Below are 72,089 nucleotides of genomic sequence, written 5' to 3' on the forward strand. Positions count from 1 at the left end.
GCTGCAGACTCATGGAACCTGGGACCTCCACCTCCAAAGACACACCTTTCCGCAGCTGTAAGTGCAACTCCCTCTCCCCAACAGCAGAACCCTGTGTTCCCACCCGCACACAAACACGCACTCATGCGGTCTCATCCCCAGGACACTTCACTCCGGGTTTGCACCTGAGGGTGTGATTTTGCGCAGACTGGGTGGGGGAGGGGGGACACAGCCCTGCAGTAGAAATTCCTTCTTCCTTCTTCCTGGAGGGTTGCCGACATTAACCCCAGCTGTGCACGCACTCGTGCGTTCTCAGCCCCAGGTCACCTTGCTCAGGGTTTACACCCAAGGGTGTGATTCTGCGCAGATGGGGGCGCGCGGCCCCGCAGTGGAAATTCTGAATTCCCTCTTCCTGGAGGGTTGCCCACATTAACCCCAGCTACTCAACCGTGGTGCCGGGACCCCTCGGAGTGCATCAGAGCTCTGTGGCCAGAGAGCGCACCTCCACAGATACTAACACACTGAGCCCAACCAACCACAGGGTGCTAGTGGGAGCCACTGTGACCTCTACTTGAGTGTGATCTTGAACAAGCAGGGGGCGCACGCCCCTCCAGCAATAGAAGCTTTGAATTCACTTAGCCTGGATACTGGCCCACAGGCACCTCAATTACGCAGCTACACTGCAAGGGCCCTTCAGTGTGCCTCATTGGCAAACATACCAAGGGTGCGCCTGTAAAATGCTGCTGGGAGTAAGTGCCTATCCAGGTGCAACAGAAAAAGCTGGGTCTGCTCACCCCACGACTGCAGATCTCAGGGCACCACAGCCACGCCTTTCCAAAGACCAGGTCCTCTGAGCCCCAACACCCCAACAGATGGTACCTGGGGGCCACTGTGAGTCCCTGCTGGGCATGCATGATTAGAATTAAGGGTGCAAGACAGCAAAAATTGGGACACTCCCACCCACAGCTGCTGACTTCTAGACACCGCAGTTGTGCCTCTCAAGCTCGCAGGCCTACATCAAGAGAACCCAAATAACTCGAGTAGTAGCTACACTAGATTAACAAACCCAGGAAAACTGAGATTAATCCAGTAGCACCATCCCCAAAAGAACATGGGCAGCAAAGCAACTGGATCTACAATTAAAACATTACAGGGAAACATTGATAGACAAAAAAGCAATCCCCAAAGGAAAGAAAAAGAGGAATCACCAGAAAGGGAGTTAAATGAATTCGAGGCTAGCAGCTTATCAGAGATAGAATTCAGAGTAATGGTTATAAGGATGTTTAAACGGCTGGATGACAAATGCACACAACTCAATGACAAATACACACAACTCAATGAGAACTATAAGGAGCTGAATGAGAATGTCACCAACATGAAAAGACACCAAGAGGAGATGAAGAATAACATAACTGCAATAAAGAACACAATGCAAGGCGTAAACAGTAGACTAGAAGAGGTTGAGGACCACATCAATGAAGTAGAAGACAAGGTAGAAAAGAACACACAAACACAGCAGCAACTGGAAAGAAGACTTAAAAAGCAAGAGGAGAGCCTGAGGGAGCTTTGGGACAACACAAAATGAAAAACATTAGCTTAATAGGTATACCAGAAGGAGAGGAAGAGAAGCAAGGAATAGAAAACCTGTTTGAAGAAATAATGACAGAAAACTTCCCTGATATTGGCAAGAAAAAAACTATCCAAGTCCAACCAGTACACAGAGTCCCAAACAAGTTGAACCCCAAAAGACCAACACCAAGACACATCATAATTAAATTGACAAACACCAACGACAAAGCAAGAATCTTAAAGGCTGCAAGAGAGAGACAGAAAGTTACATACAAGAGATCTCCTATTAGAATATCAACTGATTTCTCAACAGAAACAAACCATGCCAGAAGGGAATGGAATGAAATATACAAAGTGATGCAAAACAATGGACTGAATCCAAGAATACTATACCCAGCAAGGCTATCATTCAAAATTGAAGGTGGAATCAGAAGTTTCACAGACAAAAAATGCCTAAGAGAGTTCATCACTACCAAACCAGCAATGTAAGAAATGCTAAAGGGACTGCTGTAAAAAGAAGAAAGAGAAAGACAAGAAGAAAAACAAACACTAAGGAAAAATATGACAACAAACAGGTGCTTATCAATAATAACATTAAATGTAAATGGATTAAATGCACCAATCAAAAGACATAGGGTAGCTGAATGGATAAGAAAACATGAGCCATATATTTCCTGTCTACAAGAGACCCACCTTAGAGCAAAGGATTCACACAGACTGAGAGTGAAGGGATGGAAAAACATTTTTCAGGCAAATGAAAATGAGAAAAAGCTGGGGTTGCGATACTTATATCAGATAAAATAGACCTCAGAGTAAAGGCCATAATAAGAGATAAGGAAGGCCACTACATAATACTAAAGGGAGCAATGCAACAAGAAGATATAACTCTGGTAAACATATATGCACCCAATGCACGAGCGCCCAAATACATAAAAAAATCTCCTGGAATATATAAAGGGAGAGATCGACATTAATACAATCATAGTAGGGGACTTTAATACACCACTGATATCAATGGATAAATCCTCTGGACGAAAAATCAGCAAAGAAACAGCAATTCTAAATGACACACCAGATTAGATGGACCTAATTGACATCTTCAGAACATTTCACCCCAAAGCCAAGGAATATAGGTTCTTCTCAGGTGCACATGTGACATTCCCAAAAATAGACCACATATCGGGTAACAAGAAAAGTCTCCACAAATTCAAAAAGACTGAAATCATATCAAGCATTTTCTCAGGTCACAATGGAATAATATTAGAAATAAACTACAATAAAAACATTCCAAAAAATTCAAACACTTGGAAGCTGAATAGCATGCTACTAAACAATGATTGGGTTATCAATGAGATCAAAGAAGAAATTAAAAACATCCTGGAGACCAATGACAATAAAACCACAACATTGCAAATCCTATGGGACAAATGAAAGCAGTCCTGGGAGGGAAGTGTATAGCTCTACAGGCCTACCTAAAAAAATAAAAAAATATGGTAATAAATCATCTAACTCAACAACTCAAAGAATTAGAAAGGGAGCAACAAGAAAAGCCCACAGTGAGCAGAAGGAAGGAAAAATAAAGATCAGAGCAGAAATGAATGACATAGAGACCAAAAAATAAAATAAAAAAGATCAACAAAACCAAGAGATGGTTCTTCGAAAGGATAAACAAGATTGATGAACCTCTAACCAGGCTCACCAAGAAGCAAAGAGAGAGGACCCAAATAAACAAAATCAGAAATGAAAGAGGTGAAATAACAACAGACCCCACAGAAATACAAAGGATTGATAAAAAAAAACTATGAATAACTCTACTCCAACAAACTAGACAACCTGGAGGAAATGGACACATTTCTAGAAAAACACAACCTTCCAAAACTTACTCAGGAAGAGACTAAAAATCTCAATAGGCTGATAACTATGGAAGAAATTGAAGCAGTTATCAAAAAGCTTCCAGCAAACAAAAGCCCGGGGCCAGATGGCTTCACAGGGGAGTTTTACAAAACATTCAAGGAAGAACTAATACCTATCCTCCTCAGACTATTCCAGAAAATTCAAGAAGAAGGAACACTTCCAAGCTCTTTCTATGAAGCCAGCATCACCCTAATACCAAAACAAGATAAAGATTACACAATGAAAAAGAATTATAGGCCAATATCCCTCATGAACATAGATGCCAAAATCCTCAACAAAATTCTAGCAAATTGAATACAGCAGTACATCAGAAAGATCATACATCATGACCAAGTAGGATTTATCCCGGGGATACAAGGATGGTACAATATTCACAAATCAATAAACGTGATACATCACATAAACAAATTGAGAGATAAAAACCATATAGTCATATCAATTGATGCAGAAAAAGCATTTGACAAAATCCAACACCCTTTCTTGATAAAAACTCTCAGCAAGATGGGAATAGAAGGATCATACCTCAACATAATAAAAGCCATATATGACAAACCAGCAGCCAACATCATACTCAATTGGCAAAAACTAAAACCATTTCCTCTAAGAACAGGAACAAGACAGGGATGCCCACTCTCACCACTCCTGTTCAACATAGTGCTGGAAATACTAGCCATAGTGATCAGACAAGAAGAAGAAATAAAAAGCATCCAAATTTGAAAAAGAAGAAGTAAAACTGTCCTTATTTGCAGATGACATGATACTGTACATAGAAAACCCTAAACACTCCATCAAAAAATTATTAGACTTAATAAATGATTTCGGCAAGGTAGCAGGATACAAAATCAACACCAAGAAATCTATGGCATTTCTATGCACCAATAATGAACTTACAGAAAGAGAGACTAAAAAAGCAATCCCATTTACCATCGCACCAACAAAATTGAGATACCTACGAATAAACTTAACTAAGGAAGTAAAAGAACTATACGCAGAAAACTACAGGACACTGAAAAAAGAGATAGAGGAAGAGGAAAACAGATGGAAGAACATACCATGTTCATGGATTGGTAGAATCAACATCATTAAAATGTCCATACTACCCAAAGCAATCTATAGATTCAATGCACTCCCCATTAAAATACCAACGGCATATTTCACAGACCTAGAAAGAACACTCCAAAAATTCATCTGGAATAAAAAAATATCCCGAATTGCCACAGCAATCTGGAGAAAGAAGAATAAAGTAGGAGGGATCTTGATACCAGACTTCAAGTTGTATTACAAAGCCACTGTTCTCAAAACAGCCTGGTACTGGCAGAAGAACAGACATATAGACCAATGGAATAAAATTGAGAATCCAGATATTAACCCAAACCGCTATGCTCAATTAATATTTGACAAAGGAGGCATGAACATACAATGGAGTCAAGACAGTCTCTTCAACAAATAATGTTGGGAAAATTGGACAGATACATGCAAAAAAGTGAAACTAGACCACCAACTTACACCATACACACACAAAATAACAACAAACTCAAAATGGATACAGGACTTAAACATAAGACAGGAAACCATAAAAATACTAGAGGAATCCACAGGCAACAAAATCTCAGACATATGCCGAAAGAAATTCTTCAATGATACTGCTCCTAGGGCAATGGAAGCTAAAGAGAAAATAAACAAATAGGACTACATCAAAATTAAAAGCTTTTTCACAGCAAAGGAAACCATCAATAAAACAACAAGAAAGCCCACTGCATGGGAGAACATATTTGCCAATAATATCAACGATAAGGGTTTGATCTCCAACATTTACTGAGAACTCACACAACTTAACAAAAAGAAGACAACCCAATCAAAAAATGGGCAACTGATCTAAATAGACACGTTTCAAAAGAAGACGGAAGGCCAAGAGGCATATGAAAACCTGCTCATAGTCACTAATCATCAGAGAGATGCAAATCAAAAAAACAATGCGGTACCATCTCACACCTGTCATAATGGCAATCATCAACAAATCAGCAAACAACAAGTGTTGGCGAGGATGTGGAGAAAAAGAAACTCTCTTACACTGCTGGTGGGAATGCACACTGGTGCAGCCACTGTGGAGAACAGTATGGAGTTTCCTTAAAAAACTAAAAATGGAACTCCCATTTGACCCAGTGATCCCTCTTCTAGGAATATATCCCAGGAAAATAAAAACACCAATCAGAAAGGATATATGCACCCCTATGTTCATAGCAGCACAATTCACCATAGCTAAGATTTGGAAACAGCCTAAATGCCCATCAGCAGATGAGTGGATTAAAAAACTGTGGTATATCTACACAATGGAATACTACGCTGGGGTAAAAAAGAAGGAGTTCCTACCATTTGCAACAACATGGATGGAGATGGAGAGCATTATGGTAAGTGAAATAAGCCAGGCATAGAAAGATAAACACCACATGATCTCACTCATTTGTGGAATATAATGAATAGCATAGACTGATAAACAAGAACAGACCCAGAGACTGAGTAACATCAATCAGAACCTCAAACTTAAGGGAAGGTGGGGGTTGATGGGAGTAAGGGCGAGAGATCAACCAAGGAACTTGTGTACATATGAGCCTAATCAATGGACACAGATAACAGGGGGGCAGGGTATGGGTGGGGAGTAGGGGGTAATGGGGGGAAAGGACACATATGTAAAATAATAATAATAAAATAAAATAAAAAGAAAATGTGAGATAACCGGAACCACGAGAACACCTGAGAACGTCTTTCCTGCCATGCTAGCGGTCATCAGCAAGACGGTAAGATTAACTGGGGCTAATGGGGAAGTATTTTGGACTTATGTTCCTAACCCTTCATGGATGGGAACCCTTACGTGAGTTGATCCCCCCGCCTAATGTAGTCACCGATGATATCAAATGCCTTGGTCATCCAGGAGGACAATGGGTGTGGCAAGGAAGTATAATTACACAGAGGTCACCACCCAGCTTCCCTTCAGTATAATGCAAAATCAAACCACTGCTCCTTTGTGTATAAAATTAAAGAGAGGTTTCTGGCTTGTGTGGACACCAAAGGAAGAGACTATCACTACTTGCACCTGGGAGTGGTGCAGAAAATGTAACTAAGACCTTGTCTATACAAAAAGAAATTGACAGCCAGTTTGAAATGGAATTGCCATGGCCTAGAGCAAAGAATATCCTTACATAATATTCTACAATGTCATTATAATTTTCCCAAGATTTGCGTTACCCCCATGACTTATAATAGTACCTTGCACCCTTGGGAATCAATAAAAAATCATCTATTTGGTGCTCGGAGATAAAGGTAACACATCTCTTGATATTTTAGAATTACAACAGCATAATGTACAATTATCCCAAACTTACAAACCAATTCTTTGAATGTCTGGCAGCAATTTAAAAACGTCGTGAAAGGATTTAATCCCTTCCACTGTGTAGAGGGCCCCCTGGGAAGGCACCTGAGCAGGCTACATTAGCCCCTCTGGCCCTTTTGGCCAAGAGGGACCCTCTTCTCACGGTCCAATTACCCACAGCTTTTGCCTGAGTTTTCAGTTCATACCGAGGTTAAAGCATCATGGTGGCTGGTACCATGGATATGTCTCTCGCCCAGTGGGGTGAGCTGGGCCATCCCTGGAGAAGAAACCTGGGTTCCCCAAGATATGTGATCAGTGCTGGGGCCTCGCCAGCAGGCAAGAGGATCCCAAGGCAGGTGGTGGGCATGGAGGCCATGGAGGCATAGACTACCAAGGAGACAGAACTGAACCTTTCATCACCCTGCTTGGCCCTGGAAGATGGCTGGTTAGCCAGAGATGGGTAAGATTCCTCAGGGAAGGAACAACCTAAGACAGGCACAGTCGCAGAGGGGCCATCAGGAGAAAACTTGTGGGTCAACAGAGGTGGGGCACAGACCCTTACCCCCCCCAACTTTGCAGGGGCCTGAACCTTCACCCCTTCTGAGGGAGGTCTCCTGCCCCCATGGCTGCTTCGCTTCCCATGCACAACTCAAATCAGACCCAGGTAACAGACAGAGACTTGGCCAATAGCAGCTGTCCTCTCATTGCAACAAGACTTGTTGGAGATGCCTTGTACCCATGGTGAGTGGAAGTGGGTTTTTAATATCCAAATCCAGCCTAGTACCAGGAATGCTCAGGGCCTACTCACGAAGGCAAATAATCCTTTCCACTAATATACACAGGGTAAAATAAGATTGTTGGTAGAGTGTTGAGTTTGACAGTAGAATAGTAGTCAAGTTTTCAGAGTAATTTAAATTGGCTAATTGAAATGAGGGAATATTCTAGAAAAATTTATTATAATGTACAAAAAGCTGTTCCTAAAGTATTAACAAAAATCTTTATTGGCAGTTCATCTCATGGTAAAATTGCATAACATGTAATGAACCTAAAGCAGTCATATTTTAGTGCAAAAAATTAAAATGTAAAAGCTATCAAGACTACATTATAAATTTCCAAAAGCCTCCTAATATTTAAATTAAAAAATGGGGGGGGTGATAGTAGAAGAATATCATGTAAGGAAAAATATCCTGTAAATAAATAACATCTAGAAAATTTGTACTTTAGAAAATTAACTTTCATTTGTAATGCTAACAGCAAGACACCCATGAAAAACACACATGGTGTCAAAACAAGCCAGAGGAAAATCATTTGGGCAAAATATGAAAAAGGATCCCAAGTCAAAGTTATAGAAAATATTCCTTTATTAACTTTTGGTCGAGAATATGTTTATATATTTTCATAAAACAACTCCAGGGCCATGTGAATTCCTGCAAGAGAGGAATTGACAGGACTGCTCCAGCCATGAAGACAGAAGAGAAACAGTCCAGAGATGGAAGATGCTGACAACACCTTGCCATACTAGCAGACAGCAGCTGTGCATCACTGAAGGATGCCCAGGACCAAACCAGAGACGGTCAGACCTGCATCACCACCATTTGTCCACCATCCAGAACTGAAATATCAATGCTGACATTTACACATAAGGAACTGTTTGACATTGAAATAAGGACTCAGAAGAACTGTTGGCCCAGAAAGAAACTCACTACAGACTGATTCATTTGCCTCTCAGCATAACCATTATGGCTGGTCTCATTTTCGGTTCTTACAAGTATATTTTTGTATCACATGATCTCACACATCTAGGAGAAATAATGAGCAACATAAACGGATGAACAAAAACAGACCTGGAGACAGGGAAGCATCGATCAGACTCTGAAACCTCAGAGGGAAGGTAGGGGAGGGTGGGGGAAAGTGGGAGAGATCAACCAAATGACTTGTATGCATGCATATAAGCCTAACCAGTGGTCAGGGACAACAGGGGGGTGGGGCATACATGGGGAGGGGTTTGGGGTGGGAATGGGGGATGAGGACAATTATGTGATACCATAATCAATAAAATTTTTTTTAAAAAAGACAGAATATGCAAATTGACCATCACTTCACAACAAAGATGGTGGCACCCACAGCCAATAAGGAGGGAATATGCAAATTAGCATGACAAAGATGGTGGCAGCTGGGACAGGACACTTGTGTCATTGCCATGGCGATGATGCAGGCGTTCCACCCCTCCCCAGCCGCTCTGGGCCTCTGGGCTGGAGTGAAGGTGGAAGGTGGCTCCAGGCTGGAAAAAGGTGGAAGGCAGCAGCCATAGAGAAGGCCCGGGTCCTGGGTGCTGGCAGCCAGAGGAAGGAAGGCCTATTATTGCACTAATCTTCATGCATCGGGCCTCTAGTTCCTATATAAGCCAAAGTGTTTACTTTCAGCTCTACTGTGGTTTTCAATCAGAGAGAGGTAAACTCTGAGTTTCAAAAGTGTTCCTTGTGGACATCAGAGGAAAGGGCATGAGAGATCTCCTTGGACTTTCTCCCTGAAATTTTAACAAGTTAACCAATATAATTCAACAAAGAATTCCCTGCTCAATACAGAGGCATGCCTAAGAGACCCGTGCATTGAGACATCTAAAGGTGGGCAACATGGAATAATTGGGGAGAGAAGAAGGGAGGAAAGCACAGATGGCCCACAGATGCAGCCCTACAGCTGGGTGTGTGTGGCTCAGCCTGGAGAGGAGATGAAGCCGGAGGTAGCAGGCACTTCCTTTGGTTGGGAGTAACAAAGAGCTACAGGGGGCAGTCCAGCAGAGCAAGTGGCAAGCTGAGTGAATAGTGACTGAACCAGCAGATGCCTGACAGAGCAGGAGGGTCTGCCATGTGGCTGTCCACTGTTGGGCCGGATGGTGGTGTTTCAGACAAGGAAAGAAACCACAGAGCCCTGCTGCCACTTGAACTCCAAAAACATACCTCCCATTATCCTTAGAGTTGGGTCAAGGAGCATATTATCTGTTAACCAAGAGATACTGTAGTAGAACCCCTCTTTCCTACAATGATTTATCCCCAGGTGGAGTGCATGGGGGGAGGGAACCTCACAGAGATCAGGGGTTGGCATTATGGTGAGGGGGAAAAATACATGGAGATTAAAAAACACTACTAAAACATGACTGGGTCAAAGAAGAAATAGGAAGTTAGATCAAAATATATAGAGGGACAAGTCAAAATCCAATACAACATGTCAAAACTTCTGGGATGCAGTGAAAGAATAAGGGAAAAGTTTAAATTATTACAGGCCTATCTTAACAAACGAGAGAGAAATTCCAAGTAAACAACCTAACATCACATCTTAAAGGACTAGAGAAAGAACAAATGCAACCCAAAGTCAGCAGAGGAAAGGCAATAATAAAAATTAGAGCAAAATTGAATGAAAGAGAGAACAAAAAAAGACTGTACAAAAAATAATAAAACAAACAGCTGGTTTTTTTAAAAGATTAATAAAATTGTCAACACCCTGGCTAGACTCACGAAGGAAAAAATGGAAAAGACCCATATAAACAAAATCAGAACTGAGGGAGAAATCACCACAGGCATCACAGATATACAAAGGATCATACTAGAATATTATGAAAGACTATGTGCTACCAAATTCAATAACCTAGAAGAAAGTATAAGTTCCTAGAAATATATAACCTTCCTACACTAAATCATGAAGAATTGGAAAATCTAAATAGACTGATCAGCAGTGAAGATATTGAAAAAAACATCAAAACCTCCCCAAAAATAAAAGTCCAGGACCAGATGGCTTCACCAGTGAATTTTACCAAATGTTCAAAGAAGATTTAAAACTTATTCTTCTCAAACCCTTTCGAACACTTGAAGAGGTAATAAATCCTAATACATTCTGTGAGGCCAATACAAACCTGATACGAAATCCTGGCAAAGATTACAGAAAAAAGAAACTACAGACTAATATCTCTAATGAACTTAGATGTAAAAATTCTAAACAAAATACTAGCAAATGGAATACAACACTACATAAAAAAATACATTATGATCAAGTGGAGTTCATTTCAGGGGCACAAGGATGAGTCAACATATGCAAATCAATCAATATAATATTAATAAAAAAGGTAAAAGTCATATGATCTTATAAATAGATACAGAAAAAGTATTTGGTAAGATACAACATCTACTTATGATTAAAACACTCAATAAAATAGGAATAGAAGGAAAGTACCTCAACATAACAATGGCCATATATGATAAACCCTCAGCTAATATCATACTCAATGGTGATAAACTGAAAGTATTTAATATCAGGAACAAGACAAGGATGTCCACTCTCATCACTCTTATTCAATACTAGAGGCCCAGTGAACAAAATTTGTGCACTGGGGTGGGGTCGCCTCAGCCCAGCCTGCACCCTCTCTAACCTGTGCCCCCTCAGGGGATATCCGACTGACGGTTTAGGCCCAATCCTGGGGATCAGGACTAAACCGGCAGTCGGACATCCCTCTCACACTCCTGGACCGCTGGCTCCTAATTGCTCACCTGCCTGCCTGCCTGGTCGCCCCTAACTTCCATCTCCTCTGGATCTGATCACCCCTCACTGCCTCTCTGTGCCAGCCTGATCACCCCTAACTGACCCCTCCCCCCCCGCTGGCCTGGATGCACATAACTGCCTCCTGCTGTCAGCCAGGTCACCCCCAACTGCCCCCTCCCTGCCAGCCTGGTTGCTTCTAACTGCCACCCCCGCTAGCCAGGTCACTCCTTACTGCCCCCCCCCCTGCCAGCCTGGTAGCCCCCAACTGCCCCCCTCTGCTGGCCTTGTCTCCCCTAACTCCCCCCCCTGCCAGCCTGGTTGACCCCAACTGCCCCCCCCTACTAGCCTAATCACCTCCAACTATCCCCCTGCCAGCCTGGTTACCCTCAACTGCACTCCCTATCAGCCTTGTTGCCCCTAACTGCCCGCCCACCAGCCTGGTTGCCTCTTACGGTCCCCCTCCCCCGCTGGCCTGGTCACCCCTCATGGCCCCCCACCCCCGGGGGCCTGGTCGCCCCAGGCAGCCTGCTGTTCAGTTGTTTTGTCATCCCTAACTAACCCCCCTGCCGGCCTGGTCACCCCAGGCAGCCTGCTGTTCAGTCGTTTTGTCATCCTTCATTAAGCCCCTGCTAGCCTGGTCGTAGGCAGCCATCTTGTGAGGGTGTGAGGGTTAATTTGCATATTACCTCTTTATTATATAAGACTAGAGGCCCAGTGTTCGAAATTTGTGCATGGGGGGGGGGGGGTGTCCCCTCAACCCAGCCTGCACCCTCTCCAATCCTGGACTGCTGGCTCCTAACTGCTCACCTGCCTGGCTGCCTGATTGCCCTTAACTGTCCCCCCCACCAGCCTGGTCACCCTACGCAGCCTACTGTTCCATCATTTGGTTGTCCCTCACTAACTCCCCTGCTGGCCTGGTCACCCCACGCAGCCTTGCTATTCAGTCATCCATCTGGTCGTTTAGGTTGTGACAGCCCCTGGCTTTTTATATATTAGGATTTTCACAATTATACATTGTGCATTACATCAAATGGTAATATAATTTTGCTTCAACCATCAAATATAATTTTATAAATTCATGAAAAGTATGAAAATATATTATAGTTATTCTTACTTTTACAGTTTATGTGTTCTTTCCTTTCTGATGTTCCAAATCTTGTTCTATATCATTTCCATTCTGTTCAAAGAATGTCATTTATCCATCATTTAAGAATATACTTGCTAGTGACACATTCTCTTAGTTTTCCTTTGGGAATGTATCTTCCATTCATTTCTGAAAAATGCTACATCACTTTCTTCTGGCCTCTGATTTCTGACAAGAAATCTACTGTCATTCAAATGTTTCTTCACCTACACGTAATGTGTGTTTTCATTCTGGCTGCTTTCAAGATTTTTTCTTTGTCTTTTGTTTACAGATGTTTACTTATGATGTGTCTTATCATAGATTTTTTTTATTAAATCTAATTGGGATTTGCTCACCTTGAATTTGTAGTTTTAAGTGTTGTGGGTTTTTTGTTTGTTTGTTTGTTGTGCCAAATTTGGGGACTTTTTAACCTTTTCAAAAAATATGTGAGAGTGGCATTTAAAATAATTCCACTCTCACTCCTCCGCTTATGGGACTACAATGATAGGGATGTTAGTTCATTTGATTTTGTCCTACATACCATAAAACTATTCTTGTTTTAAAAATATATTTTATTGATTTTTTTTTACAGAGAGGAAGGGAGAGTGATAGAGAGTTAGAAACATTAATGAGAGAGAAACATCGATTAGCTGCCTCCTGCACACCCCCCATTGGGGATGTGCCTGCAGCCAAGGTACTTGCTCTTGACCAGAATCGAACCTGGGACCCTTGAGTCTGCAGGCCGACGCTCTATCCGCTGAGACAAACCAGTTAGGGCAAACTATTCATTTTTTTTTTCATTCTATTCTTCCTTTGTTGCTTAGATTGGATAAATTATTTTAGTTTGTCCAAAAGTTCTGTCCTCTGTCATCACCACTCTAATTTTGAGCCCATCACTGAGTTTAAAATTTCAGTTATTGTATTTTTCATTTCTGTAATTTTCATTTTGTTCTTCTTTGCTATGTTCAATTTTTTTCCATTTCTTTTAAATAATTTCTAATTGCTTTTTCAGTTACTTTTTATGTGATTATTTTAAAATCCTTTTCAGATATTTCCAACTTCTGATTTATCCCAATGCAGGCATCAGTGATTGCATTTTCTCATTCATATTATGGTTTTCCTGGTGCCTGGTACAATAAGTGATTTTTTATTCTATCCAGAACATTTTGAGTATTATGAGACTTGATCTCATTTTAACTTTTTTTTGCAAGTAATCCTCTGTTGATGTGTGGCATGAGAGTTGTATTGGGGTGTATGTTCAGTTTCCCATTTGGCCTCACTGTAACCACCTGGCAATAATGTATTGTTGACTTCTACATGCCTTATTGCAGATGGCTGGCATGAAAGATCAGCTCCCTGCTTGGCCCTGCTGACACTTACTAGTGCAAGTGGGACACACACTTGCCCTTTCATTGCCTCCAGGTGAGGGTTAAGAGCAGATCCTACCTGGGCCCCACTGCTCCACATTGCTGGGGGAAATAGGCTGATTCACACTGCTCTGTTGCAGGGGTGGGGGTAAGAATATAAGCTTACTCTGAGATCTACTGATACCAGTGGAGAGAGAAGAGGAAGTGGAATGCCAACTAGTCCTGCCTACCATTACCTTGTTCTGTTTCATTAATGCTGGCAGGTATTGAGGTTCATGTCTTCACTGGATTCTGCTGACACCAGGGGAATTAGGAGATGAAATGCTAGCTAGCCCTGCTTCACACCACCTCATATAGTCTTATTGCTAGCATCTCTGTGTGTGTAGGTTCAGTTCCCACTGGGTATTGGTGGTACCAAAGATAGGGGAAAGAAGAGTGATAACTAGCTCTAAATTGCAGTGTCTCCTTCAGTTCCATTGATGTCAGGCATGGGTGAAGTCACAGTTCTCCATTGGACCCCAATGACATACCCTGGCAGGATAATCAGAGTACCACTTGACCATAGGAGGGAGAAATCAAATAACTGCCTGCTTCTGCCAGTCAAAAGAGGAAAGACTAGCTCCTCAGTCTGTCCCCATAAGCAACATTGGGTGAGGGAATCAGAATCTATTTTTTAATGTTTTGTTTATTTTTAAAAAAATATATTTTTATTGATTTCAGAGAGGAAGGGAGAGAGACATAGAAACATCAATGGTGAGAGAGACTCATTGATTGGCTTCCTCCTGCATGCCCCTTACTGGGGATCAAGCCTGCAACCTCCACATGTGCCCTGACCAGAAATTGAAATGTGACCTCTGGTTTATAGGTCAACACTCAACCACTGAGCCACACCAGCTGGGCAGAATGGTCTATTTTTACCATCTTGAAGCATATGGTCTAGTGAGAGAGACAGACAATAAAGGAGTAACTTCAAACAAGTATAAAGATGTAACAACTATGATATGGATTATAGAGGAAGAGTACAATGTCCTATGAAAAAGAAAAGAATCTTTTGAGGAAGTGACACTAAAGACCTTGAAGAATGAGAAGGATCCAGTAATGTAAAGGTGGAAGGGAAAATGTTCCAAGGAGAGGAAATATAAGTGAGATGGCACTACATCAGGAAAGAACCATGATATTCAAGAAAGCGAATGCAAGTCCAATATATGGAGAAATTGAGGTGTCTAAGTAGTGAGGGGGTGTGGATAGAGAGCTAAAAGATAACTGCTCATGAAAGATCATGAAGGCTATGTTAAGGATTTGTGTTTTGTTTTTTTTTTCCTAAGGGTGAAATAAAGAATTAAAGAGTTTTAAGAAGGGCAGAGATATGTTTTTATTTGATCATTAAGGAAAGGTCACCCTAGGGGGCTGTGAAAAAGGTACTTTGGAAGGGGAGAGTGTAACAGGGAAATCAGGAAACTGAAGTGGAAATAAAGATGAGAGATGGTAAAAGTTTGTAACAGAGTTGTAGAGTGGAGATGGAGAGAAGTGAAAATATTTAAAATAAAAGACATAATTCATTTGTCAGTGGGAATTAGATTATTTAGAAATTAGATTATTTAACTGCATCAGCATTATATCAACTTATTATAGCACAGTCCCTATTGAGAGGGACCATATTTCCTACTATCAACATACAAGTAGGGGTTCACTAACTTCCAAATTTACTTTCTCTGTATTGTTCATAATTCTAATGGTAAAGTAGCTAGACCTAGAAAGGGACACAAATCTATAGATGACTGCCCCTCTGCAAGCTGCAGACACTCTTGTGTGTGCTTTTACCACTAATACAGTATAGGACAAAAGCAGTTTTACAGTTGTTTGTATGGAAAATAGTACAATCCTACCTTATAATAGAGAAACATGCAAATTGACCGCACCTCCGCTACGCCCACAATTGGGCCGGCGGGAGGCTGGGGGGTGGGACTCCGGGTGGCCTATCCAGCTGTTGAGAAGATCAAGATGGCAGCGCCCAGTCCTCTTAGTTCCGGGGGTCCCTGGGGCGATCGGCAACCCCGGGGGGGGGGCGTGGCCGGGCCCATCCAGCCTCTCCCGGGGGTCCCTGGGGAGATCGGCAACCTAGGGGGGCGTGGCTGGGAGATCGGCAACCTGGGGGCCTAGCCGGGCCATCCAGCCGCTCCCAGGTGTCCCTGAGGATATAGGCAACCTGCGGGAGCGTGGCCAGGCCCATCCAGCCTCTCCCAGGGGTTCCTGGGGAGATCGGCACCCCGGGAGTTGAGGCGGGCCTCGCCCAGCTGCTCCCAGGTTCCCTGGGAACATTGCAGGCATGTGGTTGCTGACACCCAGACCAGGCCTCTGGCCACAGATTCATAGCTTTGCGGAGACCTAGGGCAGGGATCTGCCTCTTCTGCAGAGAGACAGAGGTTCTGCAGTGCCCCCAAGACGTGGGTGGGCCCAGCCAGGGATCAAGGGGCATGGAAGGACTCCTGGCAGAGAGGCAAGGACCCTCACCCCTGAGGCGGGGGTTGAGGGGTGGAGCCACCTCAGTGGAGGGGTGCTGCACTGCAGGGTACTGGACTGACTGATGTGATTCAGAGAAGCTCCCAGTGCTAATGGGCCTCGCTCAGGCGGCCTTCACACATCAGAGGCAGTGACTCCTGCTCCTGCCTTCACCCAAAAGCAAGCTCGCGACACCCTGCCCCATGGCAGAGCATGCCTAGGCAATGAGTGGGAAGCCTTCCACCTGCTTCGGAGAAGGGGGGGGCAGTAAAGAATGGGGGGAGAGGAAAGAATGTGGAGCATCCGCAATGAAGAGGTGCTTGAGAAAGAGGCTCGGAAGCCTGACTGGAAGGTTTGTTCTGTTTGCTGGGCCGCTGCCCCTTAGGAAGCGCAAAGAGCATGGCTCTGAGGGCTTCCTGTGTGCTGAGTCAAGTTCCACAGCCAACTGGAATTGGCCTCAGTTTCCTGGTCTGTAAAATGGATGAAGCATGTCCCAGTGCCTTCACTGAGCTTTGATGGCCAATTGAGATACTATATAAAGAAAATGAGGGAAGAAGTGAGAAAGAAAAGGAAGGACAAGCAACACAAAAGAAAGACTGAAAGGAACCTGTAAACCCATTGTCACTTAAATAGGGAATATAGTCAATAGTGTTGTAATGATGGTATGATGCCAGGTGGGTACTAGAAATATCGGGGAACACTTTGTAAAGTATATGATTGTCTAACCACTATTCTGTAACTAATATTAAACCTGAAACCAATACAAAATAATGTTGAATGTAAAGAAATGAAAATTGGAGTGAAATTTTTATAAATTTCAAAGTTTAAATAAAAGCTGTAAAGGAAGGAAGGGGAGAATAAAAAGTGTTTTTCTTTTTGCCACTTCATTAAAAAGACAGTTGTCTTTATATGGTGCTTTTATACTTTTCTAAGTCATTATCTCATTTTAATTTCCAGGCAACTTAAAGACAAGATAAGTATTCCCTCCACTATTCAAAGAAAGGAAATCTTGGTGTCTGGTCCTAATGATTCAATCGTCAAGCCCTTATTGTAAAGCAGGGTTAGTAAAATTTTCTGTGCAGTGTCATATCTATACTAATAAAAGCCTTGGGGGTGATCAGGCCAGCAGGGAAGGGTATTTGGGGGCAATCAGGCCTGCAGAGGAGCAGTTAGGGGGCAATCAGGCAGGTAGGTGAGCGGTTAGCAGCCAGCGGTCCCGGATTGTGAGAGGGATGTCCAACTGCAGGTTTAGGCCCGATTCCACAGGGATCGGGCCTAAACCTGCAGTTGGACATCCCCCGAGGGGTCCCATATTAGAGAGGGTGCAAGCTGGGCTGAGGGACACCCTCCCCAGTGCACGAATTTCGTGCACCTGGCCTCTAGTAATTAATAAATAATAATACAAGAATAAACTCTGTTTTGCATACTCACCTCTGTAAACCTACTTTTGCATCATCCTTATAATCATATGTGAGCTTGTCTTCACAAAACAAGACTATTTTCTGGGAATCAAAAAAATGTCTGGTAGGGAAGAAAAAAAGAAACCAGAATGTTAGAATACTGCTTAGCTCAGAATATGCCCTCAGTAAATATGAGCTGATATTAGACTAAGTTTAATTCAATTTATTTTAGTAAAAATGGCCTGTATTTTAAAAGCTTAGTTTAAATGACAGTAGTAATTTGCAAATCCATAAATATTTGGAAGAGGATTTTTCTGTCTTGTGGTTAATTATTTATTTTATGAAAACATGTTTGCATGCATAATTAAAGGCTTAAAAGATAAGCTGGGCATTAGAGAAATTTAAATTTAACATTTTATAAGCCAAATATCCTCTGAAATTTAATAAAAGTGAAACTATGGTCTTTTGTAATATGTTCTTCAATAAACAAATAAGTATTCTTTGTAAAAATTATTCCTGAAGACCACATCTGTATCAGTTAGGATTCAGTTACAGAAAACAAAAACCACTCTGTCTTTCCAGGTATTTAATACATGGAATAGGGGCCTCCCAAAATATTGTCTTGGCCAAAGGAATGGGGTCTGAACTGGGCCTCCAGAAACGAATCTCAGAATAACACTGAAGAACTGGTCTGTCAAAGAATAGGCTACCTCTGTTCACAGCAGGAAGGCAGGGAATCAGGTACTTTCTACTGGAACTGTTGAGTTCAAGGACACCAGCCATGGCTGTACTTGAGGGGTCTAGCAGCTGCAGCTACCTCTTCATGTTATGAAGCTGGTGCCAGGGCATCCAAGGTTGAGTTCACTCGCCTCACCAATACAACTGCCTCTCAACATTAGCTAAGCTAATGAACCTTAGAAGCTGCTGCAGAAAAATACAGGTCTTCAAAGATTTTGCTTGCCTGCAACAATCATTAAAGCAGTAGGAAAATGACCCTCAAATCAGTTATGTCTTCTAAATCTCATGAAGGTACATCTAATTGGTGGAACCTAATTTGCACCCAGAAATATAACTGTAAAGGAGTCTCAGAAATGTATATTCGATTTTTCCAGGCTAAGTAGTACAGGAAGACATGTTAGGAGGTGCAAATAGGTGTTGAATGCAATTCCCATACTCACCACCTCTTTTGCTATTAAACATTGCACATATTTATCTTTCCGTGTTTATACTTGAAACAAAAACAGCAATGACAATATGGTGATGCCTTAAATAACCCAAAAATTTCTGGCAAAAACAAAATGGAATCCATCCTCTTCTGTTCATTTATCATATACTTTTGTCATAATCCCACCTGGAGATGCTATGAAGACTATAATAAACTTAATTGCTGCCAAGGCATTTTTATATAAAATAGTTGGGGAAAGGGAAATATAGAAATATGTGTATATTTGTGTGTGTGTGTGTGTGTGTGTGTGTGTGTGTGTGAGCAAGGAAGAAAATAGGATGACTACTGCAATTTTCATTTTGAAACTGAGTTACAATACTACAGTTTCTTTCATAAGTATTTTTTAATTGCTTTTTTTCTTTATCTTTTCTATGTTCTTTTGCCTTCATGCAGCACCTCTGCAGGCCCAGGCTCTTTACTTTGTGAGGTGATTTAAAACTACTCCTGAGTAGCAGGGCTCCTTCATGATTCTGGTGGTATTTGATTGCTGAACTCTCATTAATTACTGGAGGCCCCGTGAATGAAATTCGTGCAGGGGTAGGGTCCCTAGGCCTGGCCAGCAATCAGGGCCAATTGGGGCCTTTCTTCCCCTGACTGCCAGCTACTGGCTGGGGCCTTCCTTCATTCTGCACCGCCCCCTGGTGGTCAGTGCATGTCATAGCGGGCAGTCAAACTCCCAAGGGGACAATTTGCATACTAGCCTTTTATTATATAGGATTATTATTTTAAAGCTTTATTGTTGAAAGTATTACATATGCGACCCCCCTTTTCCCCTTTGACCCCTTGTAACCCACCCCTGCCCACCATCCCAGGGCTTCATCACCCTATTGTCTGTGTCCATGTGTTATGCATATATGCATACAAGTTCTTTGGTTGATCTCTTCCCACCCACCCAACTACCCCTGCCATCCCTCTGAGATTTGACAGTCTGTTCTATGCTTCTATGTCTCTGAATCTAGTTTGTTCATCAGTTTATTTTGTTCATTAGATTCCACATATGAGTGAGATCATGTGATACTTGTCTTTCTCTGACTGACTTATTTTGCTTAGCATAATACTCTCCAGGTCTCTCCATGCTGTCTCAGAGGGTAAGAGATTCTTCTTTTTTTACTGCTGCGTAGTATTCTATGGTGTAAATGTACCACATCTTTTTTATCCACTCATCCATTAATTATTTTTATTGGACTTCATGGGCATACTGCCATCACTGGTTTATATATATCCTGCCTTTATTTATTTATGGTTATTTAATTAACTTAGGTGTATTTGATCATGTAATAAACATTCTAAACCCAACCACTGAAAACAAAAGCTAGGACCTTGACTATAACTTCCCAGCACCACATTTCTCTCCACCAGAAAGAGCATCAACCTGTTTCTACTTTTCATGATTCTCTTGTTCCATTTTTATATAGTTGTATTGCATGAAAAATATATTCCTAAAGAATATACTTTAAATGTTTAGTTGTGTTTTACTTTATAGAATGGTTTTCATGCTACATGTAATGTTTAGGATTTATTTTGATTTTTTTTACTCAACGTTATTTTATTAAAAATTATACCTATTGCTTTGTGTAGCTGTAGTTCATCTATTTTGACTGGTTTATACTAATCCATTATGTGCCTATACCACAGTTTATTCATTCTCTCTCTTTACTATTAGGGCTGTTCTCAGGGTATTAGTATTGTGAACAGTATTGCTATGAACATTCTTGTATATATTTCCAGTTGTATATACATTAAGAGGTTATGTCTGGAATATACCTGAGTGTGGGATTGCTAAACCATAGGCGATGTAAATATGTAACTTTAGGAGGTAATGTGAAACAGTTTTTTTCAAAGTGGTTGCAGAAATTTTCACCATCAGAAGTAACGTGAAAGTCCTATGGCACATCTATGTCATCTCCAACATTAGGTATTGTTAGACTTTTGACTTTTTGTCCTAGTAAATGTGTATAAACTGGTATCTCATTGATGTATTGATTTGAATTTCCTCAATCATCATTGATGTTAAACTTACTTCATATATTTTTGGCCTTATGTGTATCCTCTTTTGTAAAATATCCCTTGTCCATTTTTTTATATTGGGTTGTTTGTGCATCTTTTTATGGTTGTATAGAATTTCTTTATTATTATTTTTTTAAATATATGTTTATTGATTTCAGAGATGAGAGAGAGAGAGAGAGAGAGAGAGAGAGAGAGAGAGAGAGAGAAACATCAATGATGAGAGAGAATCATTGATAGGCTGACTCCTGCACTCCCCACAGTGGGTATTGAGCCTGCAACCCGGGCATGTGCCCTGACTGGGAATCGAGTCATGACCTCCTGGTTCATAGGTTGATGCTCACTGAGCTATGCTGGCTCAGCTCTTTATTATTCTTGATACTAATTATTTATTGGTTGTATGTACTATGAGTATAACTTTTCAGTTTGTAGCTTGTCTTTTTCAAATTCTTTAAGTACCTTTAATGAGTTTATTTCATTTTTATTGTTGAGAGTATTATGAGTTTTATTATAGTCAATATTATCAAACTTTTAGTATCTTGTTAAAAATATTTACCTACTCTGCCGAGACCAGTTTGGCTCAGTGGATAGAGCGTCAGCCTGCGGACTCAAAGGTCCCGGGTTCGATTCCGGTCAAGGGCATATACCTTGGTTGCAGGCACATCCCCAGTGGGGGGTGTGCAGGAGGCAGCTGATCAATGTTTCTCTCTCATCGATGTTTCTAGCTCTCTATCCCTCTCTCTTCCTCTCTGTAAGAAAAAAAAAAAAAATTACCTACTCCAAATGGCTAAAAGATTTTCATGCCTATTTTCTAAAAAAAGGTTTAAAGTGTTCCCCCCCTCCACAATGGTAATACATGAGTTTTTAAAATTCCCATCCTCTCACCACCTCCCCTTTGGCAACCATCAACTTATTCTGTATATCTATGGGTCTGTTTCTGGTTTGTTTGTTTGTTTATTTATTTATTTTTTTTAGGTTCCACATATAAGTAAGATCATATGGTATATGTGTTTGTCTGATTTATTTAATTTAGCATAATACACACACTCTAGGTCCATCTGTGTTTTTGTAAATAGCAAAATTTCACTTTTTTATTGCTGGCATTATATATATAATTCTATACAATAAAAGGTTAATATGCAAATCGACCTAATGGCAGAATGACTGGTTGCTATGACGTGTGCACTGATCACTAGCAGGCAGACGCTCAATGCAGGAGTTGCCCCCTGGTGGTCAGTGCATTCCCATAGAGGGAGCACCGCTCAGCCAGAAGCCGGGCTCATGGGTGATGAGCGCATCGATGGTGGCGGGAGCCTCTCCCACCTCCACGGCTGCACTAAGGATATCTGACTATACTGTCAGTTGGACATCCCCTGAGGGCTCCCGGACTGCGAGAGGGCCCAGGCCAGGCTGAGAGACCCCCTGAGTGCATGAATTTCATGCTCTGGGCCTCTAGTGGAATATATATTATACAATGGGATAGCCTATCTAATAAAAAAGTAATATGCAAATTAACCACCACTCTGCTATACCCACAAGCCACACCCACCAGCCACGCCCACCAGCCAATCACAGTGAGTATGCAAATTAACTCTAACCAAGATGGCTGTGGCCACTGAGCCAGCAGGAGGGAGTTTCCCTGGCAATAGAGGAAGCCAAGTTTCCACACACCCTGGTGGGCCCAGGCCTCCACTCAAGGGTACAAAGTTTCAATTATAGAAGAAAAATAAAAATGGTGGCAGCCACGGAGCTGCAGAGAGCAGGAGGCTAGGGTTGCCCTCGGCAATAGAGGAAACCAAGTTTCTGCAGCCCTGTCTGGCCCACGCCTCTGCTTAAGGCTACAAAGTTTCAATTATAGAAGATAAATTAATTCCAACAGAAATGGTGGCAGCCATGGAGCAAGCAAGAGGCTTGGCTCTGCTCAAGGCTACAAAGTTTCAATTGTAGATAAATAAACCCCAGATACCAGGGCCTCCACTTGGGTTGCTGGGGGGGCGTGGTTGGCCTGTAAACCGCACAGGTCCCTTACCCAGGCCGCTCCACACCCCAAGGGAACCCCCACCATGATCCGGGACACCCTTCAGGGTAAACCAGCTGGCCCCCACCAATGCACCAGGCCTCTATCCTATCTAATAAAAGAGTAATATGCAGATTGACCATCACTCCAACACACAAGATGGCTGTCCCCATGTGTTCAAAGATCCTGTCCCCATGTGGACACAAGATGGCCACCACAAGATGGTCAGCAGGGGAGGGAAGTTGAGAGGGACCAGGCCTGCAAGGGAGGGCAGTTGGGGGCGATCAAGCCTGCAGGGGAGGGAAGTTAGGGGTGACCAGACCTGCAGGGAAGGGCAGTTGTGGGGGACCCAGGCCTATAGGGGAGAGCAGTTGGGGGGACCTGGCCTGCAGGGAAGGGCAGTTAGGGGTGACCAGGCCTGCAGGGGAGGGCAGTTAGGGGCAAACAGGCTGGCAGGGGAGCAGTTAGGCATCAATCAGGCTGGCAGGGGAGTGGTTAGGGTGTGGTCAATTTGCAGGTAGAAGCAGTTAGGGGCAATCAGGAAGGCAGGCAGGTGAGCAGTTGGGAGCCAGCAGTCTTGGATTGTGAGAGGGATGTCTGACAGCCCGTTTAGGCCCGATCACTGGGATCGGGCCTAAACAGGCAGTTGGACATCCCCCGAGGGGTCCCAGATTGGAGAGGGTGCAGGCTGGGCTGAGGGACAACCCCCCATGCATGAATTTCATGCACTGGGCCTCTAGTCCTATATAATAAAAGGCTAATATGCAAATTGTCCCCTCAACTGGGAGTTTGACCAAGAGTTTGACCAGGGGGTGGGGCCGGCTGGCCAACCACCCACGGTCCTTCCCCCTGACCAGCCCCACCCCCGATCAACCCCCCCACCCCAATCAGAGGCAGGGCCAGCTGCACAACCACCCACAACCCCTCCCCCCTGCTGGCCCCACCCCTGATCAGCCCCCCTCACCCCAATCAAGGATGGGCCGGCCAGACAACTGCCCATGGCCCCTCCCCCTGCTGGCCTGGCCCAATTGGCCCCAATTGGGTTGGGCCAGCTGGACCCTACCTATGCATGAATTCATGCAATGGGCCTCTAGTATCTACACTAATAAAAGAGAAAGATGCAAATTGACTATACCTTCATGACACCCACCAGCCAATCAGGAGTGAGTATGCAAATTAACCCTACAAAGGTGGAAGGTTAATTTGCATATGCAGGTGCTGAGAAGCCGCTCTGGGCCTCTGGGCAGCATGGAAAGGCAGAAAGGCAGCTCTGGGTGGAGCAAAGGCAGTGCTGGCAGCCAGGGGAAGGAAGGCCAATTCTTGCATGAATCTTCGTGCATCAGGCCTCTGGTATTATATAATGGAATATATATTATACTAGAGGCCCAGTGCACGAAATTCGTGCACGGGACGGGGAGGGGTGTCCCTTAGCCCAGCCTGCACCCTCTCCAATCTGGGACCCCTCGAGGGATGTCTGACTGTCCGTTTAGGCCCGATCCCAGGCTTAAACGGACAGTCGTACATCCCTCTCACAATCCAGGACTGCTGGCTCCCAACTGCTTGACTGCCTGCCTTCCTGATTGCCCCTAACCACTTCTGCCTGCCAGCCTGATCACCCCCTAAGCACTCCCCTGCCAGCCTGATTGATGCCTAACTGCTCCCCTGCCAGCCTGTTTGCCCCTAAGTGCCCTCCCCTGCAGGCCTGGCTTCCCCCAACTGCTCTCCCCTGCAGGCCTGGTCACCCCCAACTTCCCTCCTCTGCTGGCCTGGTCCCTCCCAACAGCCCTCCCCTGCTGGCCATCTTGTGGTGACCATCTTGTGTCCACATGGGGGCAGGATCTTTGACCACATGGGGCAGCCATCTTGTGTGTTGGAGTGACAGTCAATTTGCATATTACTCTTTTATTAGATAGGGTAATGGAATCCATATATATAAAAGTGTAAGTGACCAGCTGACCAGCTGGCCAGTAGCTATGATGTGCACTGACCACCAGGGGGCAGATGCTCAATGCAGGAACAGAAACCACAGGCATGGAAACATGGAACAGACTGATGAATCTCAGAGGGAAGGGGGAGGGGGGAGGGTGGGAAAAGATTAACCAAAGATCTTATATGCATACTAGAGTCCCAGTGCACAGATTTGTGCACCAGTGAGGTCCCTCGGCCTGACCTGAGAGGATCGGGCAGAAATTGGCTCTCCGACATCCCCCGAGGGGTCCTGGATTGTGAGAGGGTGCAGGCCAGGCCGAGGGACCCCACTGATGCATGAATCCATGCACTGGGCCTCTAATATATATATATATATATATATCCTCCCTTCTTTATACATTCATCTATTGATGGAAATCTAGGCTACATCCATATCTTGGCTATTACTAGTAATGCTGCAATGAACATAGGGGTGCACATATCTTTTTGAATTCATGCTTTTGATTTCTTCAGATACATACCCAGAAGTTGAATTGCTGAATCATATTGCAGCTCTATTTCTAATTTCTTAAGGATTATCCATATTGTTTTCCATCATAGCTGCAGCAATTTATAATTATACAACAGTATACAAGGGTTGTTTTGTCTCCACATCCTCAATAGCACTTGTTACTTGTTGACTTATTGATTATAGTCATTCTGACAGATGTGAGGTGATATATTATTGTGGTTTTAATTTGCATTTTTCTGATGTTTTGTAATGTTGAGCATCTTTTCATATGTCTGTTGACCATTTGTAAGTCTTCTTGAGAGAAATGTTTATTCAGGTTTTCTGCCCATGGTAAAAAAATTGTATTGTTTGTTTGTTTGGTGTTAAATTGTGTGAGTTCTTTATATATTTTGGATGTATCATTGACAACTATCATCTCCCATTCATTAGGTTGTTTTCATTTTTTTTTCACTGTGCAAAGCCTTTTTAGTGTGATGTAATCCTATTTGTTTATTTTTTCTTTTGTTTTCCTTGCTCAAATATATATATTCGATAAAATATTGTTGAGAATGATATCAAAGAGTTTACTACTTATGTTTGCTCCTAAGAGTTTTATGGCTTTAGGCCTAACATTCAAGTCTTTAATCCATTTTGAGTGTCTTTTTGTATATGGTGTAAGAAAATGGCCCAATTCTATTTTTTTGCATGTACCTGTCCAGTTTTGCCAACACCACTTATGGAAGAGACTATCTTTGCCCCATTATATATCTTTGCCTTCTTTATTTAGATTGACCATGTAAGTCTCTCTATTCTATTCCATTGATCTATATATCTGTTTTTAAGCAATGTTTTGATTATTAGTACCATGTTTTGATTATTATAGCTTTGTAGTATATTTTGACATCAAGGAGTGTGATACCTTCCACTGTGTTTTTAGTCCAGTTCTTTTGCCTATTCAGGGTCTTTTGTGGTCCCATATAATTTTAGAATTAGTGATTCTAATTCTGAGAAGAATGTTATTGGCATTTTAATAGGGATTGTGTTGAATGTGTTATTATTTTATGTAGTAAAGATATTTTAACAATATTAATCCTTTCAATCTATGACAAAGATATCCTTCAATTTGTTCATAACTTTTAAATTTATTTCTTCAATGCCATAGTTTTCAGAGTATAAGTCTTTCATCTGTTTGATTAATTTATTTCTAGGTATTTTATACTTTTTGCTGAAATTGTGAATGGGATTGTTTCATAATTTCTTCTTCTGGTTATTAATTATTGTAGCATAGAAACTCAACAGATTTCTTGCAAGTTTACTGAAGTCATTTGTTTTAAAATAAAATAATCTAAAGTTTCATTTTTTTACTTTTATTAATAGATCCTTAATCCATCTGAAGTTGTTTTCTGGATGTGGTATGAGATAGGGGTCAATTTAATATTTTTCTATATGGTAGCCATTTTACCAGCATTTTTGAAGATCCCCTACTTTCTCTACTGAGTAGGTGTACCATCTCTGTCCTACATTAAAAGTTTCATTCATGGGTGGGTCTGTTTCTGGTGTTTTCTATTTCATTGGTTAATTTATAAATCTCTGCACTAATACTGCACTGCTTTAATTGGTATAGTTTTATAATAATTCCCAGCATCTGGTGGGACAAATGCCCTAAACCTGCTCTTCATCTTAAGTTATGTTCTAGCTAGTATTGACCCTTTTATCTTCAACATAAATTTTATAATTATCAAGTCACATGAAAACACTATTGGAATATAGGTTGACATTGCATTGACTTTATTTCTAGGTAAATTTGGGAAAAAATCCATGTTATTTTTGTTATTTTTTTCTTGTTTTATATTTATTTCTCAGTATGCCAATACACTTTTTATTTTTTGACATTTCTATATGTATTAACTTCAATAGGATCTTTTACTTAATAAAATGAATCTGAACCTAATGCTATGCCTATTCTGGTGTTATTTTTAAAAATTTATTAGGGTGATGTTGGTTAATAACATTATGTAAGTTTCAAGTGTGTAATTCTATAACACATAATCTGTATATTGCATTGTGTTCTCACAACTCAAAGTCTAGTCTCTTTTTATCACCACTTATTTGACTCCCTTCACCCTCTTCAACCTCCTGCCACTCCCCATTCTCCTCTGGTAACCACCATACTGTTGTCTGTGTCTATGAGTTTGTCTGTTTTGTTTCATTGGAAAAATTAGCAAGCCACATGCAAAAGAATGAAACAAGACTGCTATATGACACCATATGCAAAAATTAACCCTTTGCACTCGCTTGCTTTTTTCTCTATTCCTTTATTCTACTCGGGATTTAATTTTTTAAATATCCCAGATTTTACAAAGCGCAGCAGTAGAATAAAAAAACTGGAGTTTCTTTTCATACAAACTTATTTATTTGGATTTTTTTATATTTCAAATTATTGATACATTCAATAACCGTCACATTCGACATCCGAGTGCAAAAGGTTAACTCAAAAAGGATCACAGAACTAAATATAAAATCTAAAACAATAAAGCACATAGAAGAAAACATCAGTATTAAACTTATGGACCTTAGTGTCAGAGAGAATTTTATGAATATGACCCCAAATGCAAGGGAACTAAATACAAAAATAAATAAATGGGAAAATCAATATCTTTAAGATTTTATCTTCTAATCCAATAATAAAGCATATTTAATTTATTTAGAGTTTTAAAGTGTATCTTAACACTTTATAATTTTCCCCATAGATGTTTTATTCATCTTTTATTAGATTTGTTCCCAGATACTTGATGTTTCTGACACTATTGTAAATTTGTCTTTCTTAAAGTATATTTTTAATGCTTTGTTGTTGGTGAATAGAAATCAAAACTACTCTTGTATATTAATCATATATGAAGCCATTTTGCCAAACTCTTCTGTTATTTCTATTGAAGCAAAGATATATTATTTGGATTTTCTAAATTATCACATCATCAAAAATAATCTTCAAATAATCACAATCAATTTTATTTCTTCCTTTCTTATCTTTATAACTTTTATTGTCATATTACACTAGATAGAACTTCAAGTATGATATTAAATAAAATGGTAATAATGGGTTTCCTTGTCTCATTTCTGATTTTAAAGAAAATGCTTCCAGTGTTTGCTCATTTCTGGTAATGGTAAATTTAGGATTATTTTACAGATGTTTTTAAAATTTTATGATCATGTGTTTTTTGTATTAATTCATTGATATAATAAGGTACATTTATGGATTGTCTAATATGAAGCCATTCTTGCATACTTGGGATAAACTAAATTTAGATATGATATAGTATCTTTTCTACACACAGTTGGGTTTTATTAGCTAACATTTTGTTAAGATTTTTGCAATTTTTATTCATGTACTTTTCTGAGTCTGTTATATTTCACCCAAAAAAGAGGTTTAAAATAACCACTATCCTGTCCTCCGAGGTCTGGAGATAAAAGAAGGAGATCCACCATTGAAATGGGATAACTTATTTTAATGGGAATGATGGTATTGAAGAGTTGCAGATGCCAAGTAGCAGCATTTAACCACTAGATGCAAGGTGAACATGTTTACTGCAATGAATATCAGAGATCATTATGCTTCATGATATGTCTTAATCCAATATTAGGACGAGATTTTTCTTAGTCACCAAAACGATTCACAGCTAAGCTTCAATCTGTCTGAAAGCTGTTTTACTTCCAATTTATCTTGAATCTTAGGGTGCAATTCTCTAGGGTTCCAGCTCAAACTATAAGGTTTTTGCCAGGGCTTCTACTGTTCATTGGCCTTGATAAATGACATACAGCTCTCTGAGATAGCCTATTGAAATCAGATATTATTTTAGGTGTACCCATTTCTGCAAATCTTATAAAAAATGTCTTCCTTCATCTTGCATCCTTAAATCTATTCCTCAAGTTTATACTGACAAAAATTAACACAATATTAGAATACTTTTTGCATGTGATCCTTCTCCCCCAAGTTAGACTTAGAGATGCTTTTACTTTCTAATTAAGTGATAGCACTATGGGATATTTTAGCAATGCAGGACCACCTTCATCAACTTATGAGAAGAGATATTATCAGAAGGTTTCTGCTGACCAAGGAAATTTGTGGACTTTGGAGATTTAGAGTATTCGTATTCTTATGAATTATTCAAATAGTCCCAAGTTCTGGGTGTAATATTCAATAATGTTTCTAATTGGTATGTCAGAGGTATTGACCAATTAGAATGGACATCTATCTGGTCAATTAGTATGGATACTCACCACTTTCTTTTATTTTTTTTATTGTCTTTATTTTATTTTTTTATTGTCTAAAGTTTTACATATGTCTCCCTTTTCCCTGCTTGAACTCTCTCCCTCATCCATTCCCACCCCAGGCAAGCCCCCACTGCCCCAGTGTCTGTGTCCATTGGTTATGCTAATATGCATTCATACAAGTCCTTTGGTTGCTCTCTAATCCCCCTCCCCTGCTATTTGTCTCTGGATCTATTCTTGTTCATCAAATTATGTTGATCATTATAACCCACATAAGAGTGAGATCATGTAATATTTACCTTTTTCCAAGTGGCTTACTTTGCTTAGCATAATGCTCTCCAGGTCCATCCATGCTATTGCAAATGGTAAAAGTTCCTTCTTTTTTATAGCAACGTAGTATTCCATTGTGTAGCTGTACCACTTTCTTTTAAAAAAAATATCTTATTGTTGAGAGTATTACACATGTCCTCCTTTTTCCCTCTATTGCCCCTCTCCACCTGGTTCCTGCCCTGACCCAAGTCTTCACCACCCTATTGTCTGTCCATAGGTAATACATATATGCATATAAGATCTTTGATTAATCTCTTCCTGCCCCACCCCCTGCCCTCTGAGATTCGTCAGTCTGTTCTATGTTTACATGACTCTGATTCTATTTTATTCATTGGTTTATTTTGTTCACTAGATTTCTTGTTAGTTTATTTTGATTTTTAGATTCATTTTCTGATAGATATGTATTTATTGCCATTTTCTTGTTCTTCTTCTTCTTCTTCTTCTTCTTCTTCTTCTTCTTCTTCTTCTTCTTCTTCCTCTTCTTAAGGAATACCTTTCAACATTTCATGTAATACTGGTTTAGTGGTGATGAACTCCTTTACTCTTTTCTCATCTGTGAAACTCTTTATCTGACCTTCAATTCTAAATGATAGCTTTGCTAGGTAGAGTAATCTTGGTTGTAGGTCTTTGCTATTCATCACTTTGAGTATTTCTTGCCACTTCATTTTGGCCTGCAAAGTTTCTGTTGAGAAATCAACTGACAGTCATATGGGTGCTCCCTTATAGGTAACTAACTGCTTTTCTCTTGCTGCTTTTAAGATTCTCTCTTTGTCTTTAACACTTGGCATTTTAATTATGATGTGTCGTGGTGTGGCCCTCTTTGGCTTCCTCTTATTTGGGACTCTCTGTCCTTCCTGAACTTGTAAGTCTATTTCTTTCACGAGGTAGGGGAAGTTTTCTGTCATTATTTCTTCAAAAAGGTTTTCAATATCTTGCTCTCTCTCTTCTCCTTCTGGCACCCCCATAATGCAAATGTGGGTACGCTTGAAGTTGTCCCAGAGGCTCCTTATACTATCTTCATATTTTTGGATTCTGTTTTCTTTTTGCTCTTTGAATTGGGTGTTTTTTGCTTCCTCATATTCCAAATATTTGGTTTGATTCTTGGGATCCTCTAGTCTACTGTTGAATCCCTGTAAATTATTCTTTATTTCAGTTAGTGTATGCTTAATTTCCGACTGGTCCTTTTCCATGTCTTTTACATTCTCACAAGATTCTTGAAAGAATGTCACATTATGTTTCTTGACACTCTCATTGATTCCCTTGAAGCTCTCATTATATCATTTAAAACTCTCATTAAGATCCTTCAGTAACCTTATAACCACTGTTTTGAACGCTGTATCCAGTAGTTTCTATTTCTTTCATTTGCAACATGTTTCTTTGTCTCCACATTTTTGCTGCTTCCCTGTGTTTGTTTCTATGTATTAGGTAGAGCTATTATGTCTCCCAGACTCAGTGGAGTGGCCTTGTGTATTAGATATACTGTAGGGCCCAGTGGCTCAGTCTCCCCAGTCACCTGATCTGGGCTCTCCAAATGCACTCCTGTGTAGACTGTGTGCACAGTCTTATTGTAGTTGAACCTTGATTGCTGTTGGCATCACTGGAAGGAATTGTCTTCCAGGCCAACTGGCTGTGAAGACCAACTGCAACTATAGTGGAAGAGCTACAGTGAAGGAGATACCCCTATGGAGCAGGACTTGCTTCAGTGGGGCTTTGGTACTCACTGAGTCCACCCCTTGACTATGTCATGTGTGAATGTGTAGTGTTGTACTGTGGTATGATCTGAAGCTCTCCACTGGGTGCACTGGCTCTGGAGCCTCCAGTGAGGTGCAAAGTCAGCCACTGCCTGGGACTACCTGGCAGGAGCTACAGAGAGATCTGCAGATGGCTGCTATTTGTATTGGGCTGGGAAGTGCCCAGGTGAGGCCCAGCTGTGAAGGAATGAAGGCTGGTGCTAGTGCCGAGTTTTAGGCTTTTTATTGATAGGTTTGGGGCATGCTGACTCCAGCTGCTGCTTGTTTAAGAGATATTGTCAAAGTCTGAAGCCTGAGCCAGGACAGGCCATTCGCATGGAAAATCCACTGCAAAGAGCTTGGGTGGGGCTGAAAATTGGATGGGGCGGGGTGTCACGGAATCACCAGAGAGGAGTGAACTAGTATGGACCACTCTGATGGAAACTCAGATATGGCTGCCAGTCAGTTATGGGATGGGGGAGGTTCCAGCACAGGAACAATGACCCCTGCAAGCACCCCTGTCTGTGAGAAAGCTGCCATTGAGTTCCTGCCAGGATGCCAGAGAGTCCAGTTCCTCCCCATATGTCCCTGGATCCCCCAAAGCCGCCACCTGGCACTGGAGCTCAGAGAGATCGAGTCTGAGTAAGTTTGTGTGCTGGCCCTTTAAGAGGAACACCTGGATCTCCAGAAGCTTCCCTGATACAGAACTGAAAATATTAGAAATCTATAGACAATAGAAAGTGAATATAAATTAGCCAACTCTATGAACATTCCCAGCTAAACACTCAACCACAATTCCTGCTGTTTTTTACAACCCAAAGTTACGGGCACTTCTCTAGAACCCTGGGCTTGGGGTCTGGTATGCAGCTAGGACCCCCGGCCCCCCCGCTTCTTACAGGAGGCCATGAAGATATCCCCCCTGATTAAAAAATATATGCCCCATGTGGGTGCCAGACCAGCCTGTTCCATGCCTCTATCCCTCTTACCAGTCTCAATGTGCTTTCTTTTTTACATCTCTACTTAAAGGATTTCCATTCATCCAGCTTTCAGATGTTTCTGAGTGATGATTGTTCTGTATTTTAGTTGTAATTTTGATGTATTTGTGGGAGGTGGTGAGTACAGGCATTTACCTACACCGCCATCTTGGTTCCTCTCTGTTGCTTAAGAAATGCCTCAGGCTCCTATAATTTGGATACTCACCACTTTCAAGTCTTCCATCAAATGTTACCCTACTAATGAAGAATACTATAGCCACTTCATTTAAAATGTCATCCTACTCTAGACTCTAGTACTCCCTATCTCTCTTATTTTACTTCAATATCACTATAACTTTCTAGCATATTATTTACTTTTAAAAGTATATTTATTTATTTATTATTTAGGGGGGATATTTAGTAAATTTACTCAAATGAAGCGTAAATGATAGAGAACTGAAAATATTAGCAATCTATATACAATAGAAACTAAATATAAATTAATCAACTCTATGAACATTTCCAGCTAAGCACTCATACAAATACATATTCACCTCTTTCTGTTATATAGGAAAAACATATACATACATGAGATGATGATTCTGGCAAAAAAATTCAGAGATATTAAAAATATTCTCGTTTTAAAGATGGTGTAGAATAAGTTTTAACAACATTCACATGAATGGAAACCCCTGATTTAATTCCATAATTTTCATGCCAGAAGTATGGTTGGTTTTACTTTTTTAAAAAAACAGATCTTGGTGTCATATACATTGGCTTATTAATAATTAAGGCATTTTGTTTACACAGTATCTCAGTGTGGACAAAAACGTTTTAGTATTGATTATTTACTATGATATTTTAAACTTTCAAAGTCTTTCAATGTAAGAAAATAGCTGCACACATTTGAGTGTTTTTTTATAAAACACAATCTTAAAAAAAGTAATGATGATTGTTCTTTGCTATTCCTAGTAATAAGTTTTGTCTTATTTTTTTCACATAGTATAAAGTATATTCTTATGAAGGATTGCATTAAGATCCAGTAGTTCTTCAATAATGTTGCCAAGTAACCATATAAATCCCAAATGTAGCAAAGGTAAACCATCTTCATAGTGCACTTTCACCTTATTAAAGTTGAAGCTGCTCCTTTCGGATATTTTTCCACTTCAATGTGAAATAGATTGTTAGGGTTTCATTAGTGGTTTCATATGTGGCTTTAAAAGAAAAAGATTTTTATTTCTTTTACAATTCAGTTCTCCAATGAGACTTGTTTGGAAATCATATAGTCCAGGGATGTTTTGAATAACCAAATGCTCTGTAGTAGATGAAGTCTTTCAATGCAACTCTAATAAATAAGCATCTACATCCTTAGCTATATTACCAATATATCCTGGAACCAAAGTAAGATAGTTTTCTTGTTCCTATAATCCACTTAATTGTTGTTTTAAAATCTGAATATTTCCATCATTTCTAATGTCTGTTTTGTATGATAGTTCTGACCACCACCTTTTTATGACTGCTTGAAGCCAGTTTAAATCAACTATTATATATTCTTCAAATTTGATTTTAAGTAGTGACTTTACAAGAGGCAACAAGTCTACACAGCAGCAAGTGAGATGTATTGTTTTTCTTCCTGTAAACTATTGGTAAGCACAGAAAGGCAATCCACCACCACTCCAAGGTCTTCTATCTTCACCAAATAAGTTACAAATTCACTTATACTTCTCTTTTTACAGAAAGTTAAAGCTACATTCAATCTCAAATTCCTGCTGAACAAAACTTGTGCCATTGTTTCATGATCCTGAGAAACCTCAGAAAAAAACCCCACTGTATTTTGATGAGGCACTTTCTGTCTGTGAAGAACCAGAATCACTGGAGTTAAGCAAATATGTTTGACTATCATGGTGTAATTTTTCAGGCAGGTGGCCTGCACAAGCCAGTTCATTTTCTTTATTTGCCATATCACAGTCCCACTTCTAGGAGACTGTTTCTTTTTAAAACAATAATTTGGAAAAGGATAATGAACTTTCTGTGGTAGATCACCTTAGGTAGTTTATTTGGCCTTTTAACAGCCTGTCCAACTGTTCTACTTATGTAAGCAGCCATCGGTTTTGGAGATTTCTTAACCTCCTTCATGTTCTTAATAGTGAAATTAGAGATCCTTTTTCTAGGATGATCAATGGAATGATCCTCAATATTATTATAAAGGTTCTGTCTTTTAACATTGTGGGTTTCAGATGCCATAATCTCTTAAATACCTAAAACAAAAAGTATTATGAGTGTGTATATTTATTTCAGTAGCTCCACCATTCTTTTAGCTTTCCAGACTTAAAACCTTCAAGATACCATAGACTTTTACCCTCATTTTTTTCTATAGTTAATCAGTCATCACATTTTAATATTTCTTTCTTCAAAATGTCTCTCGAGCCTCATGGTACCGTGGCACCTCAGTCCAGCCCTGGCGCTGACCAACTGCTGCACCCTGAAGCCTAGAGAGTCCCTGGGCTCTCGGCAGAGCCCCACTCAGGGTCATTCAAATGCGGCTGCATGTGGGGCCCGCTGGATATTTATTTTTATTTTCAATAAACTTTCACTTAGAATGTAAACTCTATGAGGGCAGGGATTTTACTTGTCAAGTTCACTGTAATAATTGCTGAATCAATATTTGTTGAATTGTACCAAATACTACATCAGTTTGTATTCAATTATATGAAACAGAAACACCCTATTTTAAGCAATAATAATAATAATAATAATAATAATAACAACAACAACCAAAAAAAAAACTGTCTAATACAGGCAATTAGGTGCTTACAGAATACTTAGCTAGAGAAGTGGGTTTTAGGCTAGGCATCTAGGAAGGATTCCCCAATCAACACTCTCAATGACCCATTGGGGTACTGCTAACTCTACTACATTCAGAAAGGTAAAGAGTGACCACAGTGAGGAAGCCACAACTGTAACTTTAATGTTGACCTTAAGACCACATTGCCATATCTGCAATTCAACAATAAGGAATTGCTACAGCTACTCACAGTTCTAGTGACTGGATTCTCGAGTGTTGCTGTAGCAAGACCCAAGGTTTCTAGATCTTGCTTTTGGTGATTAATAATGGCAAAATGACAGGAGAAAGTCTACCTCACAAAATTTTTTCTAATTTTCATTCAGAATCCTGGAGTTTTTAGTCTTCTAGTATATATACTACTAGCAGGTGCACTAGAAGAAGGTGGAAATGGATGTGTTCCAGTTAATCATATTTACTCCATCAATTATGTAAAGCAGGGTATATGTATATTACATCTAACCATCATCCAACATGTGCTCTTATTGAAATATCACTATTCTCTTGAAAAAAGGGAGGAGCTTATTATGCAAATCTAGTAGTTAAAAGATGCTTTCTCTTCCTAAATTGCTTCAACAATTCTGTAAGATTCTGTATATTCTTTCCCTTGTGAAATTACTGTTGAAACCAACTGATAGGAATTGCACTTCTCCCACCTGGTTATGAAAGTGATTATTTGTTAGCAGAGACATACTAAGAGGAAAGGGCAGTGGGAATGAAAGGCCTTGGGAGATTTTATCACTAACATTTAGAAATAATGCACATGGTGATAATAAAAAACAAACTGTCTTTTAGTCAATTTTTTATTGTTTTTAAATTTTCTACAGAAAATATACCTCCCTTTGTCTGCACCCAGGCAATTGATCTACTGCCCGATCCTTACTACATCACTGTTTGTTAGTGTTATTAAGGTTATTATGTCTTAGAATAAGAGATTTTCTTCTTGCTTCCCATGTAAACTATAGAAATCAGATTTCAAAATAAAATTGTGAGATGTAACGTTAGAGGACTGATATTAAAAGCATAGATGTTGGACAGTGGTTCTCAAATATGTCTGCACATTACAAAAAGCTTGGGAGCTTTAAAAATGCTGACCCCTGGGCGCCACCACCGTACGTTGTCATTAAATTTGTCTGGGATGAACCTGAGTATTTTTTTAAAGCTTCTCTAGTAATTCTTTTCTTTTTTAAAGCTTACCTAGTTATTCTAATGTGCAATTAATGTTAGGAGCTATTTCATCTAGTAAAGCACTTCTGAAGTGTATTTTAAACTCTAAATATGGATGTTTGTAGATAGACTTGGGGAGCATTCTGTGGCTGTGGATTAAGTGGCCAGAGCTTCCAAGAGGAAGCAGTCTTGATACACTATAAGGTAGAACAGCAGTAGAGATTGTTAACTTGGCAGCTCAGTTCAGGTTTGGAATTGAATGGCTATAAGAAAACAGACTTCATTGGAAGGGAATAAACTAACTGGGAAAGGCAGGGGAGTAGCAATGTTGGAGCAATTTGGAAATCCCTGATTTGTGGCCACATTCTGAAGTTATGTATCACATGATTGAGACAATGGAATCAACTAACCCACTAGTATTCCCATCAGTGGAACCCATCTAGAGCTTTCTCTAAAGTTGAGAGGCAGGGTAGACTTGTATCTAGGTGAGTGGTTATCAACTTTAGATATAGTTAAAGATTATCTGGGGAGCTATAAAAAATAGAGATCCCTGACACTCAGAGATTCAGATTTACTCAATTTGGAATGGGGCCTAGGAAATTAATGTTTCTTGTTTTTGCCTTTTTTTTGTTTCATTTTTAAAATCTCTCTAGTAGGTCCAATGCACCGTTAGGGTTGAAAACAACTGACCTAGATGGATTACAATGCCCTGCAAAGATGTCTTCCCCAAATAGGTTTTCTACATGTTTTTTATAATGCTGTCTTCTTTTCCTGCAATGTTTGTTCTATGAGCATCAGACTTCTCTGATAACCCTACCCAGCCCACAACAACTGTATCCCTTATGCTAATTTAGTACTCTCCAAAGCACTTACCACCATTTTACCTTGGTAAATATATCACAACCAGTCTACTTCTCTCCATCTCTACTGCTACCACAGTAGTCTAAGCCACCATCATTTTTTGGTTGTATTTCTACTTCTGCCCTTTCTCCCCTTGCAGTCTATCTCAACACAACTGCTGAGTGACTTTTATGAAGCATATCAGAACTTGTCACTGCTATGGTTGAAAACCCAATGGTGGTTTTTCAGCCTACTTAAAGTAAGAGCCTAATTCTTTATTATGACCCAGAAGGTCCTACATAATCTAACTTAATCCCTTACCTCTCTCTGAGGTTCTATTACTGTTCTCACTTTTAGCTACACTGGCTTTCCTTTTTTTTCTTTCTTTCTTTCTCAACTGAGGACATGCTTATTGGAGAGAGAGAAACATCAATGTGAGAGAGAAACATTGATAGGTTGCCTTCTGGTACATGCCCCAACAGGGATCGAACCTGCAACCTAGGTATGTGTTGTGACCTGGAATTGAACTTGAAACCTTTCATTATACAGGACAATTTTCATCCAAGTGATCCATCTGGCCAAGGCCACACTGCCTTCTTGTTGTTCTCTGAACACACCAGGCATATTCCCACATGACCGTCTTTGCACTGTCTTCTTTGCCTGGAATGATCTTCCCCCAGAACTCTATATAGGTTTTTCTACCTTAAGCACCCCATTTACTGGTAAATTGCAATACTCCCTGCATACCCCACTGTCCTGGCCAGCGGGGTCTTCTAACGGGGGTACCGAGGCGGCGCACCTAAGAGAATGAGAGACAGACAAGGGACGCAAAGAATGGAGGCAAGACAAAGGGGTTTCTGATCAAGCCTCAAAATTTTATTTTTTACAGCGTTCTTTATATGTGATTTCTAGAAGGGTGGATGCCTAGGAGGGGTGGGGGCTGACCTAGATAATCGGCTAAAGTCGTAACTATAGATAAAGGGTGTGGCAGTTGAAGGGTGGCTACAGAAGAAATGCTTTGTCCTCAGGCAAGAGGAAGTGGGCCTAGTTTCAGTAACTTACTGAAGGTCAGAGTTAATCCTTTGACCAACTCTTGGCTCCTGACACCCCACACAATCTAGTCTCTTGTTACTGTTTTATCTATTTTCATAAAACTTATCAACATCTGACATGTTGTATACACACCTATTTATTTTTTAGGGTCTATCTCTCCCCACTGGAATATATGCCCTCTGATGGTATAGAATTTTGTCTGTTTTGGTCAGTGCTAATCTCTGGAATCTAGAAGAGTGCCTGCCACATAGTAGATAGTCCATAAATATTTTGTTGTTTGAATTGAAAACCAAAGACATTGGGTAACTTCACTATGCAAATGTACATGTGCTATCTGTTTTTATTCCATGGGGTGGGGGGAGGGGAACTAACACTTATTGAGTGTCTGCCGATATAAGTACTTTTTATATATTATGTTATTTAAATTTTTTTCAATTATAGTTTACATTTAATATTATTTTATACTGAAGGTCCATTGCATGAAGATTCGTGCAAGAATAAGCCTTCCTTCCCCTGGCTACTGGCACCAGTTTTCCTCCGGCACCTGGGCCCCAGGACTTCGCTTTGGCCACTGTCTTCTGCCTTTGCTCCAGGCAGTCTTTGCTCTGGCCAGAACCTTCAGTGTGTGCTCTGACTGGAACGCCGCTCCTGTAGCTCCCTCCGCCCCTCCACCCTCCCCCAAATAGCAGGCATCCTGCCCCACCTGGCTGCTTGGCACCTGCTTATGCAAATTAACCTGCCATCTTTGTTGGGTTAATTTGCATACTCACTCCTGATTGGCTAGTGGACATTGCAGAGGTATGGTCAATTTGCATATTTCTTTTTTATTGGTGTAGATTAGTTTCAGGTGTAAAGCATAGTGATTAGACAATCATATGCTTTACTAAGTGTCCCTACCCCCAATATTTCCATAATCCACCTAGCACTGTACATAGTTCTTACAATATTATTGAGTATGTTTCATATGCTGTACTTTTCATCCCCATGACTATTCTGTAACTGCCTATCTGTACTTCTTAAGCCCTTCATCTTTTTCACCCAGTCTCCCAATCCCCGCTCTGAATCCAAGTTTATTTGACTTCCAGGCTCATGTTATGTCTGCAAATGACTGACTCCTTGATGTCATTATTAGAAATTAGTTTACAAATTGGTTCTTACTTTAATGATTTTGGGGAAGGGCAGGAGGAAGGGAGGGTAGAGCCAAAGACAGCAAGGGGAAGTATAAACCTGATTGGCTGATAGCACAGTTAGGGAAAGAAAGCTCTGTAGGGTAAAATGCTTGTAGAGAAGGGCCAGAGTTAGCAGCATCATCAAAGAATCTCCTCCTTCACAGTTGAACTTGGCATTACCAGTAAGACATTAATGTATATACAGGAGCAAACTAGAGACATCTTAGGCTCTCTAATGACAGTTAAAGGGCCCACAACCATTGAAGAGGCTAAAAGTATTGTTTCTGCACTTGCACTGGGCCCCATGTGCTCTAGTTTGTATTCTCCTCCTCCTCCCTGCATTCTAGCCATCCTTGACCTTACAAGGGGGGATGGTTGTTGCAATGGCTGTAACAGTTCACCTTCTCTCACCTAGGTTGGGGCACTTTAGAGGCTCTAAACACTAAGATTACTCTACCCCCCACCCCTTAAAAATGCCAGACCTTAAAATAATCGAACGTTTTAAAAGTTCTAATTTTCTTCTGTATATCTAAATCAGTGCCTTTCCCCCTTTATTTATTAAAGTAGAGGCCCAGTGCACGAAATTTGTGCACTGTGGGGGGAGGTCACTCAGCCTGGCCAGCACCCTCTCGCAGTCTGAGAGCCCTCAGGGGATGTCTGACTGACAGCTTTGGCCTGCTCCCTGTGTGGGGGAAAAGGCCAAAGCCATCAGTCAGACATCCTTAGCGCTGCCGTGGAGGCAGGAGAGGCTCCCACTACTGCCGCTGCACTCACCAGCTGTGAGCCCAGCTTCTGGCTGAACAGTGCTCCCCCTGTGGGAGCGCACTGACCACCAGGGGACAGCTCCTGCATTGAATGTCTGCCCCCTGGTGGTCAGTGTGTGTCATAGTGACCAGTCGTTCTGCTGTTGGGCCGAAACTGGCTCTCTGACATCCCCCGAGGGGTCCCAGATTACGAGAGGGCACAGGCCAGGCCGAGAGTCCCCACCGGTGCACAATCAGGGCCCGGGAGGGATGTGGAAGATAGGCCAGCTGGGGAGGGACTGTGGGAGGGCTCCAGGGCATGTCCCACCCATCTCACTCAGTCCTGATCGGCTGGACCCCAGCAGCAAGCTAACCTACCAGTCAAAGCATCTTCCCCCTGGTGGTCAGTACATGTCATAACAAGCAGTTGAGCAGCTTTAGCATATCATTAGCATATTATGCTTTGATTGGTTGAATGGCTGACCTGATGACTGGACACTTAACATATTATGTTTCTATTATATAGGATTATGTAAATGCATCATAACAGAGACTGCATGGTAAGGCCTAAGATGTCCCCTCTATTAAAGAAATCGGGGACCATATTGTCACGCACTCATTCGGCGAACAGCTCCAGCACTTTCTCTAGCCCTGAACAGTTTTTCTGTGGGTTCCCAGGTGACAGAATTTCTGCCAATGACTCCTCGGGCCCCTCGGAGGAGACACTGCTGACAGATACTGCACTGGCTTATCTGACTCTCAGATTTGTTTTGTTTTGTTCGTTTGTACATTTCTTATAGTGGAATCTGTGTCTGACATGCTAGACTTGGACTGTTTCACATTGAAAAAAAGATCTGAGTCTCTAGGCCCCCCAGTAAGATGGCTTCTGCAAGGCCTCCTGGGAGATCTAACAACTGCCCGTGGGGCCCATGGAGCATGGACCCGTCATCTCCTTGGATAAACAGTTGGCAGGAGTCACACATTTCCCAACATTAAGATCCAGGCAACACTGTGATGGGGTCCAGAGTGACTGATGTCTGTGTTGGGCAGACCCCAGTGGCCCCGCTTCCTGGTGTCCTGCCTCGTGTGAACGCTTCCTCTTGAGAGTGGGAGAGACCATGATTCCTCCTAACAGCCCAGTCAGGGAACTGGGATGTGGCTCCCGCGGCAACCTGGGGCCTGTCCAACTAGGTCGTGGCAGCCGTCGGGGGAGGCCCCCTTGGGGACTGGAGAAGCCGTGGCAAAGAGCCAGGGTGGCCTATAGGACCTCAGGGGGTCTCTGTCCACAGCCAGCATGCAACTGGGCCTCTAGTCAGACAGTCCCCAGGACGGGTCCTACCAGCGTCCTGATGAGCGTGGGCCAGAAGGCTCCCCGCTCACCATAGCCTTGCACAGCATGTGAGACCTGGAGCAGAGGGTCTGCTAAGCTGCTCCACTCTGACCACAGGACCTGTGAGACCCAGGCCTGTTGTTGTCTGACTGCACGGGGGTTTTACTGCCCCTCGCCGTCACCTCCAGTCTCGTGCAGCACTGCTGTCTGCCTGCCCAGCTCCCGTGTTCCTGCACTGCTCAGTTCCCCTCCCCACCATGTATTCCTGAGTGCACCTCGCTTTCTGAAGTGCTGGCCTCACCCTCCCCACCACTTACTCTCCACTTGCTCGCTCAGTGGCCACGGAGCCTCTTACCCCATCCCCCTGGGGGCTAGTTTCCATCCTCCTATAATGAAGGACCACACACATGGGCTGACAGCAGCGCACGCTGATGGACTTGCAGTTCTGTTGGTGGGAACACAGCGGCATCACTGGGTGTGGCAGGCGCATCTCTGCCCAAGGGCTTGGGAGAACCACTGGCTCTGCATCCATCCTCTTCCTTCAGCAATAACAGCTGATCCCCTTACACTTCCTCAGGTCCTCCTTCTGCCTCCCTCACCCTGTGTGAGGACTCCCGCGATCACAGAGGCCCAGGGATTCAGGGCACTCTCCTGCCTCAGTCAGCTGAGGCGCCATCTCAATTCCACCCATTTAGCTTTGCATGTCACCCTGTAACACCTGGGGACAGGATGCAAATGTCACCAATGGTGTGTGTGTGTGTGTGTGTGTGTGTGTGTGTGTGTATGTGTGTGTGTGTGTATGTGTGTGTGTGTGTGTGTATGTGTGTGTGTGTGTGTATGTGTATATATATACCATTATCTTTCAGGCCATCATTATCTTTTGGTAATCTAACAATGTGGGGGATGAGATTGAAGGGGTGTAATTCTCCACACATAAGGATTTCCCTTCTTGTTACACAGCTGGACATTTCTGGATTCTTCTTGGGGGTAAAAGAAGGACTTCTGTTAGGATTTAATACTGAGCATATTGTAACAACTCATTACCACCTGAGCACCTTCTTTTAGTTTACAAATAGAGAGGAAAGATCTGAGGGGCTGGAACAGGCATCCTCAAACTACGGCCCGTGGGCCACATGCGGGTGTTTTTGCCGTTTTGTTTTTTTACTTCAAAATAAGATATGTGCAGTGTGCATAGGAATTTGTTCACAGTTTTTTTTTTTAACTATAGTCCGGCCCTCCAACAGTCTGAGGGACAGTGAACTGGCCCCCTGTTTAAAAAGTTTGAGGACCCCTGGGCTGGAAGGTCAAGTTTGAAGGATGAGAGGAGAAGGGGAAAAGTTTCAAGTGTGGGGTGCTGCTGGGAAAGAGAAGGCCCAGGTGAGGTGACAAAACAGAAACCCTTAGGCTGCCAGAGAGGCAGCCTAGGTTCCTAGGTTCCTTCCTTTTGTGATTCTTCAAAAGGAAGCAGGAGAAGAATCACATTGTCCATTTTGGTAAATATTATCCCACCTGGGTAGTGAAGCAAGTGGAGGAGTTTATGTGGCGTGGCAATTTGTACTGTAGAGAGGGGAAAATAGGATCTTTGTCTCATCTTTGCATTTATGTGTCAGTTTAGGTAGGAGAAGACCAGCAAGACATAACTGTGACATTTCTAAGGGGCTGGATCCATAGCTTCTATCACAACACTGATTCCTAGTTCTCACCCTTGCCTGTTCTTCACACCTACCTAGGCATAAAGTGAGAGTTCTGTGCTCACTGAGGCCCTTAGGGCAGTGGTAGGCAAACCGCGGCTCGCGAGTCACATGCGGCTCTTTGGCTCCTTGAGTGTGGCTCTTCCACAAAATACCACGTGCGGGCGCACACTTACAGTGTGATTGAAACTTGGTGGCCCATGCGCAGAGGTCAGTTTTCGGCCAAGGTGAGTCTATTTTATGAAGTGGCGTTAGAACACTCAAGGGGCCAAAAAGCCGCATGTGGCTCGGGAGCCGCGGTTTGCCGACCACTGCCTTAGGGGATAGGAGCAAAATGTACAGGTGAATTGGACCAAACAGGGAGAGAGAGGCAGACCCATAGTGCAGTGTTATCAAATAATGAGTTAAATAAGAAAAACTTAAAAAACACAAAATCTAAAATATTTAGATACCAAACTTTTTTAAACCATTGGTCACATTGAGAATTCATTCTTTGTTCTGTCATTGCATAAATGCTCAATTTCCCTAGAAGTATGTTCTCATCTGATCTATATTCTATAACATTGACATTTCTCTTTTCATTCAGTCTTAAGATTATTCTGAGTAAAGACTGCCAACTGTGTCATATTAGCAGTGGCTATGAAATGGACTATTTTCCACTAGTGGCTAAGATGAAAGCAGAATGTGGAAAATAAAATTAGTTTTTAAAAATTCAATTTGCAATAGATATGTATGAATAATTTATCTGTCCTTACTTTATAATGCAATAATTAAGGTACCATTGATTTATTATAAAAAGTAAAGTATGTTTAATGATAGCACTTTATCTGTGGATTTAAAATTAAAATATAAATCAAAGGTATCATAAAAAATAATTTCACCTTACTATATATTTCAAAGTCCATGGGTTATTTTATTCCTATGCTCTTAATCTCTTAATTCAGCTAAAAAAAAAAAAGAGATGACTCTAAGAAGTGACATGATACATAATTTAAAACATAACACTTTTATGCTGTAACTCTGACAAGAGAAGTAGAAGACTAAAGTGCCAGAGGTTTTAAATTGCTGAAAAGGTATTAGTATTTTGTATGAAGTTCTGGCATATGAAAAAGAATGTTCTGTTATTGACCCTTCTTAATTGAAAATTTTAGAAAATTCAAACTTGATAATGGTTTTGTTAATCTGGAGTGGATTCATAGGTTCAACTGTTGTGTCTAGAGCTTGTGACCATTACAAGAGAAACAAATTTGAGTCCTGGTCATCACATAAGGAAATTGACTCAGAGAACTTGTGAATGGCTAACTATAATGATTCATAATGGAATGGCAATACTAGGCAGAAGAGAAAAAATATTAAGATCCAAATTCATTCTTCCTTCTATAAAAGAGTGTATTTTATGTTAGCCCAGCATTTTTACTAAAGGTATCCCATTATTATTTTTAGCTTATTAATGATCCTATAATAGTAGCTAGTTGGTATTTATCTCCAAGGCATTCTAAATGCTTTGCAGGCAGTTTTTATTATTCTGTACCATATTCTTTTCAGGTGACAAAATTCACTAACCCTCCCCCATAAGGCAATTTAGAGAGAAAAACAGAGATACGAAATAAGGAACAGATGAATAGCAGAACCAGGATTTTAAAAACAATAACAACAACAGCAACAGAAAAATTTCTCAGGTTTTCTCATTTCTATCTTAGTATGTTTTGCACAGAGCTTTGTTCTTTTGCTTCAATTGGTATGATCTAAAATAACCAGCATACAGTGGAAGTCCAACAAAGTGAAATTTCAGTTTTCATAAGTTAATTAGTGATGTTTTTGATAAGTGTGAGTTTTCTTTGGTAACTTCATGGGAAGTAAATAATACCTACCCAGATTCCTAAGATGATGTTGTATATTCTAAGAATTGGAGATTCATATTGTGGGAGTAGGGTGCTGGGGGTTGGGGTCTGTTCTTATAATGAGGCTTTCAATAATGGAGGCTTTCAATGGATCATGACATTTTTTAAGTTAAGCAGCTTTCTTAAAGTGAGCACTTTTAGAGAGGAGAGGTTTGCTATGGACTGAATGCTTGTGCCCGCCTCCCCAAACTCACATGTTGAAATCAGAACTTCAAATATGATGGTATTCGAAGGTAGGGCCTTTGAGAGGTAATGAGATCATAAGGATGAATCCCTTATTAATAGATTAGTGCCTTTATATGAAGAGACACCAGAGAGCTTGCTTCCTGTCTCTCTCTGCCATGTGAAGATACAAGGTGACCAGGAAAAGGTCATCACTCAGAATCTGACAATGCTGGCACCCTGATCTCAGATTTACAGCCTCCAGAATTGTGAGAGATGCATGCTTGTTGTCCAAACTACCCAGTTTATGGTATATATATATATATATATATATATATATATATATATATATATCAACCTAATTGACTAAGACAAGTTTTGAAATTTTATTAAAAGGTATTTGTCTTTAAGTTTTGAGCAGATTACAAAGCCATCTGTCCATGACATGCAGTGATAAAGCTACTCCTTGTGTTTGTTCTTGCTCTGTAACAATACTTTATAGTGTTAAAATATCAGCTCTTTGGTTATGGCAAAAGAAAATGATCTGGTTAATCCAGCATCTTGATTAATAAAAAGTTATCATGCATATGCTAGTTTTCAAATACTGAGACAGCAGTAGTATACATATACTTGACAGTAATTTGATGTTGAGGACACTTAAATTTTTCTCTGATGATCTAGAATACATGATGTTGCCATGATATATTAATAAAAAGAGCAGTTTTCCTTGTTCCACAAATAAGCTGAAGTGACAGCTGAGAGTTTCAATTGCTAGAACACAGTATAAGGGTGTTTATCTAGAAACACACAGCAATAATTAATTGCCTTATGGAGCTCCGTTTTTTAATATTAGCCCCATATTCTCAGAGCTTTAAAAGTATTCATGTCAAAACCAGAAACCTAAACCTACAACAAGTGCAATTTAATGCATCTTTATAGAGACAGTATTGGCTCCTGATGTAGAAAAACCATTTCCCTAAGTGTCAGAGGTACTTCTTTAAGCTCTGTATTGCAGCCTTTTTGTCCAATGATTGAGATTTTTTTGTTATAACGCAGAGGACTTTTTTTTCTTTTAGTGATAAAAGCTGGCATTACAATCACTTGATTTGGAAGGCTGTTTATAATTGACTTTTCCTTTCTGGCAAATGTGCTGATGCTTAGTGATATCTGACTTCCCTTTGACAAGAGGTTTCTTGGTGATTATAAAAATAAATAAATATTGACTTCCTTTCTTTGTTGGTGACAGAGGTTTTGCAGTTGGAGGCTTATTTTATTTTTTGCTCTCTTCAGAAACCCAAGCTGATGGAAGAGTTACTTGCTTCTCTAAGGAATAAACCAAAGGTAAGGCGATTTTGGTGAGATGTAAGGAGAAATTTCCTGACAAAGTAGTAAAATATGGGAAATAGTTTTGTCAATGAAAGCTGTTGAGTATTAGACAGGGATCTCCTCCCACCAAGAAGTTACTCAATGCTTGAGGAGGGAGAGGCGTGAGCTACTGCAATGGTTATCCTTGGCCTGTACCCACCTTCTGATGCTTGACCTCACTGCTGGCCCACATCAGGCCAGTAGGGAGATGGGGATAAAGCAAGGAGGAAGATGAAGGGAGAAGAAAAGGTGACATATAATATTTACTTATGACTGGGTTTTGAAGGCTATTACCCATGAACCTCTGTCTTTCCCACTGAGTTAAATACAAACTCCTCAGCCTGACCTTTTTTAAAATATATATATATATATATTATTGATTTTTTACAGAGAGGAAGAGAGAGGGATAGTTAGAAACATCCATGAGAGAGAAACATCAGTCAGCTGCCTCTTGCACACACCCCACTGGGGATGTGCCCGCAACCAAGGTACATGCCCTTGACCGGAATCGAACCTGGGACCCTTGAGTCCGCAGGCCGACGCTCTATCCACTGAGCCGAACCAGTTTCAGCCTCAGCCTGACATTTGAGGCCCTCTACAACTTGGATCCAATCCATTGTTTCAGGTCCTTCCCAGGCATTCTGGGTCACTAACCATATTGGATGGTCCCCTTTTCTCATAAAATGTACCACAAAGTTCTCACAGACATATTTGCTCATGCTTAAATTCTTTGGTCCTTCTGCAATTTCACTGAACTTGAATCCTACTACTTTCTCCCTCCCTCATTTAGTCCCAGTCACACTGGTCTCTACTGTTTTTGATGAGTATGTTCTTGCTTCAGGACTTTTGCACTTCTTCTTCCTTTATCCTAGAACTAGAGGCCTGGTACATGAAATTCTTGCACTCAGGGGGAGGGGGGTGTCCCACAGTCTGGCCTGCACCCTCTCGCAGTCCAGGAGCTCTTGGGGGATGTCACCAGCTGCACTCACTGGCTCAGGGCTTCTGGCTGAGAAGTGCTCCCCCTGTGGGAGTGCACTACCACCAGGGGGCAGCTACTTCGTTGAGCATCTGCCCCTGGTGGGCAGTGCATGTCATAGCGACCAGTGGTTCTGCCATTCAGTAAATTTGCATATTAGCCTTTTATTATATAGGATACTCTGCACAGATATAGGGTGGGCTTTTCACCTTATCTCCTTGATTTCCTGTGAGGCCTTCCTTGACCACCTATTTCAAATAGCAGTCTTCCTGGAACCCTCCATATCATCTATCCTGCTTTACATTTTTATAGCACCATTCTCTGTTGTACTATACTTTATATATTACATTTTTGTCTGTACCCACCCCATCATTCCCCACTTCCTTAACACCAGAATTTAAATTTTATACAGGCAGAGATTTATATCTGTGTTGTTCTCTGCTATATACCCAGCACCAAGAAACAGTGTCTGGCATATAGTGAGCTCTTAATAAATATTAAACTGAACAAATAAATGCATCGATGCTATGCTATCTGCCTGAAATTCCCCCTCTTTGCATATACCTATCTTTTAAACCACATTCAGATGCCACCTCTTTCATGAAGCCTTTTTTGATTTCCCCAACATTATTTTCCCCTCCTCTGACTCCCTACAATTTCTCCTGTTTGACATGCACTCACTGTATTCTCACCTGTGCCATTGTGACCTGTGAGTTTTCTTCTTACTTCTGGTAAATATTTGCTTTCTGAGAGTAGAATTTGTATTATTTATACCCCCTTCACAAAAGTCTTAACTTTAAAAACTGATTTAAGAGTTCCACTTCTGGGATGGCAGCATGAGCAGCTCCAGAAATCTAGTTTCTAGTGAAATAAGCAAAACTGATGAAAGCTAAAAATAAATAAATAAATATGGATATTGTTTTAAGGGCATACAAAAGTAAATATTTATTCATGAAAATCTATTAAAACTTACTAAAAACAGTTAGGGTTTGTGACAGTTGATCTATAACTGCTCCTTCCCAATCCTAACAAAGCTCAAATTGATGGAAATTTCATTCCAAGCGTGTGGGGCCCAGAAGATGGGGCTTCTTCTCTTCTCCACTTTCAATAAAGGTATATGGTATCTTACTGGAAAGGGCAGGTCACCAGCATTTCTTATCTGATCCAACTTGAATTTGAAGATGCTACATTTCTTGTGAGTGTGGCTGATAGATTGGGAGCTTTCTTTCTTCACTCGTCCCCCATTCACAGAATGGAAGCTCTAGCCAACGCATAGCAGGATGAAAATACTGGGGCCGTGACCACACTCACAGTAACTCACTTGTTGGGCAGAGGTTCATACCAGGAAAAACAAGCCAAGAAGATGAGAGGCTATTGCCCCTGCCTGAAGTAGTGGCTCAGAGATTTTGCCCAGGTGGAGAGAGAGTCCATAAGAACATAAAGTTCTGAAGCTTTCCTGAAATGAACTGAGTTATTTGAAACAGAATGAGAGAGAAGTTCAAGCCTAAGCACACCCTTGAAAACAATGGAGATATTGGTGATAACCAAATAAGAGGAGGCTAGTAGCTACTCTTAATTAAGAAGAACAAAGTAAATTATAGGGTAGCTGGTTCACTAGAGAGAAACAGGGAAGAGAGAGCTAAGATGAACCCTCCTGGTGTCAGAGAGAACCTCAAAGACTGGCCCCCAAAATAAGACTGTGGAGCAGTATGTCCAGGGCATTGTTGAAAACAAAAGAGAAACCAACCCAATTAGTGGAGCATAACATGGGTGTGATACCAAATGAGGCACACAGCCTAAGAGAGAGGTCAGGAAAATAGATAGTTAAAGAGAGCCCTGCTAAACCACAGTCATCCAAGGATGATTGCATGCATGGTCAAGGCTTTGTCCTATGAGAAATGACACCAAAGGCTTTACATGTGGAAAAATAGATTTCCTTAATATAGCATAGCCAAATTACTAAACATACCAGCATGAAAAACAAAAAATTAAACAAGCCTAAAGAGTGAAAATCAAAGTCCAGAATTGCTACAATATATTATCTAAAATCTCCAGTTTTAACCCAAAATTATAAGATATGCAAAACAAAAAAACAAAAACAAGAAAGGTATGACCCATATACAGGAAGGAGGAAAAAGCAACTACCAGGCAACAGAAATGGTCTGTGAGAGGGCCAAGATGTCAGATTTAACAGACAAGGCCTTTAAAGCAGTCATTATAAATATGTTCAAATAACTAAAGTAATTTATGCGTAAAGAAGTAAAGCAAATTATGATGAAAATGTAATAAAATAGATATCAACCAAGAGAATATTTATTTTTATTTTTTTATTTTTTGAGAATAATTTTTAAAAGAGCCAAATGAAATTCTGAAGTTGAAAAGTAAAATAGCCAAAATGAAAAAAAAAAAATTGTTAGAGGAGCCTAATAGTAGATTTGAATTAGCCAAAGAAAGACTTAATGAATTTGAAGATAGATTGTTAGATATTGTGAAATCTGAAGAACAGAGAAAATATAATTTTAAAAAAACCAAATAGGGGCTTGGTGAAATTGGGATGCCATTAAATCACAACAAATTATGCATATGGGAGTACCTGGGAAAAAAAAGAGAAAAGGAAATAGAAGAAAATGTAGAAGTAATGGCTAAAATCTACATAGCTAAGAAGGTCAATGAACTATTTAAAAAGATAAACACCAAAAGATCCACATACAAACACATCATAGTAAAAATTCTGAAAGACAAAGAAAAAATAATAAAAGCAGTGAGAAAGAAATGACTCATCATAAAGGAAGGAAACCTAATAAGACAAACTAGTGATTTCTCTCAGATACAATAGGGAGCAGTAGACAGTGGACTAATGTATCCAAAGTGCAGAAAGAAAAAATAAACTATCAATGAAGAATCCATATCTAGTAAGACTACCTTTCAAAAGTTAAAGCAAAATAAAAACTTTATCAGATGAACTAAAAAATGAGAGAATTTGTTGCAAGAAGACCCATTTTATAAGAAATACTAATTGAGGTTCTTCAACATGAAAGCAAGTGACCCTATAAAATAATTTCAATCCACAAAACAAACAGCACCAGTAGATGTAATCCTATATAATAAAAGCCTAGGTGGCATCACGTCCTTGTGCGAGGCCCTCACGAGACGCCCTCACGAGACGCCCTCATGCGACTTCTTCACAAGATGGCTGCCACAAGATGGCTGCCACAAGATGGCTGCCACAAGATGGCCACGCGCACAGCAGAGTGGGGCCCAGTGGCCACTTCATGCGGTGAGGCCTGGGGGTCCCGCAGCTCTGTGCAGCATGGAGGAGGCTGGTCCCGGTGTCTCCACCATCTCATGTGGAGGAGGCAGGTCCCAGCAGAGGAGGTGGGTTGTAGCAGGGGAGGACAGTTGTGGGCAATCAGGCTGGCAGGGGAGGGCAGTTGGGGGTGATCAGGCTGGCAGGGGAGAGCAGTTGGGGGTGATCAGGCTGGCAGGCAGAAGCCATTAGGGGCAATCAGGCAGGCAGCCAGGCAAGCGGTTAGGAACCAGTGGTCATGGATTGTGAGAGGGATGTCTAACTGCTGGTTTAGGCCCTATCCCTCAGGGATCAGGTCTAAACGGGCAGTCAGATATCTCCCGAGGGGTCCCAGATTGGAGAGGGTGCAGGCTGGGTTGAGGGACACCACGCCCCCGTGCATGAATTTTGTGCACTGGGCCTCTAGTTATAATTATAAAAAACAATGTAAATAAATATTTATTTTCCTTTTTTCTCTTCACTGATTTAAAAAGGAACTGTATAAAACAATTGTGTTGCTGGACTTATAAAAATGTAATATATTTCACAATAATGGCACAAATGAGGTAGATGGGAGCAGTGTTATGTTAGAGTAAGGATATACATATACAGCTTCTTTAAAATACATAAAATATATAAAGTAATAATTATAATAATGTATTCTTGGGTTTGTAACATATATAAATGTGTTATCCTATCTAATAAGGAGGGAATATGCTAATTGACCCTCACACCATTGCAAAGATGGTGGCACCCACAGTCAATAAGGAGGGAATATGCTAATTGACTGCCCCGCCCTCAAAGATGGAGGCACCCAGGGCCAGCCCAAGGTGCAGGCAAGCCTCAGATGTCAGCTGCCCAGTCGCCCAGGGCCAGTCCAAGGCTCAGGAAAACCTTGGATGGTGGCTGCCCAGCTTCCCAAGGCTGCCCGAGGCTCAGGTAACCAGGGCCGGCTGAGGCTTGTGCTGCCAGCAGTGGCAGCAGCAGAGGTGTGATGGGGTGTCGCCTTCCCCTGATCGCCAGGTTGCCTCCTGCCCCTGAGGGCTCCTGGACTGTGAGAGGGGGCAGGCCGGGCTGAGGGACCACCCCCTCCAGGGCATGAATTTTCATGCACCAGGCCTCTACTGTATAATAATGGTACAAAATGGAAGAGAGAACACAGATAGATGAGAGCAACATTTCCATTTCTTACCGGGATTAAGTTAATATAAATCTGAAGTAGAATGTATGTATAGATGTTCTATAGTTCATCCAATCCTAGTGATGGATAATTGTGTTGTTTATGATTAAATACTTGTTTTGTAGAAAATAGATGCACAGTGAATATTTATACATATAAATAATGCATTCTGCCAAAAATCCCCACAAGGTATCATTGTCATACAACTATAAACATTTATGTTTCTTATTCACAAGTTTATAAGTCCAGTTGGTTGTTTAACTAATCTCATTTCATTTGGGTGTATCTGGGCTTGGCCATGCTGTGGGCTGGTTTGAGGTTTGTTCCATGTATCTCACCATTCTCCTTAGACCAGGACTACCCAGGATTTTTAGCTTCACTAAATGATTATCAGCTCTTCTCACCATTAAACAATGGGTATAAATTGAGTGCCTATACATTTCTTAAATTTGTAAAGTCCTGATCTTAGTGTTATTAGGATGGTGATGATACTGACTCTACCTTATTGGAACATTGAAATTTATTTGTTTCTTTAGCAATAGTGATTGAACTGTGTTAAACTATATATCCACACTCTCACCTATCTCTTCATATAGCAAAGGGCATTTAAAAAAATGGAAATGGTTAGCAATACTAACCATTATTTGATGTATAGTCCATAGTTATGAAATAGATTGGGATGAATTGACCTAAACAGATATGACTCTGGCCTTGTTTTTCGATGTTCATCACATAATAATGGTGATGCCAGGTCATCATTATTAGCTTTGGGTGATTACAGTCACTGCCCCTTTTTCCTTTCTTGGGTTATGCAGCATTGAAAGATTTTCTTTAAGATGCTTCTCAATTATTCTGGGAGTGGGGCCAAAGATTCTGTTATTTTCCAGCAAGCACCCAGGTGATGCCCCAGTAATGCTGGTCTATGGATAACACTGTGAGGAGTTAAGTCCTTAGACCATAAAGTCTCACTAAACCATTGCAGAGAGGTCACTGGTTCCTTCCTCATTTTCTTAGCATCTTATTTCTTTCTGCACTCTTTATTCCTCCACCCTTCGACTCCTTTGTGATTGTTTTATTTAACTATAAGCCAGAGCATTAGGATTGGCCAAACAAGCAGCCCTATTTGATGGGTACCAAGAGACCTTTCCCCATCCAAAGAAGATCCAATGATCTGTGTGGCACCTTAAATTTCCAATTCTGGAAAGTGTTCTTAAAGTCTCTGGTGAAGAGCAATGTTACCCAAGAGAGTGAGGTTAGCCAGACTTGATTAATATCAGCCTGAAATACCAACTACTGTCATCATCAGAGAAAATACTGAAAGAATGGTAGGTACACAAAAGAGTAAGTTTTAGTGGAGTGGGAGGTACAAAACTTGGATTCATAGAGATCCTGGCTTTTAGAGTGAAGTTGGGTCAAATTAGGTATCCAGAATGGATGAAAGCAGGAATCAACAGGGCAGGAAATGGTACTTTTTTGTTATATTTTGTTTTTAATGTGTTTACTTGATGATTTGCCTAGGGATATTATTGGCTGCTATTTTCACTCTGACTGCTGGCTCCTCAATACCATAATGAAAGTGAGGGGCCTCCTGGTTGGACCAAACGGCCTCACCGATGACAACCTGAGCTGTTTGGCTCAGGCCCAGGGCCCTGGGGTTTGGCATTATGCTAAATGTTTACCAGTGATGGGCAACCTTTTGAGCTTGGTGTGTCAAACTGTGCCAAAAAACTGAGCATAACTCGGGTAGTGTGTCACTTTGAGAAAAAAACATTATTTCACAAATGTTTCATCGGCAGGAGCAGCAAATGTTTCATCTTCAGGAGCAGCAAATGTTTCATCCTCGGCATGTGGCAGCCTCAGTGGCCGCGTGTCATCAGGAATGGCTACGCGTGTCAGTGCTGACACGCGTGTCATAGGTTCGACATCACTGGTTTAGACTGAAGGTGCCAGGCACCCAAATTGGAAGGTGAGACATGAGGAAGTGTTGTTCTTTCACTCATGTTGCTGCAATGGAAGCACATAACATCTAGGGCCAGTAACTTAATATATGTGGGACTGCTCAGCTGGAAGTGATGAGGGCTACACAGGGCAAGCTCACAGGCTGAGGGAAGTGTACATGAACTCTATAGCAAAGATTAAGGTAGAATTGACTGTCTGTCTGCATCAGAAGAATGGGCTTTTAGCTGAAAAAAGAGCTGTTACAAACTAGGCAGAAACTGCAGGGTATATTCCCTGTTTCAAAAACAGCCTATTCTTCTCCCCTCCTTCCCCTGCATATAAACAACAAAAACCTGGGAGGAGAGTTTGATATTGGTTCCTGCCTAAAGGACCATTTCTTCCACACCTGACCTCTCTCAATTCCTTGACTTAACTTCAATTGCAGAAGGATGTGGGATTTGATGGGTGAGATGGTCCATAGGGGGAAAAATGTATAAACTTGGCATGAGAGGTCAGTGAGGAATAATGATTTTAGCTGTCACAAGCTCGGGCCTTAAACGTCCAGTAGATGGTGAACCGAGGTTAAGTGGCCAAGGAAGTGGATGGGAAGTAGTGGGTCTGCGCTGCACAACATGCACTGAGTGCTCAGTTGCTCCTTCTCTGTCCCTGTCTCCTTCTCTGGCTTGCTCGCTGGCTTTTGGTAGTTAACGTAGAGTGATTGGAGCAGCCTCCGGAGAACAGCTGGAGAACACTCAGAGAAAGACAAATTAATCCGGAGCCCAATGCAGTAGCAAATGCTGGAGCACAACGCTCAGCTGACCTATTAAATGGGAAATTCTGTTAAATTTATTAATCAGCAAGGCACCTGTAGGTGGAATGGAACGCTCTGGGAGATACATGGCGTGGAAATGGGACTCATTTTCCGCAATCCAGACTCTATCAATTACTAAGTAGTAGTCCCTCTCCCCTACACTCTTAAAAAGAGGATCTCCCTGGTGTGACCTTGAGGAGAATCTCTGGCACTAGGCATGAACAATCATGGCCCGGGCTCAATCTCTGAGCCCATACTGTGGTCTCAGGACCCTCCCTGCCCACCAAATGATATGCGGGGCTGGAGAAGTGAGACCTAAGGATCTCTAACTTGGGAAGGGTGAAAGAAAGGAGTCTTCCGGCGCTGGTATTAATACAATTAGGTGGTCTTCCTTTAAGTTCTGGCCTTGGGGGAACCAAGCAGGTGAACTCTTGGCTGGACTAGAGACCTACTCAGTAAGTGGAATGGGGGACCAGGTTAGCTGAAAATTTTTGCTTAGTGGCTTTCCCCCTGTGCATTCAGTTCAGTGCTCACTACAACCCTGTAGGCGGCCTACTTTGTACGGACGCTAGACGGCGCTGCGTGGACGCACTTTCCTTCTCTCAGGAATGTAAGAGAGAAGCGCTTTTTTTTTTTTTTTTAAGCCAGGAGATGGGGAACTCAGGGTTGGCAGCCTTTTCCAGTCTCCCTCCACTCCCCTCCCCGCACTCCTAAACCCAAGGGGTGTGGAAGAGGAGGAGGAGCAGCAACCCTTTTCCGTGACGCGCCAGAGCAGTTCTCTCTGATCCCCTTATCCTCCCGGGTGCAATCATTCAGCCCCGAGGCACCGAACTGTTAGCAACGGAGACGCAGCTGTAGGTGATTTCCACTACCCTCCTATCCTCACTCTAGGCAAAATTTTAAGGCGATAGCAGTGGTGGCTGGGTGTGAGGCTTGCCTGGAGTGCACTTCCCGGGCGCCGCTCCCTTTTCGGAGACATATAGGCGTTTGCGCACTGGCTGAAGAAGGTTCCCGGGAAAGGTTGGAGCAGCGGACTGGTAGAGTTCTCACCTGCCGCCTGCGGTGCCAGCGGGGCGATAGGACTGTTGTCCTCTTGGGTGTGCGTGCCTCGAGAGGGGCGCGAGGGCCACAGGCTGAGTTGCTTGCGTCCCGCGGGGAACAATTTGGTCAAGGCAAGCTGCGGCTGGAGTAAAGCTGCTCTTAAGTAAAGTCGCTAAGAAGGAAGAGGTTAGAAGGCAGGCGACGTAGGAGAGTCTGGTCACCAAGCCAAGAGGAGGCACTTGCTATTCTAGCGAAGGGTCCAAGTGATTTGGGAACCTTCTTTAAGCTCTGCCTGTCCAGAATCCCCTAAAGTCCACAGTAGCTCTGCTCAACTCTAGAAATCTTCCCTGGGCGGGGAGAAGTTTCCTAGCATCCTCTTTGGCTAGGACAGGGAGTGAAGAAAACGGGCGGGGCTGCTCTGGTCACTGCTGTGGAAGACTCTGTCTTCCCTACTCCTCCTCCAGCCGCGCTTGTCTTTGGGCAGCCTCTATTGCCGCCTGGAAAGCTCGAGCCTATGCTCTCTGGAACCCGGCTCGCCATTTCACCCTGGAACGCGAGGCCCAGCGCCCCAGACGTGGAACTGCACGCGTGAGTCCTGCTGGACATCGCCAGCTGTTTTGCAAGATTCAGACAGGTAATGCCTGGACAGTTGGCTGTCAAGGACCAAGGGAGAACTTGCTAGGCTCTCAGGTGACAGGAGGCAGCAGGCTAGCTGCAGTCAACCGGGGCTCTACCTTTCCTGCAGGCCAGGCACCTGCGCCTGGAAATGCTTGCCAGTTCCTTTCTCTCCCTTCAGCCCTCACAGAAAGTTTAGGGACCAGAGCTTCCAAGGCCTGCCAGGTGCCAGCTAACCGGTGTGTTGCATTTCCGAGGCAAGATCTTGGTCCTTTCTGTGGCTGGTGCGCGGGCTCTGCAGCCTGGAAGGCACTTTTTCCATCTGGGCTGTTTCCTCTCACTCTGCCCACATTTTCCCTCCCCGCGCCCCAAGGCCAGGAAAGCAACACTCACAGGGATGGGGGATCAAGAAAGCTCCTGGGAAAAGAAGTGTGGAGTTGGAATCCCCAGCAATGTCCTTCTGCTTCTGGAGATTCCAAGCAAGCACCAGACAAGGGAATAACTCTGGAGATCTGAGGCCATTTCTTTCCAACTTTCCTGAGAATGTGAAGGTACCCCAGTGCAGACTCTGGGATGTCCTGGCTCCTCTACCCACAGGAATTCTTGGTGCCCTTTGAGCAGGTTTCTCTAGTTAAGTTACCTTTCTGAACCTTTGCTCAGGGGAGAGGACAGACCTTGCTCCAAGTTGTGCTTCAGACTCCCTAGTGAAGGAACCCCAGGGAGTCAGAGAGGGACAGGAGGAAGGGCTACTGCATGTGATCCGCCTTGGCACTCTGGGCCAAGGATTAGAGTATCTTTATTTATTACTATCAGACATTTAAGAAAAATGTGTTGGCAAAGAGACCTGGCAGAGGAAGTGTGTGCTATAATAATTTTCTGTTCCAGGGGTTTCTTCTGGTTCCTGCAGCCACCTTCCCCTCATTTCTGTGACCCAGGGACTTAGGGGAGAGATATTAGTAAACAGGTATTTAAGGTCTCCTCCAGGCCACCCAAGAAAGTTGTGGCTGGGCTGAAGTACTGGAAATGTACTTCGCTACTGAAAGCTACTCTGGAGCCTACCCCTGGTGTTTTGTTTGTTTTGTTTTCCAGTATGTGTGTGGGAATCTATTCAGGAATAATTAGTCTCCATCACTACATTCAGTTTCATCTTCTGTAGACTTCCAATAAGAAATCCTTCTCTCTTTTTCTGACCAGGGGAACCAAGCTGTAGATTACTAAATACATGACGAAGTATTGGGGTGGCGGTGTGTGGGAATCAGACTTCAAGAAAGGAAGGGAGAGAGAGAAAAGGGCATGTCCCTGAGGTCTTGCAAGTTCAGCAGGCTTGGGAAGGCTACCCCAGTTGCAGGGCCCCTGGGAGGGAAGGAGTTAAATGTCCAGGACAGATGTTGGGGAGTGGGGACCATTTCCCACTAACACCCCAGACATCCCCATGCCCACTCCCTCAGGACTCTCCCTGATGTGTTAGGAGCAGTGGTGCTGGTGCAGTACAGTGCTATAGGGCTCTTTGTCAACAGGGTCTCAGGCACCTTGGATTAGGTGGGTCTTGCCAGTCTTGCCATTCAGAGTTTGTTTCTCAGCACTTCTTGCTTCCCCACACAGGAATTAGTCAACTACCCTGGGGCTAAGGGAGAGTAAAATTACCTGATATACCAGAGCCAAAGCTTCGGTGGGAAGTGCACCGATTCCATCCTACCTTTTCTCTGCCAAGCAACCCCTGCTATATGCCCACTACTAACTGACAGCACTGTGGCTGGACCAGATGTGGTGGTTAATTCTACTCACCGTATGAGCTCTTCAATTTGGGGCTGCCTTGGGCCAGACAGCCCACAATTACTGGTGGTGGAAGAAGATGATTTATATAGAAAACATTTAAATGTAGGCAAAAGGCTGCAAGACACCAAAGGCTCCCGATTTGTCCACTCTAGCCCCAGCTGGTCAGACGGAGGAACAAGCAGCAACCAATGCTGCCTCTGTGATTGCTTTTGCCAGATAGGTGAAGGAAGGACCTTCAGAGCAGTCGACTTTGGGGGGGGTTAAGCCAGCTTTGATATACTCTGCTGCTCTCGCTGATTTCTGAGTGGTCTCAACACAGGTTGAACAATTAGGTCATTTTCTGTTTCTAAGAGGCTCCTACTGCTCGGACCTCTCTATGCAGAGGCTAAAGGCACTGGTCAGACATGGTGGATATAGAGATACCCCTGGATTGTGGCTTTTACAGATAAAATCAAGTCTGAGTCTTGATTTACCCATTCATTTCCTGAGATAAGATTCTCTAATTAAGTAGAACTTTCTTATTTGCTAATATGGTGACAGAGTCCCTACAAACATATGCTGCTTGCCAGGGTGAACTGATAGTATGGCTAGCTGGGAAATAGCCCAAATTATGCATCTGGCATGTCTCTACAGGTATAAAACCATTGAAATATTATTTAGCTTTAAGAAGACATATTCTAAAGAGTCCAATCTTATAAAAAGAGATGAATAATGACATGACTATTCCAGTTTTGTTTAGAAACAATAATATTCACTGTTTCCAATATGTTGGGTTATATAATTTATTAAGTGGCTCAGGGAAAAACATTTGCTATTTGATAAGGAGAAAAGCTGGGAAAATGAAATGAGTTAAAACATTGCTGAAATGATAATATACTTTGGTAAAACAGAATTGTGTGTTCACATCTATTCCTTCAATGAAGTATTCACTGTGTACAGTTTGATGGTCTGAGTAGATTCTGTAGCAGGTTGTTACCATCTTGATGAAACTTAAAGGAGAAAAACATATTCTCTTACTTGTACTTGGATATTTTCTTAACTGTGGTAGTACTTATTGCATCCAGGATTGATAAGAGAGTGCACATGTTGCCTTCTTCATTTGAAAAGTACTATAAGCTCCTTGATTAAAATGCATTGTAACCAAGTGGAAGAAAAAAAAATCCCAAGTTTCAGCTGTTTTGTGATAAGATATAAAAGTAAGAAAAAAATCACTAGCAAACTTCAAGGTGTTGTCTAACAGGGCTTTTCATGGCTGGTTTCTAGCTGTAGCCAGCAGCCCATACTCGTAACCCCTGAGGTTTGTCTCTTGAGCCTACATTAGGAAGTCATGATCAGAGCCAGCTTGGTCAAGAAAGATAAATGTTGAATGTGCAATATGTGCCTTAATTATCCTGAGCTAGGACTTAAAAGTAAGCCTCTTATTAAGCAAGTTTAGATTCTGAGCTGTTAATGCCAAAGGATTTGCCGAAGTAAAATATGCCTGGCCAATATAAGGCCTGATGAAAGATGTACTTCATGGGTGCATTTAGCCAAAGCTACCAAGAATTCAAGCTCTTTGTGCTGGTTCACTTTGAACTGGCCCCCAATGAGATCAAAGGCACTGGTGTGAATTAATTGTGGGACAGTTTTTCTGTCTTCTCTGGCCATAGTCATGGCTCCAAATCTTTGATCAGATAACATATCCTTTGTGCCAAGGAGCCTGGCTTTAGCCTTCTTGCTTGTTTTATTTTCCTCCCTTAAACCTCACCTTTTCATGTAGCTGCACTTTGTCTTCCCTCATGATTTCCAAGATATTGTTTTACCTGCCTTGATTTAGTCCTCTATCTGGGTGTTTTATTGGGCATGTCAAATTTATTCAAACACTAATTTGACACTTCTCCCCATACTTATTCATCTGTTATTCTTACATGCCTCATTCATTCCTGCCTTAGATATCCTATTGTTTATTAAATGCCCTGGATTCTGTCTCTGGAATAGTTTTTATCCTTTGCATCCCTACTGTCACTACCCCCTGTCAAGTCCTCGAGATTTTTTTTTCAGGTCTTCTGGATTCTTGACTTGGCCTACTATAATTGCCTCCTCTTGTTGCCTTTCATCTGTTCGCCAATTCAATATTAGGACAAATCTTCCTGAGGCTATTTAGTTCTTTAAAGTATTGGGTACTTAGTGAGTGGATATTAAGTGATATGGATTGTCACTGAATCTGAAAGAATTTCTAACAATTAGAGATGCCTGATACATTAAATAGGGTGCATTGTAACCCTAGGAATTTCATTACTGCTCCAGGTATGCACATAGCCTGGTCAGCCATTTGATGGGAGTTCAAATATTAGATTTTGGAGAATGAACTATATAACCTTTCTTACTACTAACCAAGAAAATGTATCATCCTTTAAACATCCAGGGACTCAAATTAGGTGTTGTCTATCAGTTTCCCTGCTGAAATTATACCTTTAAAAATAATTATGGCTCTGTTTTAAAATCTTATCTTTTATTGTCTGTTACTATGTCTGGATAAGTTGCTTTGTTCTGGTTTTGGTATGTGTCACACATTCAGGAAACATCTGGAAATCACTGGACTTTGTTATGAAATTTTAACATTTATATTATGCTTGTTCTATTTGTTAATGTCTCCCTCCCCTTTTTTTTATCTTGCTTAATGTTTTAAATAATCTCATGAGGTGGTGATCTTTTCTTATTACATATGCTAGAAACCAAGGATCCAAATATTTAAGTGATTTCCCCAAGGTAATAAAAATGAGTTGGGAAACTTTATTTTATTGATACCACAAATCTATTATTTCTCTAAGGTCCTGAGCTCAGGTGACACTAGTCTAAAGCAACTTCATTTTCTCCCCATTAACTATAACATCAATACCAGATTCTTTGGACACAAATCTGAGGCCCTTTGACATTTAGCCTCAGCCTACCTAGTCAACCTTATTTTTTTTTACTACCTTCCTGCTCATATGATGATCTAGTTGGACCAGATCACTCATCATTGTCCAACATAAACTTTGTTATCCATTCTTTGTACCTTTGCTTATGTCATTCTTTTAACCTGGAGGGTTTCCATGCCAACCTTCATATCTCTACTTCTCTGCCTATTGAGAATGAACCATATTCAAGAAGCAGCTGAAGTGCCATCTCTTCCATGCAGCACTTCCCATTTTTTTCTCATGTTCCAAGCCAAAGTAATTCCTCCCTTCTTAGAATTCTCTTGACAGTTTGTTGATTCCTCTTTTACATTACTTACCTTGTTCTGGAACTATTATTGCCATTAAGTTATCATGTCATCTCACCTACCTAAGATTAAACTTTTTGAAAGCTGTCTTGTCTATCTCTTATTCTGAAGTGCCATGTGTACAGGGCGCATCTATTATATCCTATCTGATAATCCTATCTAATAAAGAGGTAATATGCAAATTGACTGTCACTCCAACACACAAGATGGCCTGCCCCCATGTGGTCAAAGATGGCTGCCTCCATGTGGACACAAGATGGCCTGCAGGGGAGGGCAGTTGGGGGTGACTGGACCAGCAGGGAGGGCAGTTAGGGCCAACCAAGCCTTCAGGGAAGGGAAGTTAGGGGCAACCAGGCCTGCAGGGAAGGGCAGTTGGGGGGGACCAGGCCAGCAGGGGAGGGCAGTTAGGGGCGATTGGGCCAGCAGAGGAGGGCAGTTAGGGGCAATCAGGCCATCAGGGGACCAGTTAGACATTGATCAAGCTGGCAGGGGAGTGGTTAGGGGGTGATCAGCCTGGCAGGCAGAAGCAGTTAGGGGCAATCAGGCAGGCAGGCAGGTGAGCGGTTGGGAGCCAGCAGTCCTGGATTGGAGAGTGTGCAGGCTGGGTTGAGGGACACCCCCCCCACTCTGTGCATGAATTTTGTGCACCGGGCCTCTAATTGAGTTGCCACTGAAATATCAGGGTTAGTCTTTGCATTTTACTGAAAATATCTATCTAAATGATAGTTTCAGGTTTAATAGGAAATTGCTAAGTCTATTATCGGCCAATAATGCTATGAAGCAATATAATAGGGTGGTAATTTTTACAATAGTTATTCTCTATAAGTGTTCTAATAGACATAGGTTTGTACAAATTTAAATTGGTTTATAATTACATAACATTAAAAATTCAGTTCTACAGTCACACTAGCCACATTTCAAGTGCTCAATAGCCACACGTGGCTAATGATTACCATATTGGAAAGTGCAACTATAGAATATTCCCATTACCATAGAAAGTTTTATTGGATATCACTCTTATACAACAATGGTTCTCCACATTTATTTTCACTTAGAAGCATGTTCACAAAGGCAAGTGCTTTCATAGGTTTATGCACAGCTATTCACGGTCCCCAGTACAATAGTGTTCCTACTTCCCTCTCAGAACAAAAATGAGTTAGTAACATTATAGGAATCATTTTGACACCATTGGAGGGAAAATGAGATATTTATATCACATCAAACACCAAAATAAATACCAGATGGAGTTCTGAAGAAGAATATAAGGAACTTCCATTCTACATATAAATTATACTATAAATTATGATAATTAAATACTGTGGTATTTGTGCAGGGACAGACAGATCAATATAACAGAACAGTGTCCAAAGAAATAAATCCAAATATACCATGAATTTTAAGATATGATGAAGAGGTATTTCAAATCCGTGGGTTTAGGGAAAGGATGACTTTTTCAATAAATGTGGTTAAGACAACAGGGCTAGTAATTTCAGTGGAAATTTATTAAACTACACCTATATTTGCTATTTAAATCAAAGTTAATTCTAGCTGGATCAAAATTTTAAATGTAAAAGTTAACTTATTGTATTAGAAAATATTTTACATTATTTTAATTATAATGTATTTAATATTTATAATAGTTTTAAGTTTTAAGATCAAAGAGGATTTTCTAATTACTTTATGGAGACTGAAGGCTTAAAGAAAAGATTAACAAATTTAATCTTCAAAAAAATCTGTATGGCAAAGAAATATCAAAATGAAGATTAAAATAAACACTGGGAAAATTATCTGTGACACATAACAAAGGGTAAATATTCTTAATATATAAATAGATACACATGGATTAAATAAATATCCCAGTGGAAAAATAGTAAAAGGTTATGAACAGAATATTCATAAAAAATAAATACCAACAGCCCAGCTGGTGTGGCTCAGTGATTAAGTGTCAACCTGTGAACCAGGAGGTCATGGTTTGATTCCTGGTCAGGGAACATGCCCAGGTTGCTGGCTTGATCCCCAGTAGAGGGCATGCAGGAGGCAGCAGATCAATGATTCTCTCATCACTGATGTTTCTATCTCTTTCTCCCTCTCCTTCCTCTCTGAAATCAGTAAAAATATATTTAGAAGAAAAAAATAATGAATATCAACAGACTAACTCACTTTGCAAATAAAAACTAATAGTTTGAACCTATCAGATTAGAAAAAGTTTAAAATATTAACAAAACTTGATATTGGTAAGGCTGTGCACATATGGATGATCTAAAGCACTGTTTAAATTGGTACATTTTCAGAGGTTTATTTGACAATTTGTATAAAAATATAAAATGTAAATACCTTCTATGATCTAGCAATTTAACTAAGAATTTATTCTAAGAAGATAAATGCAAGTGCTAAAAAATATATACATAAGAATATTCATTAATATTTTGTTCATTGTAACAAAACTTTGGAAACAACCTTACTGGCTGCAATAGTGGATTGAGTAGGTAAATTGGAATGTGTCAATTTAGCCAATTCCTATGTACACATTAAAATAAAGTATACCTACACTTATTGGTATGGGAAAATATCCATATACAATTTAATGGAAAACATAGGTTACAAAGCAGCATAATTCTATTTCTGTATAATTCTATATATTTCTGTACATCTACATGTGCATATAAGTGTATGAAAATGTATAAACATTTTCACCAAAATGTTAATTACAGATAGAAAGATTTTGGATTTTCTTTAAAAGTATGCTTTTAATTATTGTTTGTATTTACAGTGAGAATGATAAAAAGCATATATGATATAGTGCACATAAAATGCTTATCTTAATATGCAATACTCAAATGCTGTATGCATGGTGGTAGTTATCATGCTTATATCACTAACAAGATAAGCTGGTCAACATTAAATGTAAATTTCAGGAGGATTGAAGTCTTAAATGTAAAAAAGGAAATTATATAATAACTAGAATAAAATAAAAGTAACTTGGAAGACTTTCTAATAATAAAAATAAAGGAAGAAATTATCAAGAAAAAGCAATAGATCATTTTAAATAACACTGAAAATGTATATGTGTAAAACGTATAACAATAACAGACAAATATAAATTGGGGCAAATAACTGCAATATATGATAGATAATGGCCTATATTCACACCAAGATATAACTATCCATCATCTAACTACTCCCAAATAATAAAGTGTTATTTGAACTATTATTATTTATATTATAAATATAAATAAGTTAATAAATACACAGTTATTGCAGTATTTCACATTCCACTTATGATAACATGCAGTATTTTTAGTGAATTATGGATTGCTGGGGAAAGGGCCACATTTTATAATTTCCTGATTTAATTTGACAAGGAAAAGGCCTCATAAGGTGGGAGCAGATGCAGCATATCATAGCATGGACTTAATCTGGTTCCTAGTTTCCTATAGATTTACCATTGCCAGTGCTACTATCTGTAAAGGTAACAGTCCTGTCAGATTGAAAACTATAACTGATTTATTTTCCTCTTGCAACATTATTTATTTTTATACTCAGAGTCAATATCACCGTTCTATAAAAAGCCTTATACTAACAATCTATGTATTTCCAGTTAGGGAGAATTTTAAAACTAACAGGCTTTTTAAGTTCTTGAACCAAAGTCAGCATTAATAAGGCCACATCTTCAATTGGGGAAAGAGAGCCAAATCAGTGCCCACATGTACTTAGACAAAATATTTAGCTTTCTAGGATACAGAAAAGTCCATTTCTCTGTGGTCTGCTCCCTAGTTTTTATTTTATACCCTCTTTAATGGGTGGCTGTAATACCAAGTTTCAAAAAAATACTATGACCACAAAAAACTCATATTCTCATTCTCTCTCTCTCTCTCTCTCTCTCTCTCTCTCTCTCTCTCTCTCTCTCTCCTGTTGTAAGTGCTGTATATGTATTAACTCACCCTCAAAATCTATCTCATTGGTAGGTAAGTAGTATTGTTATTACAGTTTTCAGTTTTCAGAAGAGGAAACTGATACACAGACATTCAGTAATTCGCCTAAAGTTACAAAGCTGTTAAAATGGCTGTTCTTGGCTGATAACTCAATCAGTCCAGCTCCAGAATCATGCATTTAAACATGACACAAAAATATATATACACATATATATGGTAAAATAGTTTAGTTATTTTTTTTATTGGACGCTGTTGTAACAGTTCATTTTTAGTTCCTTTGTGTAGTTTTCAAATTTTCTATCATTAGGATATGTTACTTCTATAATCACAAAAGTACATGATATTAAAAATTGAATTAAAGCTTCAGATGGAGCCATAAACATAGCCCTCTCAACTCTTTTATTTTGTCTTTATTTTACTTGAAAAAGGTGAAAGAAAATAAGGGGTACAAACTTTCAATTATAAAATAAATAAGCCACAGAGATGTAATGTACAGCACTGGGAATATAGTCAATAAAATCATAATAACTTTGTATGGTGACAGATGGTTACTAGACTTATTGTGGTGATCACATTGTAAGGTATATAAATATAGAACACTATATTGTACACCTGAAACTAATATAATGTATGTCATCTCTACTTTAATAAAAAAAAAAAGTAATCTAAGACATTAGTACCATGGTGCATATTACTCAAAAAGCCCATTTATTATTTGGAGGTGATACTTTCAAGTCTGTTGATACAAAGAAAACTGCATTTGTAACTGAAAGGAGTAATAGAAACACCACTGAACCTTTTTCTCTGGAGCCTAAAATGTACAATTTTTTCCAAGTTGGGCCTAGTGAGAAGCCTTGTGACCCCTTTGTGATATTACTTCCCTTTTTATCCAGGCTAAACTTTGTAGTATGCTCCTTTTGCTAATGGTGTTATCTATTTATAGACTTTTCTTATCACTAAATCTGCTCAGAAATCCCTTCCCCATTCTTGGATCAATCTAAACATCACTTTCTACGTTCCAGCATCTACGGCTGAACACTTCCAGAGAAAATCACACCTTTGTTGAGACCAGTGCCACAACTAATGTGCATGGTCTACAACTTCATCTGGGGCCTTCAGAGCTTTTAGGAAGACTTTTTACATGTACCTATTCAGCTTTCTTTCTATCTGTTTTCCATAGTACCTATTTCAAATACCACTTGAATGGGTATTACCCCATTCAAGCAGATTCAATTGCCTTTTAGTTCACTGCCACACTTGGCTTTTTAGCTTTATATTTGCATGTGTGATTCCAAATTGATACATTTGGGGAGGAACATCAGAAGAGGGAAGGAGAATTGTGAACTTTTTCTTTATTCACTTCTGTTTTGTTTGATTCATTATAACAAATCACTACTTTCGTAATTTAAAAACTTTTAAAAAATGTAAGAGGCTCCTGTGATTTTCTTCACTATTTCATGGTAATGGGTTAGCACTGAGTCTAAATTTTGATAGGCATAACCACTTGCACTTAGAAAAATTTCTATTACTTTTTAGTCATGGCTGAAGCTTACCTACTTTATTTTCTTCTGATAGAAAACTTGGCAGAAACTGTTTTTCTTTCAAAAGACCTGGCTTCTTTAAATAGATCACAGTGGATTTATAGAGCGGTTTCAGAACCTTGGGTAGGAAATGTTGTTACGCAGCTTCAAAGTTACTAGCTAAAAAGTGCAAATGACCCAAATGTCCATCAACTGATAAAATGAATAAACAAATTGAGATATATACTTACAATGGAATATTATTCATCAATAAAAAATAAATACAACACTGATACCTGCTTCAAAATGGATGAACTTTGAAAACATTATGCTAAGTGAAGGAAGTGAGGCACAGAATGCCAAATATGATGCCATTTATATGAAGTGCTCAGAATAGGAAAATCAATAGAGATAGTAAATAGATTAGTGGTTGCCTAGGGCTGGGCTTGGGATATGGAATTGGGTCAATGAGGAGTAATTGTTAAATGGTATGAAGGTTCTTCTTGGAGTGATAAAAATATCTAAAATTGATTGTAGTGGTGATTGCACAAATATGTGGATATACTAAAAACCATTGAATTATACACTTTAAATGGGTGGATTTATGATATATAAATTATATATCAATAGTATATTTGTGTGAATATATACACTGAGTGGCCAGATTATTATGATCTCTGAATGCATAATAATCTGGCCACTCAGTGTATATCCTATATAATAAAAGGCTAATATGCAAATTGTCCCCTCAACCAGGAGTTTGACCAGCAGGCTGGCTGGACCCCACCCATGCATGAATTCATGCACCAGGCCTCATACACACACACACACACACACACACACACACACACACACAATACACTGAGTGGCCAGATTATTATGCATTCAGAGATCATAATAATCTGGACATTCAGTGTATATATATACTAGAGGCCTGGTGCATGAAAATTCATGCACTAGAGGGGGGGTCACTCAGCCACACCTACCCCCTCTCACATTCCAGGAGCCCTTAGAGGCTTGAGGTGACCCGGCAATCAGGGGAAGGCAACGCCCCATCACACCTCTGCTGCTGCCACTGCTGGCAGCACAAGCCTCGGCCGGCCCTGGTTACCTGAGCCTCGGGCAGCCCTGGGTGGTTGGGCAGCCACCATCCAAGGCTTGCCTGAGCCTCGGGCTGGCCCTAGGTGGCTGGGCAGCCACCATCAGAGGCTTGCCTGTGCCTCAGGCCAGCCCTAGGTGGCTGGGGGGTTGGAGGGGACTGGGGGACTCTGGAGGCAGGTGTACAGAGTGGCCAGACCTGCCTGGGGGCAGGCCCAGCCTTGCCACACACCTGCCACCCTGGTGGGGCTGAGGGGACTGGGCATCGCCATCTTGTGGCTGTGGGCGTTGCCATCTTTGAGGATGTGGCAGTCAATTAGTATATTTCCTCCTTATTGGCTGTGGGCGCTTCCATCTTTGAGGGCGGGGCAGTCAATTAGCATATTCCCTCCTTATTGGCTGTGGGCGCCACCTTCTTTGCGACAGCATGATGGTCAATTAGCATATTCCCTCTTTATTAGATAGGATATGAAAAAGCTATAAGATTATTTGCTTATTACCTGTTCATTAAATTGGAAGAAAGTATGGCAACACTTAATGTAAATGGAAAAATCAAACTCATACCGGTTTTATCAGTCTCTTTTTTATGCACATGCATTTTAAATCACTTTTTGCACACCATTTTGGATGAGTCTTAAGAGATCCATCCTGTGGGCTAGTTGGTCAATAGTATATATAAACCTTTGTTGCACTCACTTTAATTACTTTCAAGTGTTTTTGTCCATTAACAAACTGCAGCAGGGGGTATGGTGGCTATCAGCCTTGTCCACATTTATAGTTGTATAAATAGCTGCAGAGTGTTCATGCTTTGAAAAGAAATTTCAAAATAAATAGAATGCCCCTAACATTACTTAGAAAATGGTGTACTTTAGATTGAATAATAAAAATCCCAAGCACCTGTATGTCCTTTAAATTCCCTGTCTTCCCAGGGTATAGCTCCCCCTACTGCCAACCCAGAAAGGGTTTGGGTGTTTTTCTTACCTTCCTTTCTTTATTCTGGAATATGTCTTAGTGTCATGGGAGTCAACCATTGTTTCTCTCACTATTTTAGAATATATGGACTGTTAAGAAAGGGGCATCTTTTTTTTTTTTTTTATCTAAGTGTTCCCAACAATTAGTGTGTGGCATTTATTGAGTTCTTAATGGATATTTGTTTAATGAAAGAATGTCTTTGGCATCGTTTATCTTGGGGATCTGGAGAGGTCATACAAACAGGATTCTGGGATTGCCTTTAGATCCCAGTGTTCCTGAGGTGAGTATGCAGATTCAGCCCCTTGTTACATACACATAGGCATGCACCACACGGATTTTAAATACTGAAATATTAATCACATGCTAAAGCAGCTAACTAATAGCTGTTATATAACCCATGTAAAGAGATTAGAAGCATATAGGAAGGTATCCCTCCTTCATACAAACCACTGCAGGATAGAGATTGAATTTTAATTTAATTTTGCTCAGTTTCAATTTTCTTATTATTTTCATTAGTCTTCACAGTAAACACTATTAAGGGGCTCACAAGCAATAAAAAAATTTGGGCTAGCCACATGTGTACCCAGCATTTCTAAATGACTTAGAATCTTATGAATAAATACTATAATTTGAACTGTTTGCTCTTTTTGATAATTGGAACAAAGAAAATTCCTATGTCTTGGGACTAAATTGGAAATCAAGGCCCAGAAGCCCATTTGCTTTGTTTTGGAGATGACGTGCAAGTTGTTGGTTATATTTGGAGATGCATCATTTAAAACACTTTTACATTTATATAGCACTTTAAAACTTTTATAGCCCTTACATTTTGAATATTTCATTTGAGCCTCAGAACAGCCCTTTGAGATAACCCAGAGCATGGTATTGAAATCAGGGCTCAAAACAACTAAAGGCAAGTAGTTTAACTGTCCACCCCACTTGGCAGGTGTCAAAACTAAGACACAATGAAGGTCACTAGTTGGCTCAAGGTGATACTACAGGTTTTACTATGTGAGGCATTCACTTTATAAATGTCTAATAACACCCAGAGGTAGAAAATATTATTGAAACCACTGTAGTGCTCAAGGTTGGCAGGCAAGGATTAGAACTAGAAGACCCTGCCTTGAGGTCTTCAGCACAGACTTCTTTCTCCCCCAATACCTTTTATATACATCGGTTTGTCTCTTTCCTACCATTGACTTTACTATAATCTTCTAAATATATATACCTTCTGCAGTCTCCAAAGCAGTTAAACTCCTGCCAGTGGACATAACATTTTTGGTCTGACAATTTTATTTTTATGTTTCCTTCAGTATTTCAGGTTGCCTGAGGTACCATATTGATTAAGCTATATTCTAGAGAACTAAATATATGTAGAATACTAGCATTATATGACTCTACTACCAAACACAAAACAATAAATTAATGGATCTCTCTTGTTGACATTGTAAAGTATGGAGGCCTGAAGTACAACTCTAATATCCCTTGCAGGACCATATAAACTTGTAATCTCCATAAAATGAATGGTTGTTTAATTGTAGGAGTTACGACAAAACATGGGTGTTTACATAGGAGGTGAAGTGGAAGAAGGACTACAATGAAGACATGTAAAGTGAGAGGCTGGCAGAAGAAAATAATAAAATGGACCGGTGGCAGGGCCACCTTCCACTGTGGAGGTCATAGTGAGATTCAGTCAATACATTAATCCTGAATATGGTTAGAGGTGATATCAATGTGTTTTGCTTTGTTTTTCTATTGGTGTTTTATGGCTTCTTATGTTGTAGGTATAACTGAAACTTTGGCAGAAGAGTAGAGCTAGGAGATTTAGGAGTTAATTAGAAGGGCTGCCCTAACCGGTTTGGCTCAGTGGATAGAGCATCAGCCTGTGGACTAAAGGGTCCCAGGTTCAATTCCGGTCAAGGGTATGTGCCTTGGTTGCGGGCACACCCCCAGTAGGGGGTGTGCAGGAGGCAGCTGATAGATGTTTCTCTCTTATCGATGTTTCTAACTCTCTATCCCTCTCCCTTCCTCTCTGTAAAAAAAAAAAAAATCAATAAAAATATATTTTAAAAAAATGAAGTGCTGCACATGAGAGGGTTTGTAAGTGGGGAGGGAGGGAGATTCTGATACAAATGGTGCTAAAGCAGCATAGAGTGAGCTATGGTTTGAGAAAAGTGGCTAAAGTAGATACTGGTACACATATTTTTCTTTCCTCTTCCTTTTTTGGCTCTTCCACTCAAATATCCCCAGTAGATTGTTTTGTCTTTAAAATACTATTTCTCCTCCCATCCCAACCTAAGTTTTAATAAACCAATTTCTCAGGTCAGTATTTCGAGAAATGTTGCTTACAAGTGTCTAAATTTGCAGTGTGTGCGGTTCCTCCCAGCTCTTAAATTATTGCTACTACACTACTCTGCTGTTAGGACTGTAAAATTTCACCTTCCGAAGTATCCAGCTGTCAGGTCACAAGCAAGTTCTCTGAACACCCACAGGACTTTTCTTCAGGCTGTAAAGTCAAGCATTTTGGTTATCACATCAGCATTAATTTTTAATTTAACCCAAAGCGTTTTGTTGTTTCTGATGGGCCTCTCACTTCTTCTGATTTGGAAAAATCTGGAGTCTGAGTTTAAGCTTTTTTTTTTCCTGTCTCAATTCTAAAAGCATTTTTCTCCTGTTTATTTTCTTCTACAAAGTAAGTCTGTAAGTATTTGATTAATAACTTTG

At 40.9% G+C, this 72,089-nt stretch overlaps 1 pseudogene; it reads right to left on the reverse strand.

Moving 5' to 3' along the window:
* Positions 1–34,050: 34,050 nt before the first annotated feature.
* On the reverse strand, positions 34,051–34,960 carry LOC103300431 (KATNB1-like protein 1; annotated as a pseudogene).
* Between the last annotated feature and the right edge of the window lie 37,129 nt (positions 34,961–72,089).

The sequence above is a fragment of the Eptesicus fuscus genome, chromosome 1, assembly GCF_027574615.1.
Source record: "Eptesicus fuscus isolate TK198812 chromosome 1, DD_ASM_mEF_20220401, whole genome shotgun sequence".
Taxonomy (NCBI): domain Eukaryota; kingdom Metazoa; phylum Chordata; class Mammalia; order Chiroptera; family Vespertilionidae; genus Eptesicus; species Eptesicus fuscus.